Here is a 72089-nt window from a genome sequence, read left to right as displayed (position 1 = left end):
TAATCCTAGCACTCAAGGCAGAGACAGTTGGATCTCTTAGAGGCCATCCTGGTCTCCATAGAGAATTTCAGGCCAGCTAGAACCTACATACAGTTCTGAATTTAACTGATTTGAATGTCCCCACAAAATTCAGTTAGCTACATAGCAGTCGTTAGCGGTTTTCATTTTCCTTTAGAATTATTGATAAAAAGAGAAAGGCTTCAAAGTGGCATGTTAATGCATATGACATTAGACTTTGCTATTTTTCTGCAAACACTGTCCCCTAGGTGACCAGTTCTGCCACAGAGTTGCCATCTTGCACTTCACCAGGCCTGATGAGGCAATTAGAGCTTGTGGCTTTTACGTTTATTAATTTAAACTTATTTTATGTGACTTTTATTACATAATTAATATATGCTTATTAAAAAGAATGAGAAATACAGATAAGTAAAGTAAAAAGTTCCTGTTAGCCTACTCTGAATGTGGGACAATGTGGCATAGCTTTCTTATCTAGAAATAGAGAGAGTTTTGTTTGCTTGCTTGCTTGCTTGCTTGCTTGAATCAAGGTGTCAGATAACTTCTGTATAGCAAGAGGTGGAAATTTACCCTGGCACAGATCTTTGTCCCGCGGCCGTCACTCAGTCACTCATGGTTTATGCCATAGTTTAGATAGGCCTCTCCATCCTAGATTCTCGGTTGACATGGACAGCTTCTTTGATTCCACAAGCTGACCTTCCCTCTTAAGCCCTTTAGGCTGATAGTAGGAAGTACAGGTTTGGGGAAGCCCAGCCTAAGTTACTGTGGGAAAAACTGATGTGCCCCAACACGTAATACTTTGTGATGCAAACAAATCCAGATTGCTTATGTGTAGAGTGGCTGAGCACTGTCTTCTTTGAGAGAGTCGATAGCATCCAGTGTGCATACACCCGAGGCTTGGGGAGCTCAGGACCGAGGGGGTTATACCAGCTGTGGCAGAGGAACCATTTTCTGAAGAACTATGGTAGGCCCGTGTGTGTGTGTGTGTGTGTGTGTGTGTGTGTGTGTGTGTGTGTGTGTGTGCATGTTGTGATGAAAACCGTGACCAAAAAGCAAGTTGGGGAGGGAAGGGTTTATTCGGCTTACACTTCCATATCACTGTTCATCATTGAAGGAAGTGGGGGCAGGAACTCAAACAGGGCAAGAGCCTGGAGGCAGGAGCTAATGCAGAGGCTATGGAGGAGTGCTGCTTACTGGCTTGCTTCCCATGGCTTGCTATCTTATGGAACCCAGGACCACCAGCCTGGGGATGACACCACCCACAGTGGGCTGGGCCCTCCCCCATCAATCACTAATTAAGAAAATGCCTTACAGCTGCATCTTATGGAGACATTTTCTCAATTAAGTTCCTCTCCTTTTAGATGACTCTAGTTGTGCCAAGGTGACATAAGACCAGCCAGTACAATTCCATTCTTCCATTGGCCCTAATTAAAGATTTAAAAAGGATAAAAGAGCCCTGTGTATAAATGAAGAATGCTCTTAATGATCAGTAAAAGAAATAAAGGGCCGTTAAAATAGCTCAGTGGGTGAAGATGCCTGCTGCCAAGCCTGATGATCTAAGTTTAATCCCTAGGACTCATGTGGTAGAAGCAGAGAATTGACTTCTAAAAGTTGTCCTCTGATCTCTACATGTATGCCATCATGTGCACAATCACACCAACCCCACCCCACCCCCAAAATAAGTGAATAAACAAATGTAATAAAAAATTTTAGAGAAATTGTCTTTGAAAACCTGTAAAATAACAGTTTTCTGTCATTTCCTAAATATTCTTTTGCATTTTAAAATTATACATCTTAACAAATAGTGAAAAGAGCTAAATATACTGAAAAATATTACATGAAGGGCCTCTGCTTTTAGTTATTTTTAGCTAAGTGTATTACAAAATGAGCCTAAGACCTCATCAGAGGTCAAGTTTTTGAAAAGATATAAAAACTAAACTAGTGTTGGCAGGGCCATATGTGGTAGAATTTTGAAACACTTGTAACCATGAATCAGTACCTCTGGAATGTTGGAGAAGATAGAATGGCAGTAATCAATCTAAGGAACCCAAAGGCATGCACTCTGTGAGCTGATCCAAGTCTATTTTAGCAAGTGCACATGTCTTCAAAATGAAAGATATTCTCCAAATGGCCAAATGGCATCTGAACCTCACAGGGTTATAGCTTTTATTTAAAAATTATTCAAATGTTAATAGACTCCAGATTCTTCAAAATACTAAAATAAATGTCAATTTTTTTTTTTCAGAACTAAGGACTGAACCCAGGGCCTTGTGCTTTGCTAGGCAAGCGCTCTACCACTGAGCTAAATCCCCAACCCCGTCAATTTTTTTTTAATTTGGGGGCTACCATTTATCATAATAGTTGTTGCCATTACAGGAAAGCATTCCAATGAAACATACACTATCACTGAAGAGCAGAAAGTAGCACGCAGGCTTTTTTTTTTAAGTGTTGTGCATTTTCTCTTGCTCTGTGATGAGAACGCCGCACAAGACTCAATGGCAGGTTAGTAAACTCATGGCTGTCTTTGACGCAAAACAGGGTTATGAACAGGAACAAGGAGCGGTATATGAGTGCATGGAGCTCTAGTCCAGGAGACCGATGAACTTCCAGAGTCAAGGCCGCATGGGGAAATGTTATCTAACATGTGTGAAATAGCTAGTCCGTTTGAGTCTCAGTATCTGAGGCCTTTGCAGATGGTGGGCCTTTTAGGTGTCTCTAGATCCAACCCTCATCCCAGGTGGGTATCACCATGCTTGACATTTGTACGAACAATGAGACCAGTGTGATCCAGTACTCCAACTGTACATAATAAAATTATCAATTGCTAACATAGGACTATTTCATAGACCACAGTTCCAGTTGTTGGCCAAGGATCACTCGGGGTTTTAATGGAGACAGCTGAGGAGTAAATATACAAATCTTTAGTAACAAATGGTTGACAGGAACCCTGCAGGCGGTCACAACAGGCAGGAAAGTGAACCTCTTAGAGAGGGTGCTGTGGATAGCGCTCTGTATAAATACAACACTGATTGGTCAGTAGCCAGGCAGGAAGTATAGGCGGGACTAAGAGAGAGGAGAATGGGGAGAAGAGGAAGGGAGGAGGGGACACTGGCAGCCGTCACCATGACAAGGGAGATGTGAGGTACCGGTAAGCCACGAACCACGTGGCAAAGTGTAGATTAATAGAAATGGGCTGAATATAAGAGTAAGAGCCAGACAATGGCAGGCCTGAGCTAATTAATGGCCAAGCAGTTTAAATCTGTGTGTTTATTTTAGAAGTGGGTTGTCGGACTAACAGGGCTTGGTGGGGGCTGGAGAGAAGGTCTCCAGCTACAGATGAGAATGAAAACTTGGTTCTGATTGACTTCATCAACCTGAATCAAGACTTTGGGGAGTCTGATGCCAGACAGTTTATTCCCAACAAATTTAAACAAAGTATAATTTGGGAAAAAGTTTCCTGGTGTAATACAATCCCAGTACACAAGGAAGCATACCTTGAAATTTGACTCAGCGTTCATGTAATTTCTTCCACAAAAATGGGCTCTAAAGAGAGGCTACCTGTACTAGCTTAGGAGCCTAAGGAAGGGTCTGGCCTGGTCTCAGTCAAACAGCTAATGTAGAGGTCATTTGGGCTATTAGCCACTTCTGGTCCTGCTTGTGGGAGCATGGGGAAGCCTCTAGCTCCACAGATAATGTGGGACACATTTAGGCTAATAGGTATTTCCGATCCTGTTTGTAGGAACTTGATATGGCTTGGCCCAACAGATAATGCAGATTACCGTGCTATTAATTACTTCCAATTCCCAGCTTTCTCAATGGAAGAACAGGTTTTACATCTTTCCCATTGGAAAGACAATCCTGTGGTGCTTAGCATTCCTGGTTTCTCTAGAGATCTGTGGGTCAAAGGACCTTCATGTTGTATTTTCAACCAAAGGTAACTTTGTTGATGAGCCTAGACTTGAAGGATGGTAAAGCAATGTTTTGGAGAGGCCTCTTGTGTCCTGTGTCCATTGACTCAGTGTGGTGGGCTTTCTCCTAGTGTGTAGTAGACTGTGGGAGGTGGGGGTGTCCTTGGAAAATACACTTGCTGTGAAGTCAGACCACTCCCTGCTCTCCCCTCACTGACAAAGTGACCTTAGACCTTGGGAAGCCACTTCCCCTCTTAACTCCATTTGCTCCTCATTAAACAGGGGTGACAATGATACCAAGTTTATGGGCAGCTGGGGACATTGAAAGAAACTAAAGTACCCTGCAGATGTTACTTGCCTTCTCTCTGAGGATAACACATACTAGGTTGTTATTTCCTTTCTCTGGACAGTACTGAAGGCACAGTAACAAATGCTTTTCTAAGTCCCTCATCCCAACCCCAACACTACTGCTTCTGAAATGTGAGTACAGCATTGTACCACAACCTCAAGTTCTGCACCCCCCCAGTCACAGACTACTATAATGAATACAGCTGGTGTTTTAGAGGAGTCTTAGGCATGTCATCTTGGCTGGGTAACTTCTGTGAATGAGGGATAATCTTATGCATTTTTATATTTTGTTCCAACTAACTCTAATTTCAGAGACAATTGCTTTCACAACTTGTTCCTGAATTACGAGTCTGTCACACACACACACACACACACACACACACACACACACACACACACGGTCAGGATAGTTTTGGGAGGTGACTTAAAGCAAAGGAACAAATACCTGCTGTCACCTGTCTGCAGACTTATTCTGCCCTTGGTAAGCCCTCAGTTTCCTCACTGTTCATAATTATATATAAAGAACTTGATACATGTGTATTAGACACAGGAATCAGTAAATGAGCAAATGCAAGAGAGGGTCATAGCTGGAAATACCAAAGGAATAACTGCTAAAAGTGGTGTTTCATGGTCAAGCATAATTTCTTTGATGTTGGAAATATTAATTCTGCTAGCTGCTACCTAAAGAATTCAAGTTCAGGGTAACACACACCCGGTCATTTGCAGCCCTGAACTCAGGAAAGACAGAGTCTTAGGGTGGCTAGGCAGGATAAAATAGAATGGACCAAGGCAAGCCAATGGTCAGCCCACATCCATCCTAATACCCGGGTAGGAATAGAACTCCAGCTCAGGGCCTCTAGTCTGCTTCAGGGTGGTCAAGAGAGCTGCAGCAAGGCCATTCTAAAGATGGAAGATTACTTGTGGAAGAGTAGTCTGGAGTCCTGTACTTTCCCTTCCTACATCTCCTCTTCACACCCCACCCCACCTCCACCTCACCCCCCCACCCTCCACCCCCCACCCCACCCCCGCTTCTATCTTTCACTATGGAACAATCAGGACCACTGATCCTTCCCAGACCAAATCACTTGCAAAGTCCCTTCTAGTGCTGACCATCCCTGTGGAATCCTGCAGTAGTTTGTATGAGAGATGTTCCCCACAGTCCCTGGCATCTGAACATTTGGTCTGTAGTTGGTGGCACTGTTTAGGGAGCTCTAGGTGGTGCAGCTTTGCTGAGGGATGCACCTCACTGGAAGGTGGGCTTTGAGATGAAAAAGTCTCTCCTGCTTCCAGTTCAGGCTCTGCTGTTCAAGATGTGAGTTCTCAGCTTCCCGATCCTACCGCTGTGTGGGCTTCCATGTTCCTGCTCCACCACCACGGATTCTTAACACTCCTAACCCCTTAGGAACGGTGAGCCCAGATGGACCCTTCCCTTTAGAAGCTGCCTCTGTCCCAATAAACAGAAAAGCAGCTAATACAGACCCAGAGTGGCTGAATGGTATCTCTTGTCTTGTTGGTTCTACAAAGTTCAGCTAGTTTTGGCTGAAAAGAAAGACACAGTTTCCACTTCTAAGCCCGGTGTGTTGTGAAGACTCAATGAACACGCACTGACAAGCTAAGCAGGATATCCACCCATCACCCAGCAAGGAAGCACTCACAAGAGCAGAATGCAGTTGACTCTAGGCTTTCCCAGCTGGAAACTACCCAAGAAATTCCATAAAAGTCCATCACTTAGTCTAAAAATGGAGATAGTCTATTTATAATTTTATGAAAGAAATGAGTGACTCAGAGCATTCGGTCATTATAATTATTAGGTGGTCTAAGACTATTGTGACATGGACCTTTTGGACGAAAATTGAGAGTCCTATCTTTAAGCAAATTAAATTTTTCATCACTGTGTCCCAGAGTCCTGATAGTGGGAAATTATCAAACCCTGGTAATAGCAGCTCTGACAGCATTTGTAACCTTGGAGCTGATCTTCAGCCCCGAGGAGTTGAGTCCTGCTTCGGGGCTCAGAATGATGGTCCTGTCATGTACTACTCTACTAAACGGAATAATATGGCCAACGTGTTGTTCTAGAGGAGGCGCTGTTCCCTGGGAGTGGCTTTGTTCTGTGAACTGTGCACCAGCTAGAATGAGATTTTCCCTCCTGTTGGAAAGAATGACTTGTCTCAGTTTGACAACCATGAACTACCAGAAGAATGTGGTGGCGTGATAGGTTAAAAAGGAGAAAATCAGGATGAACTTTGTGGCTTTTAAAAAGTTACATGTTTTCCAGGTCTATCATGATTGGATTTAATTCCATGGCAACAGCAGCACAGGCATTATCACCATTTTTAGTACATACTTTAGTACTGTTCTTCATCCAAAGGAGAAGGCACTGGGCACTCCATGGCAGAGCATGTACCAGTGTCTACGCTCAATGCCCAGTGCCAAAAAGTAAAGCATGAAACAATGGGCAGACTCCTAGGATTTCTGATCTCATGACTTGGGGCAAGAGAAATCAGGATAACTTTTAAAACATCATGCCTTGCCAAAAAGCAAGAGTGCCTTAGGCATGGCAGTGGCAGGGCTGGCAGGCAAAGCAACCTGCTTAACCATCTCCCATCAGGAAATAACCTCCACAAACAGCCGATGTTGTTGTTAATAGAATTAGAATAGATTGACTGACTCTCCATGAGTTTATGATGCCCTGAAAAGAGACATTAACATACGTTGTACAAAAGATGAGATACTATAAAAGTGCTGGCTACAGAAGGATACATACAGTTTGGTGAATTGATTTTAATAAGACAGTGAGTTGACTTAGTTTCAGTAAGTTTATACCTCAAGTGTGGTCATATAACTCCCTTGACTCAGAAGTTACATCACAGTATCATAGTTTTAGGAAGTGTCCCCAAACTTCCCTCCTTCTTCCTTCCTTCCTTCCCTTCTTCCTTCCTTCCTTCCTCCCCCCCCCCTTTCTCTCTCAAAACAAGGCCTTTCATTGAACCTGGAGCTTGCTAGACTAGACTGGGTGGCCTGCAAGCCATGAATCCTCCTGTCTCCGCCCCTCTAGGGTCTTGAATATACTAGACAGATGTTCTACCACTGTGTTTTGCCCCTGGATTTTTATTTTATCATTTTTTTTTTTAATTTTGAAGCAGGGTCTCCCTGAGTTTCCCAGGCTGGCCTTGGGCCTGCTCTATAGTCCAAGCAGGCTTCGAATGTGCCATCCTTCCACTGGATTCCACTCAAGTAGCTGGAATTATAGGCCTACACCATCACTCCCAGCTGCCTGAAAGAAATTCTGCAGCAGACTCAAGCAGACACCAAACAAATGTCTACTGTTTCCATTTTATTCTAGTTTAGTCTGGAAACCCACACGTTTCATCCTCCTATTGTCTCTACTTCAGACGCCGACTGAGACCTTAAGTATAGTTTGCCACTTGCACTTCTGACTGAAAAATCAGGGTTTCCATAGCCCCTTCCTCGGGTTCTATTCAGTTGTTTGGACAGCTCACTAAATTCAGGGAGACATTTCACTTCCTTTTTTCTATATATACATTATGAAGAACAGTACAAAGAATACAGATGAACGTCTACATGGAAGAGAAGTACAGGGCAAAGTATGTGAGAACGGCTTGGAGCATCCACAACCTGCTTGGGCCCACCACACTCCAGACCCCCTCAGGCTCTGCTGTTTGTAGCCTTCCAACAAACCTGTCCTTTGGGGGTTTTCAGAAAGCTTCATTATGCAGGTGTGATGGATTAAAGCATTTACCTCTGGCTACCACGGCATCCTTAGTACTCCCCTGCAGGGAGATTGGGATGTGCTGTAGAATGTGGTTCTCTGAGCCAAAGAGCCACATTCTTATTCAGATATCTGTGTTTGCAAGCGTCTATCACTAGTAGGTCCATTGTTTGTTGATGTTTCCTCAGGAAACAGAGGGGATTATTTGACCCTGTCTGAGATACCAACTGCTTCTCTCAGCCATCTGCATACAATTCTGCCCTAGTTGCATATGACCTTGGGGTCTCAGAATATGTTAGCGTATATAGGCTGGGGAAAGACAATGAAGGAGGCTCTATCTATGCAGCCATGGAAACACCATCCTCCATGCTGGCTGAAGACTGTCTAGTAAGGCAGCTCCTGTAGGCAACTCCTCGCCTATGTTCTGTAAGTGAGCCCAGTAATCTCATTGGTTCCCAGAGTGAACTTCAGTGGATTCACACCTTGTGTGTGATTGGGACCTTATAAGGAGTAGGCTTATGCTGTTTACGTCTCCTCAGGGAAGGAAAGCAGGATGTGTGAAATCTTTAACTTGTTTTATTTTTTATTTATTTATTTTTTTAATTTTTCGAGACAGAGTTTCTCTGTGTAGCTTTGCGCCTTTTTCCTGGAACTCACTTGGTAGCCCAGGCTGTCCTCAAACTCACAGAGATCCGCCTGGCTCTGCCTCCTGAGTGCTGGGATTAAAGGCATGCACCACCACCACCTCGTTTATTTTTTATTTCTTTTGTCTTGCTTTTAATACAAATGTTTTATTCAGCACTCCCATGGGCCAAGTGGTAGATATCCAGGACTCAGAAGCAAGTTCAGACTCTAGGCCTCTCTTCTTGACTCCAACAAGGTGAATATGTCACCATCACGTGTGGGACGTCAGTTCTACATGCACCTGCGTGTACTGCCCCATGACCTGGATCTGCTTAGCACTTTGGCGACGCTGGCCATCTTGATGGGCTGTGTGTGACTCATGTCCCTGATGACATAGATCCAGCCGAGAGCGAAGGCTTGACTCTTAGTCATACCTTGGTCTTCCTAGGCACCCTTAATCACCAGACAGCTTATTAAATGACTCCTATGGCTCTGGAGTCTCCAAGAGTTTTAGGAGCTGCATGCCAGGGAATGAAGATGAGGACCAAAGGAATGTTTTAACACAATTTTGCAATTTTTCTATAATTGTAAAATGTTAAAATTTGCTTTAAGAGAAATAATAAGAAGCATTTACATAAAATCAAAAGACATTACAGTGAGGGAACACTGATCAGTATTTGGCCAGGGATGAGAGGAAGGAGAAATGATGAACTGTGAAGGGCAGATGGTGAAGGTGAGGAAGGCCACTCCACATCTGGATGGTGAAGGTGAGGAAGGCCACTCCACATCTGGATGGTGAAGGTGAGGAAGGCCACTCCACATCTGGATAGTGAAGATGAGGAAAGCCACTCCACATCTGGGTGATTCCACAATTGATGCACAATTAGAAAGGCGATCAAACACTTTAAATTGGGTGGATTTTATTGCATAAGTAATGCTTTCAAAATGGGATAGAAAGTCTCAGAAAGGCACCACAAGTCTTTTATACTGGAGTGTGAATGGCTGTGGGAAATTATCCAGGTAGCAAGACAGAATATTTTGAAGATGAGATCAGCAAGGAGGAGACTGCGGGATGCCAGGCAAGAATGGGCCAGAGTCCGAACAAAGAGCTGCTGGGTTGGAATGGCAATGGGTGAACAAAAAGCTGGTAGGCTGGAGCGGCAATGAGTAGTGAGCTCAAGTCCCATGGGGCAAGCTGATGGCCAGGAGACAGAGAGCACACGCCCAGAGCCCACCCTCCGTGGCCACACTCCAACAACAGAGCCCATCCTCGACTGCCACATTCCAACCACAGGATGCAGAAGATAGAATCCCTGCCTCACAGGGAAGCATTGACTCAGATGGGGGAAAACACTCACCTGCTGCTGAAGGGAAGTGACATGTTTGGACAGCAGTCAGATCTCAGGACCCATCTGTCTGAGTTCACCCTCCAGTTTTCAGGTCTTCAGAGTGCCCTAGACCATATTTGCCTACATTGTAATGTGCCACCGTCACACAAAATATTTTTGAATTTGCAATTATGCCATCAATCTCAGAGATTAATAGCAGACTGTTCATCATCATCCAGACATAAGGGTGTCACAGCTTATGTAAGAAGGATCCAAACTGAAGCCATTTTGAATAAAACTTCCATCTTGAAAAGCAGGGTGAAATAAAGCTGAAGTTCCCAAGACCTCCCCAGATCTCCCTGGGTAACTGACACCCTGGTTGGCAAGGCGAGACATGAATGGTGGTGGGCAAGCTGACCCACCACACTTGAGTGAACCAACCAATGAGAGCAAGATAAGGATACCACAGAACAATGTTACTAGGAAAGCCCCCTATCCCTGAATCCTGACTGGTGGAAAATGTAACTGTAATTTGGCCTCAATGTTTGTGATTTTTCTGCTTAAATACTTGCTGAAATGTCCGGTCAGTTTCTACAGGACCTCTTGTGTCTGCTTGGGTTGTTTTGGAGCTTTGGACTCACAACTCTTGCACTCACATTTGGGGAAAAGAAAAACATAAATCTCCCCAAACTAGACACTAATTGTGATTACCCTTTCTAATTTGTTAATTTAAATTCTTAGGTTCCAGGCTTCTTGGTATCCCAGCATGCTTAGCGCTATCCAGTGTTCCTATCTGAAGTGAAATAATTGTGTCTTAATTTACTGGCCTTGGCTGTGATCTCATTTGTTTGATGTGATGGCCATTTCTTGGGGAGGAGCGGATTTTTTTTTTTTTTAACAACCACAAAGTTATTATTTTAGAGATTTTCCTGTAAGAATGAAACACCTCAAGGGACGTGGAGCTTAGCACTCTTTCACATCTGTTGACTAATAAAATGTATGCAGACACACAGGGGTGAATTTGCAGTGGCACCTCTCTCTGCTAGACTCCAGTTTCAGGGTTAAATGCCCTGTATAATCCCACAGGCAGTGCTACGGGAGCTACATTAAAGCCAACCTGCAGTTAAGGTGCTATTGACCCTGGGAAAGGTGATGCTTTAAACAGTTTGTAATTTGAAGTTGACTGTGACTGTGTTTGAAATCCTCTCTGGGGAGAGATTTGAGAAGGAAAGAGCCACTTCCACGGGAGAGGAAGTGCGGAAAGCTGGGATCCAAGTTCTCCCATTTGTTCCCACAATCCTTTCTGAGTCCCAAGCCCTCCCCATCTCTCAATGCATTCATTGGATCATCTGCTGACCTCTCAGGCAGAACTCTGGCAGATCACTTCCCACTAGTTAGCATTCATATTTCTGGGAAATTAAATAACCACCCTCCTCAGAGGGTATGGAGAGAAGCTTCTCTAGGAGTCTCTAGGAGTGCCTGATGGATGTCTCAACCTTCTGACTTCACTTCCTGTCACACTGAAATGGGAGCAGTTTGAACTCCCAGTGTCTGTGATCAACAGAAGTCCAGTATTTTTATGGTGCATAATGATTAACTTTTGTTGGGTGTATGTTTTGTGTTAGGTGCTTTGATCTTAGTTTAAACAGAAATAGAGAGATGCACAGACACATCTACAAGAACAATAAATTATTCTCAAGAACAGAACAGAGCAAAACTATTTAAGGAAGAAATGCTGTCCTCAAGGAATCTCAATTCTTAGGGACTCTCCTATAATGAAGACAAGGGTTTGAAATATTATGCAGAAAGTATAGCTTGTCATGTTATTAAAGATTTCAATTATAAAATGTGAGTGAGTGTGAGTGAGTGAGTGAGTGAGTGAGTGAGTGAGTGTGTGTGTGTGTGTGTGTGTGTGTGTGTGAGAGAGAGAGAGAGAGAGAGAGAGAGAGAGAGAGAGAGAGAGAGAGAGAGATTCTTCTCCCAAAAGCCCATTAATGTATTTTTCAAAAAACTTAGGCCTCCTGCTTGGCAACATGCAGCTGAGTTCAGAATTGTGTGCTTCTCTGAGTTGTACAGATCTTACAGGTAAGCTAGGAGCTCAGCAGACACCAAGCCAAGGGACCAAAAGCACAACACTCTCCACCAAACAAGCTGTTGTCCCAGCGCTGGTCAGTTTTCATATTCTTAGCAAGAAATTCCTTTAAATGCCAAATAGTTGAAAAATCCAGCTCTAATAACAGTAAAACTATCAACTTACCACAAAACTATACTTTTTAAAGTATTGTGTTGCATCTAAATAAAAGTGTGGTAGTGTCTACAGTTTAACTAGAAAAATACATCAAAAAGAAGGTAGTCAACGGATGGATGAGAGGGTAGATGGCTGGGTAGGTGGGTGATGGCTGGGTGTGTGATGGGTGACTGAGTGGGTTATGGCTGGGTGGGTGATGGCAGGATGGGTGAGTAGTGGCTGGATGGGTGGGTAATGGCTGGGTGAGTGATGACTGGGTAGGTGATGGATGGATGGCTGGGTGGGTGATGGCTAGGTGGGTGATGGCTGGCTGGGTTGGTGATAGATGGCTGGCTGGGTGGGTGATGGCTGGGTGGGTGGATGATGGATGGCTGGATTCACAAAAAGATAGTGAAATGATTAGTGCAGAATCCAAGCTATAGGAATATGTGTGATTACTAGAAAATCCTGTTGACTTTGCTGTAAGTTTAACAATTGACAAAATGTAAGAGTATATAATTAAAGCAATAGAATCTTCAGTGAGTGTTTTATTGTTTATTTGTTTGAGAGAGGGTCTCAGATGTAGTCCTGGTTGATCTGGAATGGCCTATGTAGACCAGGCTGGCCTTGAACTCATCTGCTGACCTTGTCTCCTGAGTGCTGTGAGTATTGTTGTGTGCCTCTGTGCTTGCCTCATATCTTTTATCTTAAGGAGCCCAGGAACATGTCCATGAATATAGGAAAATTTGGTGTTTGATATTAGAAAGTTATGAAGAATTACGAACTCTTTAACAAACAGTAGTAGGAAAAATTAGATTTCTACCTCAACTAGTGGCCTCATCTTTCCCACTGGGCTATGAGAGCCTTGAGGGCGGGACTAGGTCTATTTCCCCCATTATAACCTTGGAGGCTGGTGCTTACTGGGGGACAGCTGATATCTGTTGAATGAAGATTTTAGTCCTGGAAGATACACTATGGCTCATGGGCTCCCGGCACCTGGGCTGCTGTCAAAGACTGGAGGAAAGACCACAGAGCAACTGTCAAACACCCTGCACTGACTATTGACTGCAGATCAGAAAACTTGACGGTGAGTGCTAGTTGGTTGCTGTGGATGTCACTCAGTGGCTGGCAGAGCTCTTCTGTTTGTGACCTTGAACTTGCAGATGGCTCCTTGTACTTCCTAAGGCTACATTAAATGGGATGAGGGTGCAGAATTGGGGGGGGGGGATAATGTAGGAAATAAATGATTGACTCCAAATACATACATACATATTATATTATATATGGATCACTTATGTATACAGTATAGATAGATGTAAATAAGCTACTGTGATATATATATATATATATGTGTGTGTGTGTGTGTGTGTGTGTGTGTGTACACATGTATGTTTATATATAAAGAAATGACAGAGAATTTCTACCTTGTGAACTTAATACAGATCTAATACATATTTTCCTTATAGCCCGAAGAAGGAGAGCAAGTCATTTCACAGAGTCAAATTTGGCAAAGATACACTGAACTACTTTCACATATTGATTTGGAGATTTTCAGTCTGGGTACATACTGCACTTGGATTCTGGTCAGCCATGTGCTTATTCTCAGCATGCCAATGAGGAAATGAAAAAGCTGCATTTGAATTATAGATCCTGTACTTGGAAGTTTCTTTTTGACTGTTAAATCAATCAGAATGTGTTTTGCTCAACAGTATTGTAAATGCCAGTGTTTTACATTGTTGATCTGAATGAAATGCATCTTCCTTCTAGTGGTTCCCTAATTCTCCAATAATTCAGTTCTTCCTTATTGTGAGTTTTAGATCAACCAGCTGCAAATGTATAAATGACTTTCAGGAATGTCAATTACATCAGTTTTCATGCTGTGAATAAGACTTGACGCCTAATAGACTCCTCTACCAAACAAGCTACTGGAACACCATCTTGCTGCCAGTTCTGCTCATTTAACACTCAAGAGTGATAGATTTACAGTTTCATGAGCTTGGAAAAGACAAGATCCTTATCCATTTTGAGTTTATACATTTGGTATCCCCTTATCCATGGATTTTCATCTGTTGGCCAACAGCTATCTGAAAATGTTATATGGAAAATTCTGGTATAAACAATTCATATGTTTGGAATTGTTTATACTCAGGCCATTCTGAGTAGCATGATGAAATCTTCTGCCCTTCTTACCCAGAGCATGAATCATCCCTTTCCAAGGCATCCACACTGCACTGTATGGATGTATAGGAAAACCAGGGTATAGCTAAGTGTTGGTACTATCTGCAATTCAAGCATCCACTGGAGGGACTGGCACATACTCCCCTCAGACAAGGAGATCACTGTACCTCTTAGTCATAGAAATAGCTTAGTAGTTACTCTGTGTATTTTATATCCATCATGAGGTGGAGTTGTCCTGATTAAGCCTTAGCTAAGACAGACATGTTCCAACGTGACTACTATTAGGACAGGGGAGGCTTTGCCTTCTTGATTTCAACTTTAAAGACTCTTCCATTTTGATTCTATCATTAAGATGGATGTGATAAAATACAAGGCTATACTTTCACACATACGCTTCAGGGCCTCCATAATAAGAGAGACATCTTGAGCTCCTTCTGAACAGGATTTGTCTTAGTTCTGTATCTTGTGGGATGTCACTGAACACCAGAACTGAAAGAGAGGTGGGTGCTGGCAACCAGTCAGCTTCCAAGGTGCCAAGGGGTCTTTGACATTAAGATACACACTTGGGGGCTGGAGAGATGGCTTACCAGTTAAAGACACCTCTTGCAGATGACCCAAGTTTGATTCCCAGCACCCATGTCAGGTAGCTCACAACTGCCTGTAACCCCAGTTCTAGGGGAACCATGGCTGGCCTCTGGCACCTGGCTCACATGTACATACCCACAGGCAGACACACAACTTGATTAAAAATGTATACAAAAGAAAAACACTTGGAAAGAGTTGACAATGAGTGTCAGTTAGACAACATGGTGGTTCTTAACTGGGAGCACGGTCACAGAAAATGAAGTTCATATTCTTTTCTTTTTAGTGGAGTCCATTTAATCACTTAGCTTTGTTTTCAGTTACTGGTAAAAAAGAGAACAGTTGACGGAGAAGCAACAGCCAATGGTTTTTACTCTGTGAAAAAAGAAATCTTTGCAGAAATAAACACTAACTGTCCTACAATGTTAGGATGGGGTGCTGTGACATTCTCCCCACATTTGCACGCATGATGGAGGAAAGAATTGACGATCGAGAGAGAGAGAGAGAGAGAGAGAGAGAGAGAGAGAGAGAGAGAGAGAGAGAGATTTCTTTATACATATCTGAATGGGTCTGCAGTAATAATCCTCCTTCCCACCAAAAGTGGAGGATGTGGCCACTCACAGGACATGCAAAAGTTAAGTTGTAAGAAGTCCTTGATGGGAATTTCACTTTTGCCTTTTGTTACTCTGTTTCCTGAAATAACTTGGGAAATGCTCTAGATTCATCCTTCTGCCTCACTTCCCTGGAACCCATCCATCTGCCACTTGAGAAAAGCAAGGCATGGTCTCAATAGTTTGTAGCTGCCCTTTTGTAAGCAGAACATTTCCCAAGTAAAGCAATTTAAAAAAGCCAGTGAAAACAAAACAACAGGTTGTCTTCTGACCTCCACATGTGTCCTGAGGCACACATGCACCCCTCAAATACATAAGTACATAAACAAATGTCAAAAAGGAAGAGACATGAAACCCTTGGGAGCAAAAACATGGCTAGGATGACGCACTTGCTCCCAAACCTTACAATCTGAGTTCAATCCCAGAATGCACATGGTGGAAGGAGAGAATCAACAACCCTGACTTCACAGAGGTGCGGCAACCGGGGGCGGGGTGGGGGGAGGTACACACGGTAAGTAAATAAATGAAAAAAACTGGCCTCCCAAATGTCCACTTTTTGTGCTGTGGTGGCACCTCTTATAGAACTTGCCCTGGTGATTTGTGATTACAGTGACTCCACCCTAGAACAGGCCTCCCTCAACAGGAAGCTGTTCACTCTTGTATCCCCTGACTAGAGCAGGGTAATTAAGAGGAATTCAATGAATTCCAATTTCATTCAATAGAGATGATTTATTAGCCTTTAAGAGAGCCCATATATTGAGCTAAGTAAGCATTGTTGGAGAATGAGTAGCATTCTCCAGAAAGGCTACATTCTTAGGGTGATAAGTAGATAGGCAAAAACTGTGGCCAATTAAATATTGGGTGAGTTGGAGATGGAGACAGCTTAGTGGTAGACTGCTTGCCTGACCTGGGTCTTAGATTCAATTTCCAGTACTGCAAAAAAGAAAATAAAGCAGACTGAACATTCACATTTATCTTCTGTCCCCTGATTTTCCATGAAAATGACAGTAAATACAGACGGAAGTCCTAACCCCACAAATGTAAGGAAAACTTGAAGAAAACCACAACCAACAAGACAGCAGCTCCATTTTGGAGACATAATCAACCTAAATATTATGGCGACTGCCAAGTCCTTTGCTGGCAGAGTAGAAAGTTAAGAAGTCAGTCTGTGTTCTGCCTTAGGAACTGTAGATACCAAGAGGCATAGGGGCGGGCAGGCTAGAGTGGAAAATAGGAAAGTGTTGTTGAAATTTCTATAGAGACCTTTTGAAATACAATCTCCCTCAACCAGAAACACCAAGTGATTGCACCTCCTACACAATTGAAGGAAGGAAACTTCCTGTCTGGGTGGGCTGGGCCAGGGAGGCTGAGGACTTGGGAACACCAGACATAGTTGAAGAGAAGCCCGGCTTGCCCCCCTGAAAACTGGAAAACACACACACACACACACACAAAATGATTGTTGAGATTACCCAACCCTACTCAATAAAAAAATAAAGCAAACAACAAAACCAAAACTGACAGCAGGATGTATTAACCTAGCAATAAGTTAGAGTTCATCTCTGTTGAAAACAACCAGTTCCAAAGAATGTCAATAGAGACATTTAGATCAGAGCAAGCCACAGATTCAGTGTAATCCCTGTGGAAATACCAAGTTATTCCACAGAAACATATATATTAAAAATCCTGATGTGGGCAGGAAGCACAAAAGACCTTCAATGGTCACAGCATTCTTGAGCAGAAAGAGCACACACAGCTGGGTGGTAGACACCTGCATAATAATACTTGACTTCAAAATATACTACACAGTTGAGTGTCCAAAAGACCATGGTACTAGGATCAAATCAGACACATAGGCCAATGGACTAGAATAGGTAACCCCCAAATAAATCCACACATCCAACAGATTTCCCATGATGCCAAGAACACATAGCAGAGAATTTGAGAAATTGAATATTTACATGCAGAAGAATGAAATGAAACTTTATCTTACAACATACAAAAAATAAAATTAAAATGGAATAAACACTTGAATGCAAAACTGAAACTATGAACCTATTGCAAAACATAGGAGAAATACTCTGCCACAGTGGCCGGGACAAGGGTGTCTGTGGCTATGATCCCAGAAGCATGGGGACAAAGGCAAGAATGGACTAAGGGGGTTACACCAAGCTAAGGCTTCTGCACAGCAAAAGGAACAATCAGTAGAGGAAGAGAAAGCCTACAGGATGAGAGAAAGTGTCTGCAAAGTATGTATCTAACAGAGCAGTTCATATCCAAATGATCAACACCTCAACAGCAAGAAAACAAATTTAACAATTTTAAATGGGTGAAGGACCTGAATAGACACACAGTGGCCAATAAGTAGGTGAAAAATTTCTATCATTATCCATCATTAGAAAGAATGTAAGTCAAAAACACTATCAGATATTACTTTGTGCATGATAAGATAGCTATTAAAAACACAAAAGATTATAAGTGTTGATTATGATGTGGGACAAGAGAGCCCTCATACACCATTAGCAAGAACAAACAGGACAGCCATTATGGGCAAAAGTAGTTTCCCCAAAAAGTAAAAAACTGAAGTACTATTGTTGGGGAATATTATTTTAAAGTGTGCTATTTTTGTTTATGTTGCATTTGTTTAATTCTGTGAAGCTGTGTTACTTTGCCTGTCTAAAACACCTGATGGTCTAATAAAGAACTGAATGGCCAATAGCAAGGCAGGATAAAGGATAGGTGGGGCTGGCAGAGGCAGAAAGAATTAATAGAAGGAGAAATCTGGGAAGAGAAGAAGAAGGAGTGAGAGAGGAAGGAGGACATCAGGGGCCAGCCACCCAGCTACACAGCAAGCCACAGAGTAAGAAACAAAGAGGCATACAGGAATAGAGAAAGATGAAAGCCCAGAGGCAAAAATAGACAGGATAATTTAAGTTAAAGATAGCTGTCTAGAAGCAAGCCAAGCCAAGGCTGTGCATTTATAACTAAGTGTAAGCCTTTGTGTGTTTTTGTGTGTTATTTATTTGGGAGCTGGATGGCAGGCCCCCAAAAGAGCAAAAACAAACAACTACATACTATGCAATCCAGCTGTCCCACTACTGGGTATGTATCCAAGGGAAATGCAATCTGTATATCAAAGGTATCTATGTTCCCATGTTTATTGCAACAATATTCAGATGAGCTAAGACACAGAATCAATCTAAGTCTTTACCAATAAATGAAAGGATAAAGAAAACATGATACACACACAATGGATACTCCTCATTCATTTAAGTAAAGGAAATCTTGCCATTTGTGTAACATGGATGAACATGGAGGACATTAAGTGAAGTGAGCAGGCTGAGAATGTAACTTCATTGGTAAAGCGCTTGCCTAGACTGCATGATGTCCTGGTTTCAACCTCCAGCATCACACAGAAACCAAGCATAATGGTACACACCTGTAATCCCAGCACTGTTAGGGTGATGTGAGAGGCAGAGACAGGAGAATTGCCTATCAAGCCAGCTAACCCGCACAGCAGCAGAAACAGCAAGGGAAAGCTTGCCTCTACAAGATAGAAGAAAACTGACTCCCAAAAGTTGTCCTTTGACTTCCACAAATGAACCCACACTCATACACACCACACACACATCACTTATACAACAACAGTAATAAACTAAAATTTAAAAATGTAAAGGTCATATCAATTGCATAGAAAGTAAAAAACAGTCTGGGCTACATGATACTCCAGCTTGAAAAATAAAAGTGAAATAAGCTGGGTACTGAAGTACAAATATTTCATGTTCTCAGTCATATGTGGGATCTAAAACATAGATTCATAGGAGTACAGAGTAATGGCCAGAGAATAGGGTGGACAGCAAGAGGGAGTTGGAGATGTTGGCCAACATATAAAAATTGCCATTGAAATGGAAAGAATAATTTCAAGACATCCATTGTAAACATGGTAGTTAACCGTGTGGTATATTCTTGAAATATGTTAAGAGAGTACATACAGAGTGTTCCTATTGCAAAATGATAATTATGTGAGGCAATGAATGTTAATTAGCTAGATATAATCACTCCACAACACACACACACACATACACTTTAAAGTTTCATGCTGTATACTTTAAATACAATCTTATCTATTTAAAAATAACTTTTAAAGATTTATGTTTATTTATATGTGTATCTATCTATGCCACGTGTGTTCAGGTGCTCTCTGAGGTGAGAGGACAGTGCAGAATCCCCTGGGGCCAAAGTCTCAGGAAGTTGCAAAGCCACCCAGCATGAGTGCTGGGAACCAAACTCTGCCCTCCACAGGAGCCGCAAGGCTCTTAACCACTGAATAATCTCTCCAGGCTCTGCAAAGATTTTTGTAAAAAATAGCTTTTAGGGTGCTGAGTGGGCATGGTGGACACACCTTTAATCCTAGCAGTCTGGAGGCCAGCCTGGTCTACATAGTGAGTTCAGGACAGCCAGAGTTATAGAGACCCTGTCTTAAATAAAATAAAAATAATAGCTTTCAGAGGTTGAAGAGATGGCTATTAATAACCTATCCTAAAAGCCCATTCTGAAAGCCATTTCACAGAAAATATAAAACACATTTTCTTAGAGTAATACTGTTCTGGACAGTAGTTGTGATAGATCCTCTCCAACTTTTTATGTATGGCTGTTTCACCTGCATGTAAGTCTGTACACCATGTGCATGTGGTGCCTGAGGCCAAAACAGGGAGTTGGATCTCCTGGAACAGAAGTTGCAGATGGTTGTGAGCCTCCATGAGGGTGGTAGAAATCAAACCTGGGTTCTTTTGAAGAACAGACAGGACTCTTAACCACTAAGCCATCTCTCCAGTCCCCTCTCCAACTTTTAAATTTTTAATTACTCTAGAATAAAGTCTAATCTAAGTACATTCATTACACATAAACTACATTTTGCAAATTTATTTCTGAAGGTCAAAATTTAAGTTTCAAGTTGCAGGAGCATCTTGAAACAATAACTGTTTTATTGTATTTAATGATTTTATGGACTAGGAATTTAGGCAGGCCTCAGCGGGTTGACTTTCCTGCTCTGCTTGTCAATTGAGATTACTTACTGGTATTCAACTAATGGCTAATGCTGGCCTGCATGTCTCCCTAACAAGTCTGGTTCCTAGGTAGGAATGGCTGGGAAACTGAGATCATCTGAGACTGTTGTCCGGAGTGCCTACACATGGCCTTGCTAGCATGGTGCTCTCTGGGTGGCTGGACTTGATGCAGCAGTCGGAATCACAAAAGGAGTATTCCAAGAGATCAAAGTTGTCACTGCAAGCCTTCTTCACAGTCAGTTTCAGGTATCATGAAGTGTTACAATTCTTCCGTATTGAACAAGGCTCACAGGGCCAGCTTAGATCCTAGGAAAGAGGTCACATGAAGGTGTGAATCCCCAGAGGACTGGTTCATTGAAGGGCTGTCTCTGAAGATTAACTTAATCTGTACAGAAAAAGGTATCACATTTTCCTTAGGATGTTGTGTTGACAAGACATGAACTCAAAGAAATCCACTATTTCACTACAAATGTTGTATTATGGGGAGTGGAGGAAGCCCCGAGTGAGTGTGTAAGGAGAAGATGAGGTCCTGAGTGAATGTGACTTACTGACAAGGACCCCCATGCCTTAGACCAATAGGGATCTGCAAAGCCTTCCCTGGGTCAGACTCAGGGTACCAACATAGCCTTCCTATGATGATCTATGTGCAAGTGTTGACAGAAAACAGAAGCAGCTTCCTCCTGAATCTTAGCAGCTTGAAACTGCTCCCATACAGAGACCTCCCGTTGAGTCCACTAACCCCTCCTTCTCTTGCTGGACAGAGTAAGGGCCTGTTAGGGAGCATAACCTAAGCGATCCCAGCTTTTCTGTCTGTCTGTCTGTCCTTTCTTCATTCTCCAGTCACCCTTGTCAGGTTTCCAGGACCAAGCCATGAAGGACTCAGCAATTGTATAATTATCTTATTTATATATGGATGAAAAACTGGGATTACCAAATTTTAAAAATCAATCTTGAGGGGACTGAAGAGGTGGTTCAGGGCCTGGGAACATTTGCTACTATTCCACAGGACACCAGTTCGGTCCCAGGACCCACCATCAAGTGGCTCACAAAACCTGTAACCACAGTTCCAGAAATCCCATGTCTTCAACTGGTACCTTCACACAAGGCATACACTTATATAGATGTATGCAATACACACAAATAAAAAAATAAAATAAACTTTTTGTTTCCTCATTAAAGTGTTCCATACGCTTTTGTTACCATAATTGTTTATTACCACAAAAGGTTGAGAAAGATCTTGTTTTAGCATTTTTCTCCTTCTTGGTTCTATGATGACAGTTAGGGTGTGGGTGCTTCTGTACCCAAGTATGTACAGCAGGTCTGGAAGCTGAAGGCTCTTGTAGGACGCTTCCCTTTATGGCTTTTGTTTTTCCGAGGCCTGAGCTTCCCAAATCTGCTATGAAGGAGGAAGAAGCAAGGGTTGAAAGGCCATAGACTTTGGTTGTTGGGTCCTTTGCTCAGAGCAGCGCCCCAGAGTATCCCTCCCAGGTCCATTCATCTTTCTTTGCCTCCCATACCCAGGAGGCCTTCTGAATCACCTCTTGGGGATTCGTTTCCATGTGGAAGTCAAGGCTCCAAATCAATCATCCTTCAGATAATCTGTGTTAGGGAGCATGGGAAAACAAGGGGGGGGACCATGAAGTGGAAGCTGAAATTCAGATGTGGACTACCACACTTCTCTTTTGCATGTATTAGGAAGCTGTGGTTCTCACTGATGCAATTTTCAAGCCTGGGGGTATGAAAGAATGCTGATATTGGTAATTAAAGCCCGAGAGTTGAGTAGTCAAGTATTTGTAGGAAGTAGAGAATAATGGACCTAATGCTTGGAGCCTCTCCGAGGTTACGACACAGTCTTGAACACAGGTGCCTGTAAGTAGCTGGACAGATGAGGGTGCCACGCACATGAAACTGACACTGCCGGGCAGGTTTTACTTAAATCATATGTTGTATAAATTATTCTTAAATTCATGGCTAATTTAATTTTAAAATTGGGAGCTTACATCTAGACCTTCCGCCTTTTTTGGAGAAAAGGGAAACTGCACTGTTGGGACCACATTTTTCTGTATCCAGATTCCACACTTGCGAGGCCTGATGCCCCCGTCTTTGTCTTTATTTCTAAGGTTCTCCGCTGTTCCTCTGTTGGGAGCTCTCCTCCACGGGGTAGACCAATCAGGCTGACTCTGTAGAACTCTGGATTTGTTTCCGGAGGTGCTAGGACGCTCCAGCGAGCTCAGGGCTCAGCGGAGATTTGGTTTCATAGCTCCATCATTCCTTTTCCCGGCAAAGCCTGGAAATCAGAAGAAAGGTTTCTAATTGTCATTGATTTTTCCCCCCTTGTAGCACCTCAGAGCCTTTTCCACATAGAATTTTTGTGGTATTTATCTTCTGAAAAGAGAATGCCAAGACATTTGTTTGTTTTTGCAGGGCAGGGGGTGGTCGATGCCAGGGCCTCCTGCTTTCTAAGCAAGCACCATACCAGAGCTACAACTCCAGCCTCCACGGTGTTTTTCTTAGATATGTAATCCACACATTAATCTAGGGCCTAGATTCTAGAACTTTAAAAGTCTTAAGCAATCCATTCCTCTGTGTTGCAGCTGGGTTAAGTTTCCAGGTGGTGGGGAAGTGGTACCTCAGATTCAAGGATTATCTTCTGGGATGCTGTGCCCCCCCACCCACCATGTGATGGCCAAGCCCTGGGTAGCTGAAGGTGAAGAGTGAGGGGTTCTTCTTCCATCCCACCCTGCTGTTCCATATCTCTTTGGGAACTTCCCCTTGGTTATGTCTGTCCAATTCATACTGAACAGCGCGGGGGTGGTGTGGGGTGGGGTGGGGGCGGGGATGGGGAGTACGGCTGCACCCGGGCCATGCCCCACCCTTAATTCAAATCTTCTCCAGTTTTGGCAAAGCAATCTACAAAAGAAACAAAACCAACAGTGCATCAGTTATCATTTTCCCCTCTAAGGCCAAAATGAAAGCAAACTCTTCCTTTTAGAGATCTGGTGTCATATTAAATTAAACAACACTGTTAAGTGGTTAAAACAAACTTCTCCAAAGAAAAAGATGAGTGAGCCTTCCAGAGTTGTACAGAATTCTGCAGCGGCCTCGGCGATCCTCAACTCGTAGGAAAACTTGATCTGGATCCCAAAACCTACAGCTGAGGTGGAGCCAGCGGTGGCCAGCGGCCCGGCGCGGACTATGATTGGTTGCTCGGCCTCTCTCCGCGCCTGCGCAGTGTTCCTCCCGCCCGCCCAGCCCGCCCAACCCGCCGCCGGTCTGGGGTCTGTGGCCTTTGGAGGGTTCGAGCGTCAGCTGGCCGGGAAGCCGGCGAGCTGCCGCGATAGGCTAGTGGGCCGAGCCGTAGGCCCGGCTGCCCCTCCCGGGGAGAGAGGAAGGAGCTGCTCTCCAGTCCCCGCAGCCTGCGGAGGCCGGTGAGGGAGGCCGAGGAGCACGGAGACGCTGCGGGCGCCGCCGCCAATGGCCGCCATGATGGAGCGGAAGTGAGCTCCGGGCGCGGGCTGCCGGCGAGAGCGCTTCGGTCTCGCTGCCCGGCGCTGCCCGGGGCCCCCGCGCGGCTCTGCGGAGCCCGGCCCTCCCGGCTCTCGCGACCCCTGCCCCTCGGCTCCCGCCGCTTACCCCGAGACTGAGCGGCGGGGAGTGGCTCCCGGCCTGCGGCCCCGGCTGCCAGAAAGATGGCGGACCCGGCGGAGTGCAACATCAAAGTGATGTGTCGCTTCAGACCTCTCAACGAGTCCGAGGTGAACCGCGGCGACAAGTATGTCGCTAAGTTCCAGGGGGAAGACACGGTGATGATCGCGGTGAGTGGTCCCCCCGTCCCCACCGCGCGTGAGGTCGGGAAGGGCGGTGAGTTCTGGGACGTGGCCTGTCGCGGAGCCGAGAGGGAGCAGGGCAGTGCACGCTCTCTCGAGCCGGGTTTGTGGGTTCAGAAGGCCAGAGAAGAACGAATACTGATCAGGCGACTCCGTGATGGTTCGAGGGTCACCCCCAACTCCAGTTCTAAGCTCTGGCAGCGGGGAGGTGTCTTGTCTTTTAGCCTGGACACTCCCCTACCTGGTACTCTGGAGGCCACGTCCCAGGAGCTAGTTTAGGGCACACACACGTGTGTGTGTGTGTGTGTGTGTGTGTGTGTGTATGTGTGTATTGTTCCTGATGCTGTTGGTGTTGTGCACTATCTCCAAATTGAGAAGAATTCAGAGTTCACCCAGAACACTGAGCTATGGGTCCAACTGTACTGTACGGTAAATAATAGATACCTAGTTTTAAGGAACATGCTACCAGAGTTAAAATCCCAGGGGAAGAGGGAAAGCAGCTACAATAATGCTTGTAGCTCAAACGTTCACCCTCTAGACTTTGCATGTTAACAGTAATAAGTGGGAAATTAAGGCCTGTAAAAAGAATTAGTGGCTTTTCTTTGAAATTAGAGTAATTATGTCTAATGTTATAGTAGATATAAGTGGATTCAGGTTGGGCCAAATAAGTGTCAGAAAGGTCTAGAATTTCACTCTTTACTGAGTCTTACGGGGTAACAGTGTAGGAAAGATAGCTGTAAATGAGACAGAGTTGTAAAGACCTTGTTGGGGCGGGGGAAGTCACCATTATTAGAACCTGTCTTGAAGAAAGTTGATCTTGGTTATCTGAGAAGTAGTAAATATTCCTTTGTAGTGTAAAATATAACTGAGGTGATCGATTATTAGAGAAACCTAAAAGAGATCTTTTCATGTATAGCATTGCAAGTTCTCTGAAAACAGCATTCTGAATTAAAGATTAAAAGTCAATAAGAGTTTGCCTGTATACAAAACAGCGAGCCATACTAAAAAGAAAATCCCCATTAGTGATGATGCCGTGTGCATTGTTACTAGGATTCAATGTTGAATGTCAGCTTTTACTCCCTATTGCTTTCTTGAGTGGGATTTTCTATTTAGTCTATCATCTGGGCTACTTAATATAGACATAGGGCAGAGAGGTCACAGGAAGCAGACCACTGACGATTGAAAGCTTTGGCCTGAAGATGGTACTGAAGTTCTTTAATGGATGTGTTAATGCAAAGGTTTCCAAAGTTCAGTTTTGGATTGAATGTGTTAGTACCACATCCTCTTGGTAGGCTTTTGGCAGAAAGGAAATCATTAGGTCACTACCAGCTACCGCTGTGTGAAGACTGTCAGGCCGGTTCTTTGTTAATAAGCCCTCAAGATGCTCTTGCTATAAATGAGGTCATAGTAAGGAAGGGAAGTTAAGTGTAGGGATCCTCCTTTTCTTTAGGCGCCTGGGAGTGGGGGAGAGGTGTGTGTGTGTGTGTGTGTGTGTGTGTGTGTGTGTGTGTGTATTGTGCCTGCAGTCAGTAGAAACTTTAAACTTCAGGATTAGTTATCAAACTTGAGGCTACTTATTCCTTAGGATCTATGATTATTTAGCTTTAGCAGTAGTTTAGACAATAAGGATGCATTTCATTTTCCACTTGTATTAAGATAGTCTTAGTTCTCTGGGGTTTTGTGCATATTTAAACAAATCTATAAATATCACTAAGATTATTTTGTCTGGAATGTCAAAATTTAGGATTTCCAAAATGTCTTCAGTTCTGGTGGCTCACACACCTGTAATCACAGCACTTGTGAGCCTGAGACAAGAGGATTGTGAAAGCCTGTTTTTTGTTTGTTGTTGTTTTAAAAAGCCAGAGGTAGTAACTTAGACCCTTAATCGTAGCACTCCTGATGCAAGAGGATCCCCACGAGTATGAGTTTAGCCTGGGCTATGTATCATGATACACACACATACACCCCAGGGAGAGAGGGAGGGTTGAGAGAGATTAAGTTAGAAAGTAATTTTCTAGTGTGGGCAACTTTGGCATATAATATAATACACAAAGAGACAAAAGCTAGCCGCTGCTACAGAAAATACATTTCTTCTAGGTCCTTTTCTTTGGGAAAAATTTTCATAATTTCTGTTTCAAAGTTTCTGTAAGTAATACAAATAAGTTTAAGTGATGAATAGAAACTTTGGGTAGATGGTGAATAAAAAGTATAGGGGAAAGTACACTATAAAACCAAGGGAAACATTAAGGACACTAAGAAAATATTTAATATATTTCATTCATTATTTTAGGAACTGGTTTCTTACATTATACTATGCTGGAGTCTTTGTATTCAAAGTTTTAGTGAATTCTATTTTAAAAGCCTATTGGGAATTTATAAGAGGGTTTAAGGAATGAAATGGAAGTCCCTATGCCAAAGAACCAGATTGAAAAAATTATAAAACATGATTTATTTATTCATTTTATTGGATCCTGAATATTTGATAAATTAGAAATAAATAGTTTAGAAGAGACTTGCAGCTGGTTGGTGGTGACATACGATTTTGAGTTTGAGGCCAGCCTGATCTACAGAAAGAATTTCAGGGTCACCAGGGCTACACAAAGAAACCTTGTCTCAAAAAACAAACTGGAAAGAAAGAGAGAATTTCAACAGCATAACTTGTAAAATTAAATCATTATTTTTTAGCTTTTATTCTTCTCTCATACATTACATCCCGACCACAATTTCTCCTTCCTCCATTCCTCTCCCTACCTCCCTTCTCTCCCAGATCAACTCCTCCTCTGTTTCCCTTCAAAAGAAAAAAAAAGAGCAGGCCTCCCAGGGGATTTCCACCAAACATAGCCTAACACGATACAATAATACTGGGCACAAACCCTCCTATCATAGCTGGACATGGCAACACAGTAGGAGGAAAAGGGTCCCTAGTGCATGCAAAAGAGCCCGAGACACACCCCCACTCCTGTTGTTGGGAGTCCCACAAGAACACCAAGCTACACAACCATAAGGTATATTCAGAGGACCTAGCCCAGACCCATGTTTGACAGTTCAGTCTCTGTGAGCTCACATGAGTCCTGCTTGGTAGATTCTACTGGCCATGTTCTCATGGTGTTCTCATCCCCTCTGACTCCTACAATCCTTCCTCCCCCTCCTCTTATTTTAAATATGATTTTTAAGTGTCTTGTCCATTTTCTTTAAGTCAAATCAAAATTTAAAACCTGATTGTGTTCATTTATAATGTCACTTAATAGTAATTATAATCACTGCTCATAAAGGAAATAAAGACTGCTTTTCTTATAAGTTTAGTTTTTAATATTTTATCCAAAATTTTTTGTTGCCCTCAAAATCAATCATTTTCATATAATATGACATTCTGATAAACAAACCTTTTGATCTTATTGTGTATGTTTTATGTAGCTTTTAGCTTTATTTGTGACATAAATACTTGGTAAAGTGCCATTAATGCCACACTGAATGGAACAAATTATTCCCTGAAAATCTTTAAACACTATGAAATATCCTATTTCAGTTAGAGAACTTACAAAGCAAGAGAGAAAACAAAAAACAAAACCCCACATGTTCCACTGAACTTGATGAAAACCCCAAAGCTAAAAAGTTCATGGAAATTATTCCTGTATCTGTGTGTGCAGGATTAAATGTCTTCTAATCATATTTCCTTGTACAGTATATTGTTTAGGCTGCCAGAACCTAAGCCAGCCTGCTATAATTCATGACATTGGAAGAGAATTAAAACTAATTAGATTATCTTGTCCATTTCCTTACCTCAAGCAAAACATAACTTGCACTTACAAGTCAATACTGGTTTTCTATTTAAACCTTGATTGCCTTGAGTGAAAACTGAAAGAGAGGAAAGAGACATCCGTACTTACCTTCATGTGTAAGGAAAATTCAGCACACACTACAGTTTGAAATATCACTGTTCAGAATTCCTATCAGTAGCATATCCCTGCTTCATGACCAAATTTGGTTTGATCTGTGCAACCTCACATGGCAGTCATTCAAGAAATCTAAGGTATGATACAGTTCACTTAAACTCATTCCTTGGATTTATCCCCTTGAAGGCTAAGTCAGATAGGGATGCATCTTGTGACTTAGAGCTTGTAAAGTAGAGTAATTTTGAAAACATAGAATTATAGGTTGTATAATGTGTATTTCAAATCAAAGAAGTGAACTGAAAAAAAAATTAAAGAACTGATATATAGGTTTCCTTTGTTTAATTTATTCAAAAGATAGAGATGTGTCTTAACTATGAAATTTTCATTCACAAGGTCTTGATTTCTTCCAAGGAAGCCAGATTCAGTTAGTAAATTCATGACTGTCTTTAATGATAACATTTGCCTTACGTAGTAAAAGAAATTATTTTTAGTGTTTTTGTTGGGGTTTATGTGAGTATGTGTGTGTGTATGCAGGTACCCATTGAGGTCAGGAGAGCGCATTAGATCACCAGGAGGTAGTTGCAGGCTGTTATAAGCTGCCTGACATGTTAGGAACAAAACTCAGGTCCCCAGAAAAATAGTAGGAGATCTTAACTCTTGAGCCATCTCTCCAGTCTCAAAATTAATACCTTAGAACTGTAGTCCAAAAAGAATGTTTTGACAAACAAATTATCTTAACAAACCTATAAGTATGGGATTGAATGTTAATGTGGCAGTAGCATCTTAGCAAAAGGATACTTTTAGAATAATCAAAGTGAATACCATTTTAAATTGATGCCCAGATGAAGTCATTCTTCCCATTAGGAATGCTTCCAGTTGCTAAGGGGAAACAAGTGGGGCTTAAATAAGTAAAGCTTTATTTTCCTCATGTGATAGAAATTTTAGATATAGGTTCATCTTGCTGCTGCTTCCAAGCCGCTGTTATAGTCTGTCATGCTTAGTTACTCACTTTTGATTATAATTTGCAATATGGATGCTACAGCTCCAGATTTAATTCCACCAAGAAGAAAGCAGTTCCAACTGGGTAGTCCCTTTTATCAGGGAAGTAAGACCTTCTCAGAGGCCTCCTAGCAGATCACTTTATATGCTCCAGAACTGGGTCCTGAGACCACCAGTTGCAAGTGGGCTGGAGTAGTAGAAAGTCAGAGGGAAAAGAGAAGTGTGTAGAACAGGGCTTCTCAATCTTTTCCCACTTGCCTAAGGGATTCTTATGGTACTTAGGGTATATGAGTATATAAAACAGATCAAATATCAGACATGATAATTGTAAAATTATTTTAAACACTGCTTTGATACTACTTATTAAAGTTGAATACAATTTTACATACTAATGAGATAGTTGTGCTTGTTTACTTTTACACAAAGAATTAAATCTGCAAGATACTGAGTATCTTCATAGGTTGGAAAGAACCAACTCCTCCAAGTTGTCCTGAATGTGTGTGTGCAGTGCATGCTCACAAACAAATAAATGTAATTTAGTGGGGTTTTTTTAGTTTGTTTATTTGTTTGTTTTGGTTTCTCGAGGTGGGGTTTCTCTGTGTAGCTTTGGAGCTTGTTCTTGAACTCGCTCTGTAGACCAGGCTGGCCCCGAACTCACAGAGAATCCGCCCCGGCTCCCGAGTGCTGGGATTAAAGGTGTTTGCCACCACCGCCTGGTGTAATTTAGTTTTTGTTTTTGTTTTTGGGGTTTTTTTTTTTTGTTGTTGTTGTTGTTTTGTTTTTTAAGGTTTATTTATATATTATGTATACAGCATGTATGACTGCAGGCCAGAAGAGGGCACCAGATCTCATAACAGATGATTGTGAGCCACCATGTGGTTGCTGGGAATTCAACTCAGGATTCCTGGAAGAGCAGTCAATGCTCTTAACCTCTGAGCCATCTCTCCAGCCGTAATTTAGTTTTTTTAATTAAGAAAAATCAAAATATAAAATGCATGTACTTCAAGGAAAGGTAGTTGTGAACTGAAAAATCCCTAGTAACAAAGGTCAGGTTAGTGCCAGGGTATGGGTGAGTGGGAGAGCATTGACTTTAAAGGTCAGGTTATAATAGGTTGAAAAAGAATAGGAAGCAAGTAGAGAAGAAGATTTGTTAGTGAGCCTATGGAGATTTAATTAAAAACATTTTGCTTATTTTTATGTGTACTGGTGTCAGTGTGAGGGTACCAGATTCCCTGGATCTGGTTACAGATTGTTGTGAGCTACCATGTGGTTGCTGGGAATTGAACCCAGGTCCTCTGGAAGAGCAGCCAGTGCTCTTAACCGCTGAGCCATCTCTCCAGCCCCAGGTTTAATTTTTAAGATAGGTTGAACACTAGTAGGAACAATGTAGTTATTGTGGAGATCTGGCCTCTAAAGAAGAGAAAAAGAGGGACAGAGTTCTAGATAACACCTGCTCCTAGTTTTTCTCAAAGGAGAAAAAGCTAGATCTCAAAATGTGCAGCAGTCATATTTTTCTAGGGAAAAACAACTTTAACATTATAGAGTAGTACTTACTAGGCCTCCTACCTAACATGAGTACCCGGGGTTGAACTCATGTCGTCAGGTGTGGCAGGCTCCTTTATCAACCGAGCCATCTCACTGGCCCCATGTTCCAAATTTTAAAAAATTTTCTAGGCTTCTGGCTCTTTCGTAGACTATCGAAGTATTTCTCCAGGTATGGTTTCTGTGGTCCTCAATGTTCATATTACTTTCCTTTGTTTTAAAATTTTTTATTTATTTTTATTTTATGTGCATTATGAGTGTCAGGTCCCTTGGGACTGGAATTACAGACAGTTGTGAGCTGCCATGTGGGTGCTGGGAATTGAACCCAGGTTCTCCGGAAGAGCAGTCAGTGTTCTTAACCACTGAGCCATCTTCCAGCCCTCATATTACTTTCTATAAGGAATCCACAAGGTTTAAAGGACTTTCAAAATATGATGTCATTTTCACTGGGTTGACATTTGCATTTGATCCTTGCTGCTGACACTTCAGACTTTGGTTTCTTGAGTGTTACAAGCTCCTCTTGACTCTGGGCTCTTGAAGCATCTTAGCAGTGCCTGCACTACTTCCTCACAGCAGCCCAGCTGGCATTATGGCTGATAGTGGAAAGCGGGCCAGTGAGTCAGGTGCTTTTTCTGTGACTGTCTGAAGTTCTTCTGCTCTTCTCCTGTGTACTCTCAGCAGGTCAGTTAAGTGCTGTAGTCACTCAGGTGTGTCATGTGTACCCCACTGTTACTTAAGCTTCCACTGAAACAGAATCTGTCTTGGTCGGTATGACATCTGCATTCCATAAATATTTGTTAAATGAAAGAATAAAAAGCTGAATCAAAGTTATGGAAAGAGGACTGAATTTTAATTGACAGGCTTATCTGTTTTAATTTTGTCATTAACAACAGTTTTTGTTCCTGTAAAAGTTCTATTTTTCTTATCTGCAAAGATTTTAATATTGAAAATGGAAGCCAGTTCTGGAGGTGAAAGGCCTGAAATCCAAACTACTTGGGGAGTTTGAGCCAAGAGAATCTCATGTTTAGGGCCAACTTGGACAATTTAGTGAAATTCTGTCTCAAAACAAAAATGCTTTCAAAGAAGGTGAGGAGGGCTGTGGCATTATGGATAGCAAGTGGAGGGGGAGAGAAAGAAAATTGAATCTCAGTACTTGTCAGAATAGATCCTGGGTACAAGGAGAGCCGAAATGGGTATGCTTATTTTTAAAGAATGTCATGACATCTTTGAGGTGTAAAATGTCCACTCATCTGTAATTTGTGTAATTCTTTTGCTTTTATTTTTCAGTCCAAACCTTACGCATTTGATCGTGTGTTCCAGTCAAGCACATCTCAAGAGCAAGTGTACAATGATTGTGCAAAAAAAATTGTTAAAGGTAAATATGTTTAACTTAAACTCTGTCCCAACAATAAGTAAAACTTCGTTTGTGATCTAACATTGCTTTTTCTTTTTAATATCCCTTTCACATACATTAATTAGAAGAAAGTTAAAGTAACAAAAATGTGAATACAATTAGTTAATGTATTATACTTTTCAATGACCATGATCTCATATATTGCACCTAGTTAAGGCTGTTACAGGGATTATGTTACAAGCATATTCTTGAAAAGTGAGTTTCTATTAACTATTCATGGGAGAATTTCCAAGGTAATAATATAGAAATGAAACAGTGTGAGAATGAAGTGGCTAGATAAATTTCCAAAAATTAGAAAATAAGTCTCTTTTTTTCCTATTCCATTATTCCTTCCTCAAAGGCTTAACTATAGTCATTATTAAACCCTGGAGGAGTTTATTAGGGATTGGTAAGGATTAAAAGAAAAGTAACACCTATGAGAGTATTTTCCAGTTTTCTATTTTCTGAAAGCAGAGAGGACGCTTAATGCTTAACTGGAGTTCATGTTTACTATAAAAATGCCTTTTCATCAAAGGGCTTTTACAGTTAAATTGTTTATGATTATTATATTTATGATAGTTCTAAAAATAAGGCTTAGTTTGAAGCAAAAACCTTATGATATTTACCAGACATGTTGAGATTAAATATAAAAATAAATGAGTAAGGGCCAGGCCTGGTGGCACAAGTCTTTAAGTCCTGGACTTGGACAACAGAGGTAGGCTAGTCTCTATGAGCTCAAAGCTAGCCCAGTCTACATAGTAAGTTCCAGGCCAGCTGAGTCTACACAGTGAGATCCTGTCTCAAAAAAAAGAAAAAGAGGGGTTGGGGATTTAGCTCAGTGGTAGAGCACTTGTCTGGCAAGCGCAAGGCCCTGGGTTTGATCCTCAGCTCCCACCCCCCCCCCCCCAAAAAAAGGAAAAAAGAAAAAGAAAAGCAAGTGAGAATTACATAGCAGAGGTAGTATAGTATATCTTAATAACAAGAGAAAGTTAAGTTTATAGATAGAAAGCAGGTTTATAAATGTCATGGGGAAAACTATAGACATTCTTTTCACAATAATTATATATTGCATATTGAATGTAAGAGTCAAAATCATCACAAAGAGTGAAGAATGGGGAGGTGGTTCTAGGAACAGTCATGAAATGGATGGATTGGGCCATGTGGAAGCGTTGCTAGGCAGCATTAAGGGCCCAACTGAAGTTAGCTTCCAGAAGAATTGAATTTACCCATTTGGAGCTCTACCTGGCAAGGACAAAACAGGAGAGAGAAAAACAGGAGAAATGAGGATATTGTCGATGTAACATTTATAGTGGTGTACCATGGTACCTAAGGGAAGTTCAGTAGGAGGAACTGTGAAAGACAGGAAAAAACGATGGTGGATAATGGGTATGTCTATAACGTCAGCCCTTGGGAGGAAGAGACAGGAGGATTACCAAAACTATGAGGACAACCTGGGCTGTCTAGGGAGTTTCAGACCATCCAGGGCTGCATAATAAGATCCTGTCTCTAAAAAAGCAAAACAAACTGATAGAGAGGTTAATAGATTATAGGTTCCAGAAAACAAAAGGCTTTTTGGACTCCGTCAGTCAGGTGTAATAGAAGGTGAATATTTAAATTAAGATTACAGTGGGGGTGGCTGGAGAGATGGCTCAGAGGTTAAGAGCACCGACTGCTCTTCCAAAGGTCCTGAGTTCAATTCCCAGCAACCACATGGTGGCTCACAACCATCTGTAATGAGATCTGGTGCCCCCTTCTGGTCTGCAGTCATACATGCTATATACATAATAAATAAATCTTTAGAAAGTAACATTTAAAAAAAAGTCTGAAGCCGGGCGGTGATGGCACACACCTTTAATCCCAGGAGGCAGAGGCAGGCAGATCTCTGTGAGTTCAAGGCCAGTCTGAGCTACAGAGTGAGTTCTAGGAAAGGCTCCAAAGCTACATAGAGAAATCCTGTCTCAAAAAAGCCAAAAAACAAAACAATACAAAAATTAAAGTTGAGTAGATTTGAAGATATGAAAAATTATTATAGTCAACCATAAGTCCACCAACCTCTGGTCGAAAGTCTTTGAAAAATAAAGTTATGCCATACCAAACATAGACACCCTCCCACCACTCTGTTCATTCTTCCTTAAATGATACAGTGTAGCAACTGTATAGCATTGGCTTACATTTAGTAGGTGATTAGATGATTTAAGTAAATGAGAGGATATGAATAGATTATATGCAAACATGCCGTCTGTGTAAGAGACTTGAGTACCTATGCATTTTGGTAGGTCCTCAGAGTTCCTAAAACTAGTCCCTCTTGATACTGTTCCTAACTGATAAAAATGCAATTGCTATTGCCATATTTGAATACTTAAATATAATCTTAGCATTTGACGCCTTTTCCACACCCAAACAACATAGATAATAGTGGGTGCTTAGTAAATATTTGAACATTGCATAGTTCAGTCTCTGTAATTATATAAAACTTTAAAAATGGTGCTTCAGGGGTGGGGATTTAGCTCAGTGGTAGAGCGCTTGCCTAGCAAGCTCAAGGCCCTGGATTCAATCCTCAGCTCTGGCAAGAAAAGAAAAGAAAAAAAAATGGTGCTTAAGTCTCAGATGTGTTAAGTATATGCATTTATTGCCCCAATGTTATACAACTGTATATAGTCTGACAAATGTATTATGTAGACATTTCTCTACAAATATTAACTTAGTACCAATTATGAAGTAGCAGGATAATTTAGGTCATATCATGAAAGGACATTTTACTTCTATTATTTCTAAAATACTTTAATTTTATTTTATGTGCTTGGGTATTCTGCCTGCGTGTATGACTGTGCAACAGTCTCCAGTACCACTAAATAAATAAATAAACCAGAAAAGAATGCTATCTTAAAATAAAAAGAGTATTGAAGGATGTAGCTCAGCACTTGACTGCCATATACAAGACTCTTGGTTCAGTCCCTGGTATTGCAAAAATTAAAAAATAAAAATAAAAAAGTGAAAAGAGAATAACAAGAAAATTGAAGGAAAATTTCAAATACTTGAAGTTTATTAAGTATCTTCAGTGAGAACTAAGTAATAATGCCTTCTTCCCCTCCACCACCTCAGTCCCCAAGGTCTTTTTTTTAACCGTCCAGGATGGCCTTGAACTTCTGATACTCTGCTGAGATCAGTAGGAGGGAGAGCATGAAATAGGACCCATCACAACAGGCTGTAATGTCTTCTTTTTTCGTTAATGTTATTTCTGAATGTGTACAGTATTGGGATTTATTTATTTATTTCCTTTTCCAAAATGTCAATAAACAGCTAGGGGCTTTGAGCATGCTCAGTAGTAGAGTGCTTGCCTAGCTTGGGCAAGGCCTTTCCTTAATCCCTAGCACTGCAAACAAACAAAACCAAGCAGCCCCAGTTGCTCCCTTTACTGTCCATTTCCAGCAGACTCTGCCCAACACTCCCCTCCCCCCAGACAGGTCTCTACTAGCCCTGGCTGTCCTGGGACTCATTATATAAATCAGTCTGGCCTCAAATTCACAAAGATCTGCCTTCCTCTGCATCCTAAGTACCAGGATTAAAGGTGTGCAACCGATGGGCTGGCCAGAGTCTTTTTTATTTTTACTTCTTATAGAACATAATTTCATACTACAGCTCCCTTTTTTTGGTCCCAAAAATCAACTAAATTCCCTGAAAATTGGGCATGAAAAGGTCACCATGATAACTCTTTTTCCCCTCCAATCCTTCCTTAAGATTCTTGCGTGTTAATGGGTACCCAAGGACTTTAATAATTTCTTAGCAAAATTACTTTTGAGTTGGGGTTTTAGTTACTATATTACTGTGAAGAGACACCATGACCATGGCAACTCCTAGTAAGATTTTTCTTTGTACCACCAGTTCCCAAATAATGACACTGAGACTTAATACTAATTATGAAAGCTTGGCCTATAGCTTAGGCTTATTCCTAACTAGCTCTCATAACTTAAAGTAGCCTATTTATATTAATCTATGTTCTATCACATGGCATTACTTCTCTTCCATCTTGTACCTCCTATTTCCTCTTGGTGTTTCCTGGTGTCTCATTTCTTCTTCCTCTTTCTGCCCAGAAGTCCCACCTAATCTCTTCCTGCCTAGCTATTGGCCATTCAGCTCTTTATTAAACCAATCAGAAGGTGCCTTAGCAAAGACACATCTTCACAGTGTACAGACATATTCTACAACACAACTCATATACAAGAACACATTTATTTGGAGGCTTGCTTACAGTTTCGAGGGTTAATCCATTATCATCATGATGGGGAACATGGCTACACACAGATGGCATGGTGCTGAAGAAGTAGCTGAGAGCTACATTCTGATGGCATGGTGCTGGAGAAAGTAGCTGAGAGCTACATTCTGATCTGCATGCAAGCAGGCAGTGGGTAGGGATAGTGACAGTGGACATCGCTTGGACTGTTGAAACCTCAAAGCCAACCGCTAGTGACACAGCTCCTCCAGCAAGGCCACCTATCTTCCTAATCTTTCCCAAACAGCTCATCAACTGGGGACTAAGCATGCAAATACACATGAGCCTCTGGGGGCCAGTCTCATTCAAACCAGGATTGAGTGTGAAAATCTCATGGGTGGTGGGTTTGTGAGATTAGCTAGCAAATTAATTAGGCCTGATTGTAAAGCTAATTCATACATGCCTATTAATTGACAGAGTTTTTGTCTTGGTTTGGGTTTTGGATTTTGGGTTTTCGGGACAGAGTTTCTAGGTGTGTAGCTCTGGCTGTCCTAGAACTCCCTTTGTAGGCCAGGCTGTTCTTGAACTCACAGAGATCTGCCTCCTGAGTGCTGGGATTGAAGGCATGTACCACCACTGCCTGGCTGGTTTTTGTCTTTTCTGTCAATAAAGTTTTGGAATGTAAGTGTAATGAAGTGTTGAGCTTTATAGTGTAAGTTGATCTTAAGCAGTGAATCTTAAAATTTATTTAGTTGATCACAGGAAGTAACCTAGGCCTGAAAATAATTGCTTATATGGATCATTACTTAGAACACTACTACTAAATATATTTTTTAAAGATTCATTATGTATACAGTGTTCTGCCTTTATGCCAGAAGAGGTCACTATATCTCATCATAGATGGTTGTAAGCCACCATATGGTTGTTGAGAATTAGATTCTGGGCCTCTGAAAGAGCAGCCAGTGCTCTTAACTTCTGAGCCACCTCTCCAGTCCTATTTTTATTATTTTAAAGTCTCTGTGTGTATGGTGTGCTGGTGTGCACACACTAATGAGTGCAGTTGCCCCTGGAGGTCAGAGGCCTTGGATTGCCTGGAGCTGGAGTTACAGGTGGAGTAGAGCTGCTCTATGTGGATGTTGGGAACTGAATTTGGGTCCTCTAGAAGAACAGGAAGCACCCTTAACCACTGAGCCATCTGTATTAGTTAGGGTGACTACTGTTGTGATGAAACACCATGACCAAAAGCAATTTGGGGAAGAAAGGGTTTTTTCACTCACAGTTTCAGATACCAGTTCATCATCAAAAGCAGTGAGGAGGAACCTGGAGTCAGTAGCGGATGCAGAGGCCATGGAGCGATGCTGCTTACTGCCTTGCTTTTCATGGCTTGCTTAGCCTGCTTCCCACCCCTGAGACAGTAACAGTCCTGATATCCTGGAACTCACTTTGTAGACCAGGCTGGTCTCAAACTCACAAACAGCCTCCTGCCTCTGCTCCCCCTCTCCCAACCCCCTTAGAGCTGGGATTACAGGCATGCACTACCTGTGCCTGGCTGCTCAACCTGTTTCTAATAGAACCCAGATCCACCAGCCCAGAGGTAGCCTCACCCACAATGGGCTGTGCCCTCCCCTGTCAGTCACTAATTAAGAAAATGACCTATAGGCTTGCCTACAGCCAGATCTTATGGAGATATTTTCTTAACTGAGGTTCCCTTCAATGAGATGACCCTAGCTTTTGTCAAGTTGACATAAAACTAACCATCTCTCCATGCATTCTTACTTTATAAACTCTTTACATATTAAACTAAGTACTTTATTATGAGAGCAATGCTTAAGGGAAAAAGTCCCAGAAATACAAGGTCTTTTGTTTTCTCATAGATGTTCTTGAGGGCTACAATGGAACAATATTTGCATATGGGCAGACATCATCTGGGAAGACACACACAATGGAGGTAACATTTCATAATCCGTGCTTGAATATAGTTTGTAGCATAGATAAGCCACCCATTTTAATTTCTTGCAGTTAATTCACCATGCTTAAATGTTTTTGTTTGAACTTTATTGCCTTTTCTCATACAAATGATACCAAATTAAGTGTTGGGTTCTAATTAGCTCTTGAGCTTGAGTAGTAACCTGTACCTGTATTTTATATTATGAAGTTTTGTCTTACTGGTTAGTGTTACTGTAAAATAAGGAACATTTTATAATTAAACATGAGTTTTTCTACCATGTAAAAAAATGTAGATGGTATTAAAAGTGATTAATATCTCCTGAATATCTGCTACACTTCTGATAAGATTGTCCCCTCCTTTCTCAATTCTGCTCTTCAATACTAGATATGGCTGGCCCTTTCTAACTTTGCTCCTAGAAAACTGCCTGTGATTGGCCCCTGCTGCAGGCCATCTGGGTTTATCATTTATCCAAATGTACTGTATAAAGTAAATGACAACTTATTTTTGTTTTTTATAAAATAATAGAAATAAAGACATTCCTAGCACTTGCATAAATTTGATTTGGTATAGAAAATAATGTATATTTATATGGAAAGAAATTAAAATCTTCTGTTTATTTTACAAATGCAGATTATCTAAATCTGTTACTTAAAGAATGTAGTTGGTGGCTAGCTGATGGTCGCACTTTAGTCCTAGCACTCAGGAGGCAGAGGAAGGCAGATCTCTTGAGTTCAGGCCCAGCCTGGTCTACAGAGCAAGATCCAGGACAGCTGGGGCTTGTTACACAGAGAAACCCTGCCTAGATAGATAGATAGATAGATAGATAGATAGATAGATAGATAGACAGACAGACAGACAGACAGACAGACAGACATAGAAAGAGAAAGGAAGAAGGAAAGAGAGAGAGAGAACTTGGTATATGCTTGTATAATATTACATGTAATAGTTGAAAATTTTAAATTAATTATACAGCAACTTCTACCAAAAAAAGCCAGTCACAGTTCTTATCCTATTAATTATATATTATTAAAGAGTCAAAGTGTTTTGTTTTTAATTTATCTCATAAAATTTGTTAAGAATTCTGCTTTTCTTTCCATGCAGGGTAAACTACATGATCCAGAAGGCATGGGTATTATTCCAAGAATAGTGCAAGATATTTTTAATTATATTTACTCGATGGATGAAAATTTGGAATTTCATATTAAGGTAAATTCCTGTGGGAAAAGTTATTTTCCAAAATAACTGCTTCCTGAAAGTCAGTTTCAAAAAGTTGTTAGAGGTAGATAAGGTTGAAGGATCATTAGTTAGCAACCTGACTCTAGTTCCTTTGCCATTAAATGACTACCTTGGTTAGCTAAGTCTGTTTTTAGCTTCTCTCTGTGTACAAAAGGCAGTTTGATTACAAAGCTTCAAGGTTCCCACCACACTTAACTGTTCTGTCCATTGTGGGTGATTTGTAAACAGAAATGGGCTTTTTCCATTATTTCAGCAGCCTAGTAACTCACACTTTCTATTAGAGTGTGAACTGCAGCTGGTGTAATGTCCTAGTGTGCATATCAGGCACTTAGACTGCATGGTTTACAAAGTGAACGAGCTGTTGTAATGTTGGTGGATTGAGTTTTTTCTTTGTTTTTCTTTAGGTTTCATATTTTGAAATATATTTGGATAAGATAAGGGACCTGTTAGATGGTAAGTTAAATTCTTGCTCTAATAATTTTAATAGCATTTAAGGGAGGAGGGGCTGGAGAGATGGGTCAGTGGTTAAGGGCACACTGACTGCTCTTCCAGAGGACCTGGGTTGAATTCCCAGCACCCACATAGCAGTTCACAACTGTCTGTAACTCCAGTTCCAGGGGATCTGACACTCTTACACAGACATATGTGCAAAACGTCAGTGCACAAAAAAAAAATTTTTTTTTAATTAATTTTAATAGCACCTGTTCCTCTTCTAGTAATGGATATTCTCAATAACATGGATGAAATTTCATGAAGTGATATGTTATACATGGATAACTTACAGCATATGGGTACATCTATTTATAAATTTCTTTTTAAAGACAAGCAAAATGTATTAAGTAAAGGAATAGCTGTTTGTAGCTGGGAAGTTGGGAGAGGACCTGAATATTAGCCGCCATCATATGGGATTCTTAAGTGATAATGAGAGCTTCGAACTAAAAGTTGTAGGCTTAAACCCAAAATGTTTGTCTCAGTTGTTAGATTCCTCGTCCTTCCCACAGGCCTAGTGTTCTTATTTATAAATGTGAGTGGTGGAAGTTTGAATGGACCTACATTCTATTGTCACATTCGTTCCTAGATTACTCTCCTAGTACACTTACCAGGCCTTGCTTTTTTATAATAATACATAGATAATATGTATTCTTTAAGTTTTCCTCCTGTTGAGCTGCTAAGGGAAGCCTACCACTTATATTTCTTTCGTAGCTGATATTAGTGGTTAGGTAATACTGCTAATCCAACTTTTCTTTTTCAGTTTCAAAGACCAACCTTTCAGTCCATGAAGACAAAAACCGTGTTCCTTATGTAAAGGTACTTATGAAAGAGAATGATTACTGAAGAAAGCCCAGTAAGAGATTTTTTTAAAGGATATTAATAATACTTTTTAAATTATTCCATAGGGGTGCACAGAACGTTTTGTATGTAGTCCAGATGAAGTTATGGATACCATAGATGAAGGGAAATCCAACAGACACGTAGCAGTTACAAGTAAGTGTAGTATTCGTTAGTACCGGGTAGGGCATGTCATTCTTACATGAGGAGAATGCAGTCTCAATTTCAAGCTAGTTCTAGTATAAAATAACGCATGTGGGGAAATTTTTAGTGGCGGAACTGTATTTATAGCTGCTCACTAATTTCGTTTCAGATATGAATGAACATAGCTCTAGGAGTCACAGCATATTTCTTATTAATGTGAAACAAGAGAATACGCAAACGGAACAGAAACTGAGCGGAAAGCTTTATCTGGTTGATTTAGCGGGCAGTGAAAAGGTAAACCCCCGCTTGAAATTCTGATAGATACTTACCCATTTCTGTAAACTTTACCTTAAATTGAAATTTATATGCTACCTACCTATTGTTGCATCTTGAGAACTTGGGAAATTGGATTTACCAATTCTGTATGATAAGTGAAAGATAACTTGTTCCTAAGTTGGTGTCATTTAGCTGTATTTGATTTAGTCAGTAGATATACTGTTTGAATTAAGGTGTATGTCCTTACTGAGAACTTGCTAACATGCCCTTATAACTTTATTCTCCATCCCTCTATCTACGACCTTTCTGGTTTGGTTGTACCGTTGTCCCTTGATATCATGGGAGAATGTTTTTAGGACCCCTCAGCACCCTCACGAGTATACCAACATCCACAGATGCTCAGGCCACTTATAAAATGATGTAGTGTTTGCATAGACTCTACACACATTCTTCTATATATATTCTCTAGATTGCTACTAATACCTAATGTAAAGACCATGTAAATGGATGTTAAACTATAATGTTCAGAAACTGTTGACAAGAGACTTAAGTTCATATATGTTCAATATAAATGCAATTTGTTTTGGAATGCTTCTTATCCTTGGTTAGCTGAGTCCATGGGCATAGTTGTTTTGTAATTATTTGTTCTTTAGGGACCTGCCACCCAACTCCCAAATAAATACACGGAGGCTTATTCTTAAGAATGCCTGGCCTTAGCTTGGCTTATTTCTAGACAACTTTTCTTTTCTTTTTTTCTTTCTGATTTTTTGAGACAGGGATTCTCTGTGTAGCTTTGGTGCCTGTTCTGGATCTTGCTCTGTAGACCAGGCTGGCCTCAAACTCAGAGATCCGCCTGCCTCTGCCTCCCGAGTGCTGGGATTAAAGGCGTGTGCCACCACCGCCCAGCTAGCCAGCTTTTCTTAACTTAAATAATCCTGTCGGCCTTTTGCCTCTGGGCTTTTACCTTTCTCTATTTCTGTACATCTTTTCTTTCTTCTTACTGTGTGGCTAGGTGACTGGCCCCTGGCATCCTCCTTTTCTCCCTGTCTCCCTTGTTCTTCTGTTTATTCTTTCTGCCTGGCAGCCCTGCCTATTTCTCTCTTCTGCCTAGCTATAGGCTGTTCAACTCTTCATTAGACCAATCAGGTGTTTTAGACAGGCAAAGTAACAGAGCTTCACAGAGTGAAATACATGCAACATAAAAGAATGCAACACGTCTTTGCATCATTAAACTAATATGCCACAACATAAATGAACATAATACATCTTCAACTGCTTCCACAACACATGGGTATAGGAGGGTCAGTTGTACTAATGGGGTTTTTCTTTTATTATTATGGTCCTATATAATTCTAATCTTAGTCTGTTTTAAAAAATCAGTATATTTAAAAGTTTTAATATGGACTTCTGTGACCATTATGCTATTTTGCTTCTTCTGATTTATAACGATGTACCTGGTTGTATTTACCAAGAGTCTTATACATAGCTTATCTATTATTAATGATTACCTCTAATCTTAAAATTCTAGAAGCCATTTAGATAGTATACTTGTTTTTTAAACCATATCTTATGTAGTTTTAGAACTGTGTCTTATTTTTAGTAGTTAAGACATCTTCATTATGCTTAGGTGATTTTCAGTTTCTCATTTTCTAATGTAGCAAAGAAATTAAAAATGAAAACTACAAATTCACATGTAAATTTATTATTGTCACAGATACACTAAAAATAAAATTTAATATTTCTTTAATCACATTCTTATACAACTAGTTATTTGACCAAGTTCTTAGGATAATAGTAAGTGTGCAGTATAAATACCCGTTTTCTTTTGTAATTTTTTACTGCTGTTTATTGACAATTTTTTGAAAAGTTGAAAGAAAATTATCTTAAATTGTAACTTTGCTACATTATTTGTATTCTTTCTTATAGGTTAGTAAAACTGGAGCTGAAGGTGCTGTGCTGGATGAAGCTAAGAACATCAACAAGTCACTTTCTGCACTTGGCAATGTCATTTCTGCTTTAGCAGAGGGCAGTGTGAGTATACATATCTGTTAGTTTCCTTTTCTATGGGTAGTTATTTATAGAGACCATATGTGTGCCAGAATGTAAAACTGAAAGAGTCACTGAATGAGTCTGTGTGCTGTCTTCTGAGCTAGTGTTAGTATGTGTATTCTAATTCCTATCTTGAAATCAAATAGTTAAACGAAATGAGCCAGACCCGGGAAAGCACATCTGATCAGAATGCTTAAGGCACAAACAGATGATTAAGAGTTATATAACTTAATCCCAGCACTCAGGAGGTAGAAGCAGGTGGAGTTTTGTGAATTCCAGGCCAGCCTGGTCTATAAAGCAAGTAAGTTCCAGGGCAACCAAAGCTGTTACACAGAGAATCCCTGTCTTTTTAAAAAAAAAAAAAAAAAAAAAAAAAACAGAAAGAAAAGTTCTAGAACAAATTTGATTGTATAAAAACCCACTGGTTTTGTGTTCTCTTGGTTTTTATTTGTAGACCTATGTTCCATATCGAGATAGTAAAATGACCAGAATTCTTCAAGATTCATTAGGTGGCAACTGTAGGACCACCATTGTCATCTGTTGCTCTCCGTCGTCATACAATGAGTCGGAAACAAAATCAACACTCCTCTTTGGTCAAAGGTTTGTTGTTAAGAAATACAAAATCTTAAGCCGGGCGGTGGTGGTGCACACCTTTAACCCCAGCTTTCAGGAGGCAGAAGCAGGCAGATCTCTCTATGAGTTCAAGGCCAGCCTAGTCTACACAGTGAGTTCCAGGATAAACCCTGTTTCGAAAAAAACCAACCACCACCACAACAAACAAACAAAAAACAAAGTCTAAAGACATTTATGCATGAAAGTTATTAATGTCAGATGGCTCCTACTCAGTAAATCCAAATCCATACATTTTGTCAGAGAACTAGATCCTGCACATAGATCAGGACATAGGTAATATAAATTAGATCCATATTTTAGACTTATGAGCTTTAACTTTTCATAGACATTAAAATTAATTGTGAAATTTAGTCATATTTTTTGTGGGAATTCAATTTCCCATTGATGAAGTAAGCATTTGAATCAGATGAAAAAGTTAAAGCTTGTCAGATATATGAGCCTGTGTTTAGGGGCTAGACAGATGGCTCAGAGGTTAAGAGCACTGTCTGCTCTTCCAGAGGTCCTGAGTTCAATTCCCAGCAACCAAATCATGGCTCACAACTATCTATAATGAGATCTGATGCCCTCTTCTGGCATACGACAACCTTGCAGAAAGAACACTTTACATAAGAAATAAAATAAATCTTTAAAAAAAGAGAGAGAGAGAGATGAGCCTGTGTTTAGCTCACTGACATACTTAACAGGCTCAAAGTAATGTACATGAAATGGCTACTGTAGGAAAGTTAATGACAACATTATCTTAGACCTGCAATAATGACATGTTTATTAATTCAACCTTGCAAGGTGAGTTGAGGAAATAAGTATATAATCTTAGTTTTGATTTGTTTGTTTAATGTTACCAAAGATTTAGGACTGACAGAAATTTATTTGGGTTGTGAATAAACAATACGCTGTGTGATATCTTTTATTGTTTATTCTAAGAAAAAACTAGATAATCTTGGACAAGTTGTTACTTAGCTATATATTCATATATTAAATAGGCTTGTCAGTAAAAAATACTGTCATATCCTTTTTTTTTTTTTTTTGTAACTACTACTCTTAATTATGTTACTTTTTCCGTAATTGCATTTCTTAGGGCCAAAACAATTAAGAACACAGTCTGTGTCAATGTAGAGTTAACTGCAGAGCAGTGGAAAAAGAAGTATGAAAAAGAAAAAGAAAAAAATAAGACTCTACGAAACACCATTCAGTGGCTTGAAAATGAACTCAACCGATGGCGTAATGGTAATAACTTAAGGATTTGTCATTTAAATTTTCTCACTTGGCACCATTTTACATACTTGAAATTTTTATATGAATGCTAAATGAAAATAAAACCTATTTTTTGATTTTAAGCATGTTTCGGTCTTGAAATAAAGATCGAGATCTGTCATTAGATGTTTGCTTTACTTCAAACAGTAAGGCCATAGCTGCTACAGTATAGAAAGGTACCTAGGTTAGAGAGGGTCAGTAGTAGGCAAGATTTGATGGCTTGCAAAGAAGCAGGTAAGATCAGTGAAATTCCAGATGTTCAGATCTCAGGGACCGAGCTGTGTGGTACATGCCTAGCATTTGGGAGGCAGAACCTCAGTAGTTTTGTAAGTTTGGCCCTGTCTACCCTGAGTAACAATGCCTTGTATAAAATATGTGTACATAAATACAAACATATTTTCGAAATATACATTTATATATATTATATGTAAAACATAGCTGGGAGTGGTAGCACATGATTTTAATCCAAGCATTTGTAAGGCAGGGCCTGGTCTACATGGCAAGACTCTACCTATCTCAAAAACAAACAAAAAAACTCAAGAATAGAGCAGAAGGAAAAGTTGTTGAGAGCTGCTGACATTGAGTAGGGAGGAGGAACAAAGAAGAATGGTAAAATGGGAATTGCTACCTGTCACCCTTTGCAAAAACATTAATTTTAATAACAGGTGAAAAATAGAACTTGATGTAGTTTAATAATAAGCAAAGTTTCAATGAAAATGTAAGAAGGACACTTTTAGATTTCTTGGGTCTCCCTAATCCTTACCCAAGATAGGGAGAAGGAAAAGGAAATAAGTGTACATTGGACCCCACGGCTAGGCAAACTTCCTCTGCTCTGTACCTCAAACAGATGCCTACAGTCCGCGCCTTAATGCCATCTGAGAACTTACAGACTCAGGCTTTAAGTCTGCTAAATGGACTCTTTCTCCAACTTCAGCAGTCCCAGAATTTGGACAGCTTTCAGCAGCAGCCAGGCAGGCAGGCCTCATTGGTGCTCCACTGCAGAAACCCTGGGCTTCAGAACTGTGCATACTATTCTGTCTAACATCTCCGGATGGGCTGACTATTGCTGGACTTTCTTGAACAAATAATCTGCAAAGACTAGAATAAGTTGGTCGTTCTTCAAATGTTGGCATCAAAGTATACGATAAGGATTATTTAGGAAAACATGGCACACAGAGATGTAAAATAAAGTGTCAATGGTTAATCATAAAGAAATAGAGATGAGTGAATCACCTGATGATTCAGAGTAGCTATTGCAACCAAGCTCTGAAAATCTGCACAGTATAGAGAGACAGTTGAAGGGAATGAAAACTGTGACTGGACAGAAATTCAAGTACTTTTAAAGCTCCAACAAAGCTGTGCTAAAATGGCAGTTGGAAGAACTGGCAGCAAAGCAGACGTGGTCAAAGGAGAGGAAGTGGACATGCAGAGGAAAGAGAGTGTGTGCGTGTGTTAGATGTGCAGATCTGTGGTGACCTTTTCATTGTCTTATTTAGGGGAGACAGTGCCTGTCGATGAGCAGTTTGACAAAGAGAAGGCCAATTTGGAGGCTTTCACAGCAGATAAAGATATTACCATCACCAATGACAAACCAGCAGCTGCAGTTGGAGTGGCTGGCAGTTTTACAGATGCTGAAAGAAGGAAGTGTGAAGAAGAGATCGCTAAACTGTATAAACAACTTGATGACAAGGTAGATTTTATATTTGTCTGTTTTGTTTTAGAATGCTGTTGAGATCGGTATTTTTAGTTTTTCATTTCAGTTTTAAGGTTCCTTGTGATTTATATTTTTTCCTTTTATTGCTGTTAGCTTTTAGAAAGCCATGATGGTGTGGGTGTGGTGGAACATGCTGAATTCTTGCACTTAGGAAGTGGAGGCAGGAAGACTAGGCGTATGCTAGCTTTCATTAAATAGTGATTTTGAAGCCAAGCCTGGGCTATATGAGACCCAAGATGATTGGAAGGAGTGGGGGAATTATGTTAACAGAAAATTGAGGAGCTGACTTCCAGGGTTTGCAGATGTAACTAAGTGGTAGAATGTTTGCACTGCATGGTGCTTTGGATTCCATTAGCAGCACCAGGGAAAGAAAATACAGTATCAGTTCTTTGTAGAAACTTTATGTAAACAAACTGTTCCATATGGTGGGACACACCTGTAATGTTAGCATACAAGAAGCCAAGGCAGAAGAATCACCAGTTTGAGGCCAGCTAGAGATACCCTATCTGAAAAACAACAACAGCTCATTGGTAGAGTACGTGCCACTTGCCTGGAATGACCTAGATATCCTACCTAGCCCTTAGAAACAGACAAACGACACTTAACAGGATAATTTGCATTGGGTCACTGAAGACTCATAATGAAGCAATCATTTAAAATTGGGAATCTTGGGACCCCATAAGAGATCATGGAAGAGAAGAGTGGAAAGAACAAAGAATAGAGGGTTATTATCTTCCCTGCTTACATTGCTTAGCAAGAAGGCAGGCCTGAGCACAGTAGAGATAGAAAACCGTTCGGTTTGGTGTGTTGTGGGGGTTTTGTTGTTTCATTTTGTTTTTCAAAACAGGTTTCCAGGGTTGGGGATTTAGCTCAGTGGTAGAGCACTTGCCTAGCAAGCGCAAGGCCCTGGGTTCGATCCTCAGCTCCAAAAAAAAAAAAAAAAAAACAGGTTTCCCCTCTGGCTGTCCTGGAACTCACTCTATAGACCAAGCTGCCCTCAAATTCAGAGATCCACCTACCTCCGCCTCTTAGTACTGGGATTAAAGGTGTAAACTAGGATAAACTAAGGCTATTTAGCCTTCAAAGTTATTTTATAAACTTTGGACCTTTTCTTGGTTTTATAGCACATGGTACATTGTTAATGAAGAAAAGCCTTCCCTTTTCAGTTTTTTTAAGAATTTAATTCTGGGCCTGCTGGTGGTACACACCTTTAATCCCAGCACTTGGGAGGCAGAGGCAGCTGGATCTCTGAGTACGAGGCCAGAGTAGTCTACAGAGAAAGTTCCAGGACAGCTAGAACTGTTACACAGAGAAACCCTGTCTCAAAAAAAAAGAAAGAAAGAAAAAAATTTAATTCTACCAACTATTTTGGAGGAGTTGATGTTGGGAAACAAGCCAGGTTATAGTCTACTTTGCTAATGGGATCCTTTAAATTTTTAGGATGAAGAGATTAACCAACAAAGCCAACTAGTGGAGAAATTGAAGACACAAATGTTGGATCAGGAAGAGGTGAGTTAAATGCTCCCTGAAAAGCTTTGTTGTTTATCATCTGAAGATAAAGGAATCTGCAGCTCAGATCAGATCATGCTAGATATTATGCCTTATACCATTAAAGTTGTGGAGTGTGTGCATGCTTTCCAATGTGCTATGAGATAAATCATGCCGTTTATTGAAGCGGAGACTGATTTCCTCCTTTAGATGCTTTTTGTGGTTTGGTTTTAAAGTTTGGGTTACCTCTTATATGGAAAGAAGAAGACAGCTTCTATAAAATGTTTATTTTTTGCCAGGTGTAGTGGCATATAATCCATGTAAGCCTATAATCTCAGAAATAGGGGTACTGAGGCAGAGGAATTCCAAGTTTGAGGCCAGTAAAGACTACATAGTGAGACCCTTTCTCAGAAACAACAGTAGTGAAATTTCTGGACCGTATGCTTTTGGGCTTTTTAACTGACTGACATCTCATAGTTTGCTCAGCCTGCTTTCTTATAGCACCCAGGATCACCAGTCCAGGGGTGGTACTACCTCCTCTGGGACAGCTCCCATCCACATCAATTATCAATCAAGAAAATTGACCATAGGCTTGCCCACAGGCCTGTCTGGTAAGGACATTTTCTCAGTTGAGGTTCCCTCTTCCAAAATTAATCTAACTTGCATCAAATTGACATAAAACAAGCCAGCATGGGCTGAAGAGATAGCTCAGCGATTAGGAGTTATGGCTTCTCTTCCAAAGGACCTGGGTTCAATTCCCAGCACCCACATCGCAGCTCACAGCTGTCTGTAATTCCAGTTCCAGGGAATCTGAAACCCTCACATGTAGATGGAACGGTCTTATTAATTAAGAAACACAGAGCTAAATGCAGAGATAAAAGCCCAAGAGATGAGAGCAGTAGCTAAGAGCTGAGACCTAAAACCGCCTCATACCCTTCACTTGTCCTTCCCCTGAGAAAGAGACCTACTTCCTGTGTATCTGTCTTTATTGACTTTCTGTTCTGCCTTCTCATTGGTTGTAAACCCAACCACATGACCTCCTTGTCACTGCCTGTCTGTATAGACCTCCAGGTCTTCTGTGGTTGGTATTGAGATTATAGGCGTGTGTCACCATGCTGGCTGAGTCGTTGAACACACAGAGATCTGCCTATCATGTGATCGGGATTAAGGGCATGTGCTACCACTGCCAGACTTCCACTATGGCTTGCTATTAGCTCTGACCCCCAGGCAACTTTATTTATTAACATACAAATAAAATCACATTTCAGCACACATAAAATATCACCATATTCACACAGACATATATGCAGGCAGAACACCAGTGTACTTAAAATAAAAATAAATCATTTTTTTAAAAAGCCAACATGTTGGATGGTGGTGGTGCTGCACACCTTTAATTCTAGCACTTGGGAGGCAGAGGCAGGTTGATCTCTGTGAGTTCAAGGCTAGACTGATCTATCTATAGAGCAAGTTCCAGGATAGTCAAGGCTACACAGAGAAACCCAGTCTTGAAAAACAACAAAGAACCAGCCAGTATAATAGGTATATAAATCAAACATTTACTTATAATAAATTATAAAGAAATTCATTTTAGAAAGTTCTTTGGTATGCATTTATGCTTGCTATTAAAAATGAAAGTAGTGAGTGCTTCACCATTTTTATATAAAGAATTAAATCTTAGCTGTACATTTGATACTGCAGAATACAGCATCTTTAACACTGAGTTGTTCAGTCTCTTGATTTTATAATGGTTGATGCTGAACATGTCACTTACCATAAATATGTAGAACAAACAAATGATAGAAGCAAATTTAAGGTCCATTTCATAATTGCTGAAATTTCTGTCCTAATCCCAAGCCAAAACTCACTGAACCATTTTATGACTTATGACTTCCATGGCAGGTTTTTGTTTGTTTGGTTTTGGTTTTTCAAGACAATATGGTGCACACCTGTAATCCCAGAACTCAGGAGTCAGAGACAGGCAGATCTATAGATCGAGTTCGAAAACAGCCAGGGCTACATAGAGAAACCTTATCTTGAAAAACTAAAATAATAATAATAAATTCTAAAACAATACCTGTGGGAGCCCACAGAGGTTTCCTAGTAAGATCTGAGCTTGCTTTACCCAGCAGGGGTGCATAAGGGAATGGATTGACCATGTGGGTGGTTACCAGGTGTTTTGAAGGGTCTGCACTTGGCTGTGCTAGAGAGGTCTTTTGCTCCGCCCCTTGGCATTCCTTTAAAAACCCCTTTACAAACAACAGAAGGGGCCAGTGGGTAAGGATCCAGGCCCTCCCAAGGCTATCCTGTGTTTCTACCTGACTCTCCCCTCTATATTTCTATCTAAATCTCTTATCCCTCACTCCTTAAGAGTACCCTAGGGACTCCCCACAAATACCAGCATAAATTTGATATATACATGTTGGGAGATGATGGTAGGAAAACTATTTAAAGTTTTATTTTCCATAATTAAATCACCTTATTTCTATAATAGCAGAAAACCTTATATGCAAAGTTAAAAACACTATAGTTCATAACATACAGTAGTCTTGGAACCTGAGCCCAGATATTTAAACAAAGTTCTTTGGTGTTACAGGCCTGAGGATGCACATATATTGTGTGTTCATATCTCAGGCTGCTGAGTTATGTGCTGCAACATGGCAGTGGAGAGGGTGTGTGTGTGGTGTGTGAATTAAAGGGGATTTATTAGAATACATTACAGGCTACAACAACAACAGTTCAACAACAGCTGTCTACCAACTGAAGATCCAAGAATCCAGTAGTTGTTCAGTCCACAAGGCTGGATGTCTTAGCTGGTTTGCAGCAAACAACAGAATTGAAAAGAAGTAGGCTCTAATGCCTACTTGGAAGGAATGGACTTAGCAGCCACAGTGAGGGCAGGCAGGCAAAGAGTAAAAAGTTCCTTCTTCCATGTCCTTATATAGACTGCCAATAGAAAGTGTGTCCCAGATTAAAGGTGGGTCTTCTCACCTTGAAAGATCTGGACTGGGAATGGGTTTTCCCCACTTCAAACGATTTAATTAAGGAAAAAATCCCTCACAGGTGTGCCCAGCCATTTGGATTTTAGTTCATTCCAGATATAGTCAAGTTGACAACCAAGGATAGCTGTCACAGTTGTTAGTAATTGTGTAATTTTCAAAGTGACTTTTTTTGGGAATGTGAATGTCACATGAATAAACATACTTTTACTCCTTCATGCTGTCTTCCTACACCCAGTCTGTGCTACTTTTCATATCATTTCTCCCATGTTTCTCTTAGGAGTTAGTTTGGATCCTTATTTTATTTCACCCAATATAGTGGAGATAATTGAAAAATAGTCCCTATTTAAGGTTTTTTTGAGAGCCTGAAGGAATAGAACAGGCCATAAGCTTCAGTAGAATGAAATATCCATCATCAGAAACATCAGTCTTCATTGGTTTATGTTTTTGGAGTATGGAGACATGGTCTTGCTTTTTAGTTGGCCTGGAACTCCAATTGAGCCCAAGCTAGCCTCTGTGTGTGTTGCTGCCTCAGCCTCCTGGTGTGTGCCACCATGCCTGGTGTCTTTCATTATTTCAACCATAGCTTTGGTGTTGGAGGGACTCTCTTAGCATTTAGGGTTTGATCATTTCTTTCCTGTTCTGTCCTATCTACTGTGGGACATTTAGCATTCATGATTCCTGTTCCCCAATGCTATTAATAACCATTACTAACATTCCCATGCATTTTCAAATGTCTTTGCTGAAAAGTAACTTACCTGGATGATCTTTTGTCTTCTCCCCCATTCAAACTTCAATGTGCTGAAATGTTTCTCTGAGGCATAACTCAGAGGCCACCCTTAGTTTCCTAAAGCAAATCTAAGTTCTTTAAAGATGATTTACTTTGATTTCAAGTGTATATGTGAGTGCCTGCATGTCTGCATGTGTACCGAGTGTGTGCCTGGTGCCCTTAGAGAGCAGAAGGCATTTGATTCCCTGAAACTGGAGTTAGAATCAGTTGTGTTCCTCCTGACTATGGTACTGGGATCTGAGTCCAGATCTTCTGAAGAGCAGCATGTGCTCTTAAGTGTTAAGCCATGTCTCCAGCCCCAGATCTAGATTTTTAAAGAACTATTCATTTTGGATTTGGGGTTTTGTACATGGTACTCTCAAGTCTAGAATCTTTTTTTTTTTTTTTTTAATTTTTTTTACATAACTAAACTCTACTTCTTCACTAACTTCTCCATGAATACTATCCAGAAAGATAGCCCTTTCCTATGGTACCAAGCAATCTGCTGTCCATGCTATTAAACTGTGCCTTGTTTTGCCCTCATTTTCCTGAGCTTCAGTTTTAGTAGATTCCTCAAAGTTAGTGTTACTTTTCTTCCTTTCTGTATTCCACACATGTAGCACAGTGCCCACACATAGTAGGTGTTTAGTGCATCTGTTAAAGAATAAAGTATCAGCACCTCTAATGGTGCTACTTTTCATTTCTCTTGTTTTTGTAAATCATGATACAAATGAATGTTTTCTCACAAGTTTGTTAAAATTCCGTTTTACTCTTTCATATAGCTTCTGGCCTCAACCAGAAGGGATCAAGATAATATGCAAGCTGAACTGAATCGCCTCCAGGCAGAAAATGACGCCTCTAAAGAAGAAGTCAAAGAAGTTTTACAAGCCTTAGAAGAACTGGCTGTTAACTATGACCAGAAGTCTCAGGAAGTTGAAGACAAAACCAAGGAATATGAATTGCTTAGTGATGAATTAAATCAAAAATCTGTAAGATAGATTTTGTTTTCTTTATACTTAACTACAAGTTATGTTAAATGAAAAGTTAAAGTTTAAAGTTTAAGTTATTTATATGCCTAAGATAGTAGTAAAATCAGCTCTCAAGACACTCAGGTCTCACTCTCACTTCTTACATATAAAGCCTAAGAGGTAGAGCAACAGGGTTATAATTTCGGTTCCTAAAAGTATATTGATACATAACTTAATTGTTAATTTAAATGATGTTGGCTGTTTCTTTTCTTTTTCTTACTTTCTTCTTTTTCCCCCCAAAGGTCAATATTGGCTATTTCTAATGTTAGGAAAAAATAATAATATACATTTTAGTAAAACTATCAGATGATCAAACTCAAATTAAGAAATACACACTTGGGGCTGGAGAGATGGCTCAGTGGTTAAGAGCACTGACTACTCTTCCAGAGGACCTAGGTTCAAGTCCCAGCACCCACATACATGGCAGCTCACAACTGTCTGTAACTCAAGATCTGACATTCTCACACAGTCATACATGCAGCAAAACACCAGTGCAAATAAAATAAAAATAAATAAATTATATTTTAAAAAAAGAAATATACACTTAAAAATATAATAAATGTGGCCAGATGTTGTGGCATATGTCTTTAATTGTAACACTGGAGAAGGAGAGACAGGAAAATAGCTGCAAATTCTCGGACAACCTGGGCTATATAGTGATGCCCTGTCAGCCAACCCAAGACAGAGGGAGGGAGGGAGGAATGCCATGTAATTGAGTTATCAGAGTAGTCATGGAATACATTATTCTGAATAATTATTGGTTTGCTTACTGGAGTACTGACTGTTCACACCTTCCCAACACAAGGAATAGGACCTCATGGTTCTGTAGCAGATGGTGATTTGTGTGGAATACCTACTTCTTGGAGTGATGTCAGAAATAGTAGATAGCTGTTATTATTTGAACAACACTGGGCTCATGTTTCAGTTATTAATACTTTCTGCTTAGAAATCAATTCCTAGTTGTATTCGGTATTGGAACCTTCCATATCTTTCCTATCTGTGCCTGCATTTTGGTGTCTTGCCATATCTTTCCTATCTGTCTGAAAGAAAGTAGTCAATACTAAGAAATAGTACCTTTAAAAAGGCTTACTCCTCCTGAAGCGTTATCAAATAGCACCTTTAAAACATTTACTTCTTCTGAGTTACTACAAACTAATGCCTATAAGGTGCTAAGGAGGTGGCTCAGTGGTTGAAAGCATTTGTTGCTTTTTCAGGACCAAATTTGATTTCTAGCATCCACATGGTGGCCCACAAACCACCAACACTCATACACGTAAAATAAATTTTAAAAGAAAGAGAGCTTTTAAATAAAAGGATTACTGCTCCCGATGAGTTTGTTTTCTGTTTTTAATTTCAAAAGTTAACAGTTAGGTTTGTCATAGTTAGTTGCTAAGGATATCTAAGAAGGTTCTCCTTCCCTGGTTGAATTATTTTATCAAACCTAATTGCTGTTTGGTAAAACATCAGGTGAATCTTAGAGGTGGTAGGTTGGCCTTTGTCCACTAGTTTTGGTGTTTAAGACAGTTGTACTTGTAGCACAGATGTGGAGCTGAAATCACCAGATTTTGTTGCTTATATATTTAAGCAGTATTGTTGTTTAGATATTAATGAAAATACCTGGCAGTTTGATTATGATAGAAACATGCTGAATTATGAAACCTGGAGGAGAGCTAGTGTATATTGTAAATTGGGAGAACAAATGTTCTGCTGATAGGCAGAATAAAGGGAATGACCAACCACCAGAAGAAGCAAGCAATTGAAATGATAGCACCTGTACTCAAATATTGACTAAAAGGCAATAAATTGCATTTAAAATGCTACATTTGATATTTGATATGTCATTTTTAACATGGGCCAAATTGGATTGTACTCTTCCAAATGTGATGACTTTGTAGCTGATACCAGATATTATTTTAAATGTACAGTTAGAGTAATTAAACTTGATAACATTGATTCAGCATTAGCTCCTAGGTAATTGCTTTTATCATAGTAGTAAAAATAATAATTATGACTAGGTAAGTTCTCTTTAGTGAGCATGTACAAAGTAAATACAGGAAGCATACTAACTGCATAGAAAGCAACTTTCCAAAATCTGGGAATAGCATTCCAAACATTAATTTCAAAATATAAACAAAATATGGTAGTAGATGACAGTAGTATATAAGTGATACTGAAGTTCCCCGTTTCTATGCAGAAAATATCCAATCTGAGGAACTTAGTGAATGATACATTTATTATTATACCTGCTTTGACTGGAATATAAGAATAGAACATACCTGCTTTACATAGTTTGAGGTCTTATTTTTTAAGCTTGAGCTAGAAGCTACCTACCTCATCATTCATTATAGATGGAAGAATCTCAAAGCAAGAAATAAATACTTTTATAAGGACTATAATGAATATTTGAAGATTCTATACTGTTTTCATTCTGGCAGGCAACTTTAGCAAGTATTGATGCTGAGCTTCAGAAACTGAAGGAAATGACCAACCACCAGAAGAAACGAGCAGCTGAAATGATGGCATCATTGCTAAAAGACCTTGCAGAAATAGGAATTGCTGTAGGAAATAATGATGTGAAGGTAATATGGTTATTGAATATTACATGTAACTTTCTGTGTACAGCTCACCCTTTGGCTTACTAGTTTGTTGTGTGTGTGCATTATTGTGCGTGCAAAGTTCTTTTCATACCTATTATCCTTATAACCATGTATGGCAGGTGGTATTAACTACACTTGTAGATTATTTTATTTTTTTATTTGTGTATACCATGTGTGTGCGTGTGTCTCTGGAGGGCAGATGAGGGCCTGGGATCTCTTGGAGCTGGAGTTAATAGGCTGTTGTAGTGCCCCAGGTGGGTGCTGGCAACTCAGTTGAGCTCCTCTGGAAGAGCAGCAAGTGCTCTTAGCACTGAGACATCTCTCCAGCCCCTTAATTCTGATTTCAGTGGATGAGAAAAGAGGGGTAACAGGCCAGAAACAGTATTCACTAAGCAACCTCATTGGGCCATGTTGGATTCTTTCCTCAAATGTGTAAAGGTTTTCACTTCAAAATCATCTCACTGTGCTGGTGAGGTGGCTTAGTGAGTAAAGGCACTTACCATATAATCCTGATAACCTGAATTTGATCCCTGGAGCCCATGGTGGAAGGAGAGAACTGACTTCATGTACTTTATCACATGCACATTGGCATTTAAGCACATCATACTTGTGCTTGTTGATATTGATGGTAAATTCTTTAAACATCTTTTTTATCCGCCTATGTATTTGATTAGAACAGTAGTAAGTCAGCTTGGAGGGAAGCTCCTAAGTGAATTGACCTATTGTCACGTCCTACTCTTTTGAAAATAATATGTGTATTTGTGAATGTGTGTGGAGGTCAGAGATCAACAGCCAGTGTCTTCCTTATTCACTCCCCTTCGTTATTGAGACTGGCTCTTTCACTGAATCTGGAGCTCAGTTAGCTAGCGTCCTGCCATAGAGGTCCTCTGCTCCTGAGTGCTGGGAATTCACCGTGACCGTTTTACCTGCGTTCTGTGGCTGAAAACCTCAGTCCTCAGTCTTGACAGCAAGTGTCTGACCTGTGGAGCCATCTGCCTGTGCATACACATCATGTTTTGGAACAAGGGTCTCATTGACTGCCTAAAATGGCTGGCCAACAAGCCTAATTTGGGAAAATAGACAATGAGCAATTTCGGCTTTAACTTACTCTTTTGTTTGTTTTTTGAGATGACAGGTTCTCCCTTGGTTCAGTTCGTAGAGCAGGCTGTTCTTGAACTTACAGAGCTCTGACTGCCTCGGCCTCCCAAGTGCTGGGATGTTTGCCACCACTCTGCCCTGGCTTTAACCTACTGCCTCATGTTTGTCTCCCAGCAACCGGAGGGCACTGGTATGATAGACGAAGAGTTCACCGTTGCAAGGCTCTACATTAGCAAAATGAAATCGGAAGTAAAAACCATGGTGAAACGCTGCAAACAGCTGGAAAGCACGCAGACTGAGAGCAACAAAAAGATGGAAGAAAATGAGAAGGAGCTAGCAGCATGCCAGCTCCGCATCTCCCAAGTATGTGCTGCAGAATGGTTTTCAAATTCCTAGAAAGTTATGTGTGTAAATTTTATTATAAAGCTTTTCAGAATCACAAGCTTCTGTGTATTTTCAGTAACAAAGGGCCTAGTTTTCTTAGTGTAGCTGTTTCTTAGTGTAGTTGAATGATTTAACATGTACATCCTTCCTAAGTATGGGAATTACCTAGAAATATGTGACAAAATGGATGAGCAGAACTGCGGGGCCCAGTGTTCTGTCTTTGCTGCTGAATAATGGTAGGTCCTACCCTGGAACTATTCAGGGAGGGTCAGGAGTAGCAGTGTCTCAGGTTTCAGGTGGTGCATTTTAACTGCACAAGGTATGTGTGGTATTTCCCCACTTCATATAAGTATTTTTTCCCCAAAAGCACGAAGCCAAAATCAAGTCACTGACCGAATACCTTCAAAATGTAGAGCAGAAGAAGAGACAGCTAGAGGAGTCTGTTGACTCTCTTGGGGAGGAGCTGGTCCAACTTCGAGCACAAGGTACTGGCTTCCAGTTGCTCTGTCCATATACTTCCTTACTGTAATGTAAATTGATGTACACATACTCCCACTGAAAGTAAATAGACAATTTGGAATAGTAAATAAATGACCCACTTCAATGTGACTTTTTTAAAATTAAGGAGTATCTGGCCTCCAGACACATACATACACAGATAAACACATCCATATGAACATGTGTAGCCCAAACACACACGTTGAGAAAAAGAAAAATTGTATTGAGTATAAATAGCAATTCAAGGGATTTCCCAGAGTTCTTGTATGCATGTTGAGTGTGTGTGTATATGTAAATTCTAACATGCAACATTTAGAAACTATTTCACTTCCCTTTTGTGATATCAATACAATGGTGGCAATGAAGTATTGAATGTGGAGAGTTTGGCCAAGTTCTTACTGAACATGCTTGCTTTACAGTTTCTATTAGGAATCTCAGGCTCACTTTGGTCCTCCTTTTTTCTCTCTCTCTCTCTCTCTCTCGTACCCAAACAGAGAAAGTCCATGAAATGGAAAAAGAGCACTTGAACAAGGTTCAGACTGCAAATGAAGTGAAGGCAAGTTTGATGCTGTAGTGGGTCCTAAGGTTTTTAATCCATCACTATTATTGATCTTAGTCTAACTTTAATATCTTTCTCCTTCCAAACTAATTTTAGCAAGCCGTTGAACAGCAGATCCAGAGTCACAGAGAAACTCACCAAAAACAAATCAGTAGTTTGAGAGATGAAGTTGAGGCAAAGGAAAAACTAATCACCGATCTCCAAGAGTAAGTATTGCACTTGCTCTGAGTTGCTCAGTACTAATTCACAAGGTTGACTATTCAGACCGGAGGAGCTCATTGGGTACTAATGGACAGACACAGTCTCACTAGACAAAATTAGATTTCTTTTCATATTTTTAGTAACACTTCCCAAGTTGCAGATCAGTTTTGAAAATATTTTCTAGACCGTTTGATCTGAATATTTTGTAAAAGAGAGGAAAGGGAACAAGGGGCCCAGCTTGAATTCGTTTGTGGAGATAGTTACTAGCTTCTAAGAGGTTTGAGAAGGGCATCCTAGAAATGTTGCTTTGTTTTTAAATAGTCATTGCCTTTTATCTAGAAGCCATTTCTTCTCTTCCCATGTTTCCTAGCTCTACATACATAGACTACAATAGTGAGATCTATGATCATTGGAGTAAAAACCCAAAAGGAAGGAACAGAATAGTGATGACAGCGTTCTGGGAGGCGGTTCTTGTTCCTGATACCTCATGAGAGTGGAGATAAAAGTTAGGGGAGCAGAGGACAGTGATCTCAGATGGTCAAGTGACTGAAAGGTCCTGGCCAACTGGCAGATGAGATAGAGCGTTTTAGAGTTCAAGCCCAGTGTAGTGGCACACATCTGTAATCCTAGGCTGATGCAGGAAGGTTTCAAGTTCCTGAACAGGAATATGTAATTTCAAAAAGCAAAGCCCCCAAAAGTTCAATTTTGATGCTGACATTCAGACACCTTTGAGTTGAGCCTTGTATTCTTCCATCAGCCAAAACCAGAAGATGGTGTTGGAGCAGGAACGCCTAAGAGTGGAGCATGAGAGGCTGAAAGCTACGGACCAGGAGAAGAGCCGGAAGCTGCATGAGCTCACGTGAGTGTCACCTGATTAGAGCCTAGAGTACAAGGGACTGCGGGCACTGCCCAGGGCATGGCTGCCTTCTGCCTTGCTTCATTTGTGACACGTACTTGTTCTGCAGTGAAAGCAAGTTCTCACATAGACTATAGTCCTGTTCTTTAGACTGCCTGTTCTTTTCGTAGTGTCTACAGTACTTCAGAATCTATCACAAAAACCATCCTAAAATCTGATGATGATGATGATGATGATGATGATGATAATTTAGAAAATTGTAGAATATATTTCTAATACATTTTGTCAAATTTTGTTTTTCATAAAAAGGACATTGTTTTGGCTTTTTAAAAAAAGTTTTGAGTTTTTTTAGTTGTTGGTGGTTTGTTTGTTTGGTTTTTTGTCTGTCTTTTCTGTCTCTCTTAATGTGTATGGAGTGGCCTGCCCAGATTTATGCATGTTCTCCATGTGCATGCCTGGTGCCCACAGAAGTCAGAAGAGAGTAACAGATACCCTAGAACTGGAGCCACAGACTGTCTTAAGTTACTGTGGTTGCTGGGAATCAAGTGGGTCCTCTGCAAGAGTAACAAGAGCTTCACCTGCCAAGTCCTCTTTCTATCCTCTAACTTGATGTTTTGAACAGAGAGTTTTTCCCCCATACTTTTCCTCATTCACTATGAGTTACTTTTTCCCCAGAGTCTGAATAGGTAGATAACTCATGATGATAGTTTTCCACAGGCCTTGAGTTTTAAGAAATTATTTGCAAATGAACTATGGTAGTTAGGATAGTTGAACTGTAAGACTAATTCAGAAAGGGTTGCATAAAGGTTCTGCTGAGGGCTGGGAATGTTGTCCAGTGGGTAGGGAATGTGCCAGGCATGCACAAAGCCTTGGGTTTAAGTCCCAGCACCACAGCACAGGGGGTATTCTGCTACATTTCAGCCGTAGTTTTGTGTAATATAAAATATTTTAGTTTTAGACAAATTTTTCCACTTAATGAGTGTTATTTTGGGTGAATTAACAGGATACTATATGTAGCATGTTTTAGAATAAAAATTTAGGCCATCCATTATATGAACTCTGCCACATACTGTTTGATCTCTTCCATTGCTGTATGGGGGCTGTTTCTCCCTATCAATTATATATTAAAAAAGAGACTGAAATATATACATACAGATTTCTTTGAAAGATACAGTACAATCGGGCAGTGGTGGAGCATACCTTTAATCCCAGCACTCGGGAGGCAGAGCCAGGCGGATCTCTGTGAGTTCGAGGCCAGCCTGGTCTACAGAGTGAGTTCCAGGAAAGGCGCAAAGCTACACAGAGAAACCCTGTCTCGAAAAACCAAAAAAGGAAAAAGAAAGAAAGATACAGTATGGGCAAACACAGACTGTTGTTGAAATATGAGCATCTTTCTACTTGAATTTAATAAATTTTGATTTAATTTTTGCTAAATAAAACTTATTTATGGAGTCAAAGCTGAAAACATGTACCTGTGTTGCTTCAATTTAGGGTTATGCAAGACAGACGGGAGCAAGCAAGGCAAGACTTGAAGGGTTTGGAGGAGACAGTGGTAAGCAAATGTGAAAATCAGTAGGAGTGGGGAGTATGCTTGGATTTTCTACTGTAGTTATTGTGAATGTAAGACCCGTGTCTTTATTCTTAATTCAAGGCCAAAGAACTTCAGACTTTGCACAACCTGCGGAAGCTCTTTGTTCAGGACCTGGCTACCCGGGTGAAAAAGGTGACCTCATAGTGCGAGGGCTGCCTGGGGAGTGCTTGCGGTGTGGGGCGCTTTTTTAAAGTGTATGCATGTGGGCATGCCTTCATGAGTCTCGCAGCGTCCGTGTCTGTGTGGAGAAAGCTCGGGTGTTCGATCTTCACACACTCTCTGCTTTTGTCACCCTCCTCCTCTCAGAGTGCCGAGGTTGACTCTGACGACACTGGAGGCAGTGCTGCCCAGAAGCAGAAGATCTCCTTCCTAGAGAACAATCTGGAGCAGCTCACCAAAGTGCACAAGCAGGTAACAGAGAGCGCGTCCTGTGGCAGCATTGCAGAGTGTAACTGGGGGAGTAGGAAGCATGTTAACCCTCAGAGCCCTGAACCGTTAGCTCTGGGGCACTGGGTGGTTCTTTGAGCAGTTATACTCAATATAACCAGGAACTTGCTGGGAAGTTCACGTTTTCACTTGTTACTTTCTGAGCCTGGGTCTCATTATGTAACTCTGCAATCTTCCTGCCTCTGTTTCCCAAATGTTGTGGTTATAGGTATGAACTACATGTTTTTACTAACCCTGTTATTATACAAATCCTATGAAAAGTGTGAAATACCCTTATTTCCTCTGTAGGAGTTCAGGTTGAAATGTCTTAATTTATTGGAAAGGCTATATTATAATTAAAGCATGGTCTTTGTTGATCTTTCTGCCCGTTATCTGAAATACATAATGTAACATGATGAACAGTTCATATTTTTTACAGGAATGTGTATGTTTGTTTTGCCAATTTTTAAAAATACAACTTTGTTACTACAAACTCAGTGATTGCACCACTATAAAGTTTTAAAGGAATGTTTTGGTTTATTAGTGTGTTTACTTGGGCTTTTCATACACCTACAGAGCAAGCTGGAGACTAAGCTCAGGTAGTAGTGTTTGCACGAAATCCTGGGTTCAATACCCAGCACCCCCATAAAAAGTGGGTGTGGCGGTGCTTACCTGTAATCCCAACTGGGGCATAGAGACCAGAGGATCAAGGTCATCCTTCACTACATGAATAGGAGGCCATGTGGGATACATGGAATTCTGTCTCAAAAGCCTACCCAAAGGGATATTTGCTTTACCAGCTGAGTTGTATTACTGAAGGAAGTAACTGCACTAGTACTGTGGTCTACTTTATTGCCTGCCTAGGTACAGAAAGATTACAGTCAATCAGCCCCATAAAAAAGTGAAAAAATAATGAAATGAACAGGGCTGGGATGTTAGCACCTAGCGTGCAGGACATGTCCTCAGCACCACAGAAAACCTAGTGTGGTGATGATGCCTCTAATCCCAGCACTCAGTCAGAATCCAAAGTTTAAGCTCATCTCCACAGGGTGAGTTTGAGGCTGTTCTAGGTTATTGTCTCAAAACAAATAACTAAACAGTGTGTGCTTTGTGAGATGTATGTCTAGTATGTATGTATTTTCACATGGTGCTGCCTAAATGGAAAAGCTCAATCGAAAATGTAGTTAGGAAATGCTCATTTTCTTAAATCATTTTGTTAAAGTTGTCCATATTTTCTTTGTATACCTTTAGTTAGTGCGTGATAATGCAGATCTTCGCTGCGAACTTCCTAAGTTAGAAAAGCGACTCAGAGCTACTGCTGAGAGAGTAAAAGCTTTGGAGTCAGCCCTGAAAGAAGCCAAAGAAAATGCATCTCGTGACCGCAAACGCTATCAGCAAGAAGTAGATCGGATAAAGGAAGCAGTCCGGTCAAAGAATATGGCCAGAAGGGGGCACTCTGCACAGATTGGTTAGTAGAATATACAAAATCAAACTTTGACATAATGCCCAAGTAGCTTGTCCTTCAACTTGAAAGCATTTTCTCCTTTATCATGCCTTGTCAGGACAGTATCTCCTGTCTTTATTTTCTAAACTACTGAAAAGTGGCAGTGTTGAGAAGGAAGATAAGAAACCAAGAGGTAGCCACACTCACAGGACACCTTATTAAATGACTGGGTAAACACCAGGAAAGTGGGAGAGAATTCTAGAAAGGAGAGACAACAGCCATACTGTCTAATACTGTCATGTATTAGAATAATTGTGGGTGCAGAAAAAGAGATTGTAAGAGCATGCAGGTGAAGACACTTCCTGTGAGAGCCTGATGGCTTGAGTTTGATCCCTAAATCCCACAGTGGTAAGAGAATTGACTTCTGAAAATTACCCATCTGTGAGTTCTAGGCCAGCCTAGTCCACATAGAGAGTTCCAGGACAACTAGAGCTATATGGAGAAAACCTACTTCAAAAATGAACAAGTAGTCAATAAATATTTTGAAATATTGTTAGAGACAAGATTATATTGATTATTTCTGGAGAATGGGAAATAACCAAGAAACAAAAATACAAAAAGAAATTAATACATGGAAATACTGGGGAATGGGTAGAAACCTAAGTAATCACTGCAGTCACTGTTAAACCATGTTCTAACTCCATTGTCTGTCTCACAGCAAAGCCCATCCGTCCTGGACAGCACCCAGCAGCCTCTCCAACTCACCCTGCTGCAGTTCGTGGAGGAGGCACAGTTGTTCAGAACAACCAGCCAGTGGCACTTCGAGGTGGCGGAGGCAAGCAGGCGTAATCCTTGACACATCGCAGGTGTGGGTTCATACCTGGCTTTTGAGTTGTCACTGTATGTGGAAATGCTGAGCTACAGACTTAGGATTAGTTTCACATTAGGATCAGAATTTTTTTTTTTTTTATGTGTATGGTTTTATGAATGATTTCTTATAGTCTGTTTCATGATTCAGATAATCTGTATTTTCAGTTTTATGTTGTTTTTAAACTCTCGTTGGATCATTTATAGTAGTTATTTGTATCCTGCCCAATGGTTATGCCCTGGTTTATAATATTGCCTTTACTAGAAATTTAATAAAGCACATTAATTTTGTTTCAAAATTGAAACTTCTGTATGTGAAATGTGAAATGTGAAGTGTCTTTTATACTATCTCATCCTTTAGATTACTATCTGAAGATGCCCAAAACTGGAATTCCAAGGGGTGAACATTTTTAAGGTTTTTATAATTGCTTTTTAGAAGGACAGCCTCAAATTGCATCTTAATAAAAATTAGCATTTGGTTGCATCTTTGCCAGCATTGAATATTGTTAATTTGTAATCTTCTATTTTGATAGGCCCCAAATAGCATCCCATTGGGTTATTGAATGAAGGTGGATTCTATATGCATACTTATTTCCATTTATGTTTCCTTTTTAAACAAGTTACTTCTTTATGCCCCTTTTCCATTCACCTATTGTGTGTTGATTTTTCTTTTCTTTTTAAAAATTTTTAGTTTTATGTGTATGAGTATTTTGCCTGCATATATGTATGTGTACCACATGCATGCAGTACCCCTTTGGTCCAGAAAGGAGTGTTGGATCTCTGGGACTGGAGTTATAGGCAGTGAGCCACCATGTTGGTGCTAGAAATTGAATCCTGATCCTCTGGAAGAGGATGCTGCTTTTAAGCACTGAGTTATCCAGCCCCTGTGAGTTGATTTTTGGGTTTCTGAGTTTTCCTTCTTCTTTTTCTTTTTTCTTTTCTTCCTTATTTGATGTACATGTATCTTCATGTTGTGTGTGGACACAAGTGTGGAAATTAGAGGACAACTTGGAGATTCTGTTCTCCTTCTACCATGTGGGTCCCAGGGATCAAATTCAGGCTTGTCATCTGTTCCTGGCAGGAAGATGTCATTTGAGGGCTTTCTTTGTAGTGTGTGTGTGTGTGTGTGTGTGTGTGTGTGTGTGTGTGTGTGTGTGTGTGTGTGTAAGTAACTATATATGTATGTATATGTGTGTATATGTATATACAATAGTTGAGGACTTTTTATATACTATAACTGAAATTTAAGATTCTGGAAATAACATACTGCATGTGTTCTTCATGTGATACTTGATAGCTTTCTTTTTAATTTAGTGGAACCCTCAAACTTTGTTCTGTATCACGTTCATTAATAAATAGCTGCCTAATAGTTTATGACACATTGCCATAAGTCTGACTTTTAGCTACAGAAGTCCCACAGTAAATGCTGAAATTTTGCTGGGTGTGTTGGCACACTCCTTTAATCCCAGCACTCTGGAGGCAGAGGTAGGTTGATCTTTGTGAGTTAGTCCATCCTGGTCTACAAAGTGTGTTCCAAGACAGCCAAAACAGTTAAACAAAGAAACCGTCTTGAAAAAAACTACACACACAAAAGCTGAAAACTTAAAATACTAGATAATTATGAGATGGTAAACTCTTAGTGCTTCTGAGAAATGCTAAGGCTGGTTTATTTTGATTTTGTTTGGCACTTTGCATTTTACTGTCTCTAACTTTTGAATAGAGATTGAAGCAGCAGTATCTAGTGTAAGATTTAAATGAGAGATAAAAGTGGGGGGTTTAGAAGTGTCAGTCTGGCAGCAGTCAGCCTATTGCATTCGTGAACTTGAGCCTAGTAACTTTTTTTAAAGTTAATTCTTTCTGGGCTGGGGAGATGGCTCACCCTTCCAGTTCAATGTCTGCCACAGAAGCGTGAGGACTTTAATTTGGCTTGGCACCCATGTAAAAGCTAGACAAGGAAGTGCACATCCGTAAACCCTGCTTGGAGGAGGGGAATCCCTAGAGTTCACTGGGCAGCCAGCTAGTAAACCAGAGTTCAGTATGGTGTCCTGTGTCTAAAAATACATTGGTGAAGCAAATTGCCCCTCTTTGGCCTCTACACACACATGACAGACAACACATATGAAAAGTTAACTCATTCTCCTTTTTAATCCCTTTGAAATTCACTATAAAAGAAGTTATGGATTCATGAAAAATAAGTGTTTGGTTCCTTTTGCGCAGCTGTAATAACAATCACATCTAACAAAATTAATATGTGTAATATTATCTAATATCCAAATTGAGATTTCTCTCTTGTGCCTCCCTCTTGGGGTGCTGAGGACTTAACTCAGGACTTTGTACCTGCTAGTCAAGGGCTGTGCCATTGAGCTATACCCCTCAGCCCTCTATTTCTTGTTAATATCCTGTAAAGCTATTCTAAACCAAGGCATGATCTAGGACTTTGTATTTTTTCTCTTAATTTTCTTTTAGTCTAGAATATATCTGTACCCTTTTAGTGAGAGTGATTTACTAAAGATACCCCTTATCATGAATGTATGCTACCTTCTGGATGTGTTTAATTATGTGTGTTTATTCCTTTATTTACTATGTGTGACTAATGGTTATTCCTTTATTCACTATATATGAATGTAGATTGACTGATACAGCATAAACTTTTTGTTTGTTTTCTTTTTTTTAAGCCAGGGTCTCATTTGTATATTTTGGCTTACCTAGACTTGATGTGTGGACCAGACTGGCCTTGAATTTATAGAGATCCATTCGCCTTTTTTTCCCAGGTGCTGGGATTAAAGTTGTGTGCCACCATGCCCATAGTGTAAGAATCCCCATTTCCACCCTCCACCTCCCCCCCCCCCACCCCCCACCTCTGAGATAGGGTTTCTCTGTGTAACAGCCCTGGTTGTCTTGGAACTCACTTTGTAGATTAGGCTAGCCTTGAACTCACAGATTGCCTACCTATGCCTCCCAAGTGCTGAGATTAAAGGCACCCAGGTGGCAATGTAAACATTTTTGATTGAGCTATACTATAGTGACACAGGAGACAGAGTAGTTAATGTTCCTACACTGAGAGATGACCCTCCACACTCCATGTCCTGTGTCTGCCCACTTTGGACTAATAACTAACTTCAACCCTTATTTATTCATAAGATGGAAACAGTTCTTGAGAATTACATGAGTTAAGGTATCATCATGTAGCAGCAAGCTTTTCTTACATAGAAGCTGCCCTTTGTGCCTTCCCAGAGGGGGGAGTTTCAGAGTTCCAAGTTTATGTCTTCAGATGTTGTTTTCATGTTAAAATTCATATGTAAACCTTGAACTCATTTCATTTGCATAGAGTAGACCATGTTCTCTACTAAAATATGTACAGCTCATTTATATAGCGATAACAATTTAGAACATAGGGGAGATCGCTGGCTCAGCTGATGGGTTCTCGGGAGTTGAAAATGAATTTATGAAGTATAATTGCTTATAGGTTTGTTGAATTGTTATATCAAAGGATAGTCATTTTTATTTAATTTTTTTAACTTTTTAATTTTTTTTATTTGTTTTAGTTTTGCTTTTGATTCTTTGAGATGAGGTTTCTCTGTGTAACAGCTCTGGCTGTCCTGGAACTCAGTTTGTAGTCCAGGCTGGCTTTGAAATCACAGAGATCTACTTGCCTCTGCCTTCCAAATACTGTTGTTAAAGGTGTGTGCCACCACTGCCTGGCTTATTTTTATTATTATTTTTTTAATTATGTGTATATGTGTAGTGCCCACAGAAGCCAGCGATATCAGTCCCTCTGGAATTGGAATTATAGGTGGCTATGGACCACCCAGTGGGTGCCAGGATCTGAACTAAGGCCCTCTGCAAGAGCAGCATGCTGATCATCCCTCAAGCCTTTTAATTTCTTATTCCAGTGTATCTTAAACTGCGATGGGTAACTGATGAACTGTTGAAAAGTTAAATACCCTGAAGATAAATTTTTTAATTTTTGAGAAAAACATTTCAAATATGGATACATTTAGGGCAGTGGTAATAGTTTGTAATAGTGTTAATGTTTTGTTTCCAGTTTTACATAGCCAGTCTTCTGTCACATAGCACTGTGAACAGGATTTTACTAAATGCAGGCACTTGAGGATATTTGTGTACTGAGGGTGGGGAGGTAATGGCTGCAGGTCCATGTATGTGGAAGTCAGAGGTCAACACTGGGTGTCACTCATTGTCCTCCACCACCTTGTTTGAGACAGACTCTCTTCTGCACACTCCAGTCTAACTGTCCCGACAGCGTCCAGACAGTCTCACGTCTCCTGTGCCTTGCTTCATGTGGGTTCTGGGGATCCCAACTCAAGTGAGCATTTTTACCCAGTCAGGCATCTCCCCAACACTTCCTTATGTTTATTTAAGCCACATATATTTGGTTGGTTTTTTTTTTTTTTTTTTTTTAAGATTTATTTTTTATGTATACAGCATGTATGACTGCAGGCCAGAAGAAGGCGCTAGAACTCATTACAGATGGTTGTGAGCCACCATGTGGTTGTGGGTAATTGAACTCAGGACCTCTGGAAGAGCAATCAGTGCTCTTAACCTCTAAGCCATCTCTCCAGCCCATGTCATATATATTTGTAACTAACTGCTGCTAATTAGTGGTCCTTTGATTTAAGAATGTCATGTTTTTAAAAGATTGACAAGCCTGCTTTCCCCACTTCTCCATACTCCCCATGCCTCGCCTCCAATTAATGGTTAAGCCTTCTTCCTGAGAATCCCGAATACTAGGATTACATGATTGAGCCACCATGCCCAGCTCTGTTTCTTTATTTAAATTATTCATATATCAGCCCACCTATGGCTTTATTATTAGGGATGAAAAGAAATGGGCTGACCTTGTACACATTGTCCTGCTCATAAATGTTCAAATTAAAAGATAAGTAAAAGAAAGAAATCGGGCTGGAGAGATACACAGTGATTAGGAGCACTTACTGTTCTTGCATAGGACCTGAATTCCTTTCCCATTACCCACGTACCTAATTCCAGTTCCAGCGGCTCCCTCATCTGAACTTCATGGGTACTAGTCAGACATGTGGTGCCCATACAGGCAAGACACTTATGCACATAACTCTAATTGAAAAGTATTTTTAAAAGAAATTAAGTCATTCCTGTTTTCATCCTTCATTATTATCTCAAACTTGAGTTTTATAAAAACTAAAATTTTCTCTGCTTTCTCCCATTTCAGGTATTGAAAAGTAATTGAAGTTTGAAGAGGACATAAAATCAAAAGAGTCTTTCAATAACTCTAACCTCTACCCCCTTGGGATTGTAGACATTTGATTTTTTACTGTGTAAATTATTCCTAACCTGTACAGCTGTTTCCTATCTACTCTTGTAAACTCTGCTGCTTCCCAACACTAGAGTGCAATGTTGATGTCCTAGAAGGGAATGACAGTTACAGCTGCGGCCTATTTATTACGGTTTGTCTTTGGTGTCTGCGCTGTGCCCAGTAACTACATGACAGGACTGTGTTCCTTTCAATGCCTTTCTGTGTCTTTAATCTTGTTTACATTACCTAGCTGCTATTGCTGTTCATTTTTCTTTTCCTACTAAATGTCTTCTTTTTTTTTTTTTTTTAAAGGAAATATGGACTATTTAGATTAAATGTCTTAAACTTTACCACTTACAAGACTACATGCCACAAAATAGATCAGTGAGTACTGTATTTCAGAAATCCCTTGAGCAGGGTGTAGTGGCATACGTATTTAATCCCAGGCAGAGGCAGGTGGATATCATCCAGTTTGAGACTGGCCTGATCTATCTAGTACGTTCCAGGAGAGACCCTGTCTCAAAAAACAAAGAAAAAAAATTAATAAATTTAAAAATAAATATCCCTTGAAATGAAATCAGAGTTTATGTCTCTGGAGTCTCTGAAGCTGGCCTCTGAAAACACTGAACACTGAGACCTCGGATTGTCTAGTCAGGAGCTCAAGACTGAGCAGGCTGCTTGACTGTTAGCTCATGAGATTCCTGTTGCATCTTACTTTAAATAGAAACATTTTACATATCAAAAGCAAGTCTCATTTTAAGGATGAGTTTGGAAATGGTTGTGTATTTCTACTTCTGCACTCAACATAGCTTAATGGGACAGTAGTGCCCTGCTTCATTCTGTTATACCTGCCTGCTAGAGCAAGAATTGACAGATGCTAATGCCATCTTTAATATTAGGAAATATTATGGATTAAGACATTAGAGAATTAAACAATTTTAAATTGTTAAATAATTGCATTGACTTATAAATTCATAGCCTTTGAAAATTGAGAAAAATTGTGAATAGGACAGATAAACCATAAACTTAAAAATACATGGTTAATTCTGCTCTGAAATCTTGAAGGTGGTTTTCACCTGCTACACTAAGTCATACACTATAATTTGTTTGGTTAGAAATAATAACTTGTTTGCAAGTCACTAATAATCCTCAGAAAAGTTAGATTGTTGGCCATAGTGCATAATTTTGTAATTAAAACTGTGTGTACCTATTTTTGCCACTCATTTTTCAGATGATTAAATTCAAATCAGGTTTATTTTAAGGAACTATAAAAGTAACAGGGAAAGATTTCAACATCTGCTTCCTTAGTGCTGGGGTAACTGCAACCCTGTTAGCAGAAATCCACAGGAAATGGGGTGTCTGAGGTTATTCGGTTGATAGAGGAGCTTTGGAAGTTCTGTGTTAGAATCTGGCTGTCAGAATCTTTGAAAAGTTTTATATACAGATATTTGTATTATTAAATTTGGAGCCATAGTCAGGAGACTCAGATCATAATTGGCTTATTTTTCTATTTCCTTAACTATTGTAATTTCCACTTTTATAATAATTTTGATTTGAAAAATAAACTTATTTATTTTTTTAACAGTCAAAATCTTTGCTGTTGTAGTCTGCAGCCTTTAATGATTGTGTTGCTTTTATGATTGAAAGAAACACTCCACAATTGAAGTGAAACCTTGATGCAGCAAGGTGTGTAAGTCGTGGTTAAGTAAGATGCACGGCTCCTGTGGTCATCACTGTCTCTGTGAGAGACATCTGGCTGCATTCATAAGGACGTTCTTTCCAAGTGAAAATTTGCTGCTTTCGCACTTTTCATAATGGAAAAAAAAACCTCTTTTGTCTGAATACAGTAGTTTTAAAATGTATCATGGGTATTGGTGCTGTGTAACACAATGAATTGTAACTAGCATGTTGTTAAGAAAACACATTGTTAGGTTTTTTTAAATTTTAATGTTTCTTTTCTATTTATAATTTCAAACTTTCATAAAGTATACTAAGAATTTCATAAATTTCTTTTCAGTGAACTGAACTGCTCTTTTTTGCTATGATAGGTCATTAAATATAGCATTCACTTGAAATGGACATTTTTTTATCATCTAGAATATTGAAAGTATTTTAATTTGCAGTGTCTTTTTTTGTGACTGGATATATTAGTGTCCTTCTGAGTGGTATTGGTAATTGGTTCAGAAAAGAAACTCAGTGAACTAAGAGTAGTATTTATTCATGGTGATCAATTAAATTATTTGCCTAACTTAAGGAAACTAACTGCTATGCATAACTGAATTTATGTGCAACTCTCAGTTTGACTGGAGGTAACAGAAGAGAGTCTGAGTCTACCTGTGGAGTATGCTGGCTTAGTGTCAGTGCTTAGAGTTCATTCACGCAGAAATGGTTTGGGAAGACACCATAGAATTTTAAGTTACCCTGCATGCTGTAAATGAATTTAAATAAAGGAAAATCTTTTTGAAATGTAATGGCATTTTTGAACTTTACTTAATGAAATATTAGCTTGATTTTATATAACTGAATGGCCTGCCCTGACAGAATAGCAGGGTGTATATGTGTGTGTGTGTGTGTGTGTGTGTGTGTGTGTGTGTGTGTGTGTGTGTGTGTGTGTTTAATGTGTTGTTCCCTCTCAAACAACAGGTCAAAAATTAAGACCTAGAAATCATCAGCCTCATTTTTGTTATTTTAATGTTATTTTGCATCTTTCTACTCATTTGTGTATATTTTAGCAATGAGTGACTTCTACTAAATTCAGGTGGGATTGGCTTGTATTTTGGTTTGTATCTTAAAATTATTGTGGAAAGTTTTAATCATATATCAGTATATTATTTATGTATGAGTGCTCTGCTCTATCTGCATGTTCCTCTGCTCTCCAGAGGATGCCATTGTCCTATTATAGGTGGTTGTGAGCCACCATGTGGCTGCTGGGA

At 40.2% G+C, this 72089-nt stretch overlaps 1 protein-coding gene across 1 annotated transcript; it reads left to right on the top strand.

The window, feature by feature from the left end:
• Positions 1-23862: 23862 nt before the first annotated feature.
• On the top strand, positions 23863-71627 carry Kif5b (kinesin family member 5B). The gene is made up of 26 exons (XM_036187582.1): positions 23863-24432; positions 32166-32253; positions 38356-38429; positions 39531-39635; positions 40070-40118; positions 40918-40973; positions 41063-41150; positions 41308-41432; positions 43341-43445; positions 43918-44063; positions 45172-45320; positions 46844-47037; positions 48502-48570; positions 53100-53306; positions 55781-55924; positions 57215-57403; positions 57792-57909; positions 58417-58478; positions 58578-58687; positions 59440-59541; positions 61030-61090; positions 61190-61261; positions 61436-61540; positions 62807-63023; positions 63718-63865; positions 69073-71627. Exons 1-25 carry the CDS (start codon positions 24307-24309, stop codon positions 63846-63848), a joined length of 2892 nt encoding a protein of 963 aa, XP_036043475.1. The 5' UTR covers positions 23863-24306; the 3' UTR covers positions 63849-63865; positions 69073-71627.
• The last annotated feature ends 462 nt before the right edge of the window (positions 71628-72089 follow it).

This window comes from Onychomys torridus, chromosome 5, assembly GCF_903995425.1.
Source record: "Onychomys torridus chromosome 5, mOncTor1.1, whole genome shotgun sequence".
Classification (NCBI taxonomy): domain Eukaryota; kingdom Metazoa; phylum Chordata; class Mammalia; order Rodentia; family Cricetidae; genus Onychomys; species Onychomys torridus.
The sequence above is the reverse complement of the archived record's forward strand: the minus strand, read 5'-3'. Positions and strand labels throughout refer to the sequence as shown.

What these genes read in the sequence shown, in the direction of transcription:
- Kif5b (XM_036187582.1), top strand. Translation starts at nt 24,307, where the DNA reads ATGGCGGACCCGGCGGAGTGCAACATCAAAGTGATGTGTCGCTTCAGA. An exon ending in ACCGTGTTCCTTATGTAAAG is followed by an intron (nt 40,974 to 41,062) that starts GTACTTATGAAA and finishes ATTATTCCATAG; the next exon opens with GGGTGCACAGAACGTTTTGT. An exon ending in CTGCTTTAGCAGAGGGCAGT is followed by an intron (nt 43,446 to 43,917) that starts GTGAGTATACAT and finishes TTTTATTTGTAG; the next exon opens with ACCTATGTTCCATATCGAGA.